The 72089-nt window shown below is 40.7% G+C and overlaps 1 protein-coding gene and 2 pseudogenes across 2 annotated transcripts; 1 reads left to right on the plus strand and 2 right to left on the minus strand.

Annotated features, from left to right (window-relative positions):
• Nucleotides 1-7965: 7965 nt before the first annotated feature.
• LOC116562353 lies at nt 7966-9816 on the minus strand (annotated as a pseudogene).
• Nucleotides 9817-12997: 3181 nt separating this feature from the next.
• On the minus strand, nt 12998-52276 carry MRPS31 (mitochondrial ribosomal protein S31). Of its 2 annotated transcripts, XM_032294537.1 has the most exons (7): nt 52047-52276; nt 47659-47946; nt 39347-39505; nt 37580-37717; nt 34446-34525; nt 29322-29465; nt 12998-13300 (listed from the first exon to the last, which is right to left on the minus strand). In XM_032294537.1, the coding sequence occupies exons 1-7, from the start codon at nt 52169-52171 to the stop codon at nt 13071-13073; spliced, it is 1164 nt and encodes a 387-aa protein (XP_032150428.1). In that variant the 5' UTR covers nt 52172-52276; the 3' UTR covers nt 12998-13070. The 2 variants fall into 2 exon arrangements, with proteins under 2 accessions (XP_032150428.1, XP_032150429.1); XM_032294538.1 differs by lacking the exon at nt 39347-39505.
• On the plus strand, nt 20520-21642 carry LOC116562354 (annotated as a pseudogene).
• Nucleotides 52277-72089: the final 19813 nt, after the last annotated feature.

Genomic DNA, 72089 nt, shown 5'->3' on the forward strand with positions numbered 1-72089 from the left:
GGGCTCCTAATTAGGGCACTCCAGATGTGAATAGCGTCTAGGGCATAAAGTTAATCTACACACATACGTCACACTGCTAATACTAAAGTACTTTAAAGGAAATCGCCATACAATCTACCACTGTGAAACTCAAAGGTAGAGAATTAGTGGGTCTTTTCTGAGTAGCAGGAGCTTGAGAGACACAGCACTCAGGGTTGATGATTGTGTTTTGCTCTTGGGAGAATGAGAGAAGACAGGTATCAGGAAAAAGAGGTTATTTGTGAAGAAAGATGAAGAACTTATCGAGATAATGTTGGACACACAACAAGAAACAGACCACTGTGAATACATGATTGGGGCTCAGAGAGAAGTCAGGCTGAGTATTCGCATTTAAGACCTGGAACCAACCCAAATGCCCATCGACGATAGACTGGATAGGGAAAATGTGGCACATATACACCATGGAATATTATGCAGCCATCAAAAACGATGAGTTTGGGTCCTTTGTAGGGACATGGATGAACCTGGAAACCATCATTCTCAGCAAACTGACAGAAGAGCAGAAGATCAAACACCGCATGTTCTTACTCATAGGCGGGTGTTGAACAATGAGAACACATGGACACAGGGAGGGGAGCACTACACACTGGGGTCAGTTGGGGGGAAATAGGGGAGGGACGGTGGGGGGTGGGGAGCTGGGGAGAGATAGCAGGGGGAGAAATGCCAGATGTAGGTGATGGGGAGGAAGGCAGCAAATCACACTGCCACGTGTGTTCCTATGCAACAATTTTGCATGTTCTTCACATGTACCCCAAAACCTAAAATGCAATAAAATAAATGGGGAAAAAAAAAAAAAGAGTCATTCTTATGGAAATAAGAATTGAAACAGCAGCACAAGTGGTTTCTCCAACTGCGAGTGGGAAGAGAATAAAATAACCAGAATTTTGGCTGGGGAGAGGAAAAGGTGCCGCTTATCTGACAGAAAGGGAGCTAGGCCATAACACCCACAATTTACATTACCTCCTTCATCACAGAGAGTGTGGTAGAAAGGGTTGAATGTTACACTCCTGGGCAGGGTTCTTAGCCCCTTGCACATGGACTCCCTCAGTAGTTGGGAGAAACCTGTAGACTCCATCTCTGTCACCAGGCTGGAGTTCAGTGGCGTGATCTCGGCTCACTGCAACCTCTGCCTCCTGGGTTCAAGCAATTCTCCTGCCTCAGCCTCCTGAGTAGCTGGGATTACAGGTGCGTACCACCACACCCGGCTAATTTTTGTATTTTTAGTAGAGATGCGGGTTTCACCATGTTGATCAAGCTGTACTTGAACTCCTGACCTCATGATCCAAGCGCCTCAGTCTCCCAAAGTGCAATACGTATGAGCCACCGCACCCAGCAAACAGTGTTCTTAAATGCATAAAATAATATACATAGGATTACAAAGGATGCCAATTATGTTGAAATACAGTTATCAAAATATTTTAACATGTGATACAATAATAAATGCTATTCATTTAGTGACACATTAACAAGATCTAGTGGTGGGTATAATAATTACTGTAATTTTGAAGTAGTAATGAGTGTAAATTGTATTTTGAGATACGTGCAACAACTCTAATGTGAGATGAAAATAACTGTGACTTCCATGGGTGACAAAGTCATAGGTACTGCTAATACTACTGTCTTTTGTTGTGAGGATTCATAATGGAAGGAAGTGCTAATTTTCAGTTAGAGGTGAATGGAAAGAAGAAAGCAGTTTTTTCCTATCCAGGTTCACCAACCACCCTCCCACCCCCCAGTTGTGATGGGACCTACAACTCCTGGTTAAGATTTCTGTTCCAGAGTTAGTCGGTCAAATTACTTCATTCATTTAACAATTATGTTTTGAATGTCAGTCTGGACTAGACATGGAGATACGAGAATAAGCTACAGGGAGCTCATGGTGAAGTTAGGGAGACCAGCAAATAAATAGATGTGGCAATTCAGTATGAGGGTGCAATGAAAGCTCAGTGTATGCAGGAGTTCAGAGGAAGTGCGAAGCCTTTGGAAGCCGTGATGTGTGAAATAAGTGAGTGACCTGAGGTCAGAGTAAAGCTGGATCTGAGTCTTAAAGCTGGATCTGAGTCTGGGGTCCACAGTTAGTCTGTGGGCTAACAGTGAAGATCATGGCTTTCTGTGTCCTCCCATGTTGGCCAGGCTGGTCTTGAAATCCTGACCGCAAGTGATCCACCCACCTTGGCCTCCCAAAGTGCTGGAATTACAGCCGTGAGCCATGGCGCCCGGCCTTGGTTCTTAGTTTTCAGTATCTCAGCAAGCTAATTAAAGAGCTTAATCTCATTTAAATCTCTTGATTTTATACACAGTAATAACAGTGAATACATGGTGAATTCAACCCATCTAACTCAGAAACTTCGTTTTAGGACAACATTTCAAACTCCTTTTCCATCTAGGCATTTTTCAGTAGCAAACATGTGGCACACCTGACTCCCTTCCTCCCCTTTCTTCTCCTGATCCCTCTTGGTGAAGGTTTAGGGATTATAGATGTCCTCAAAGCCAGAACTCAGTGGCCTAAATCACCAATCCTTGGATTACCACAAGCTCACCCAGAGTCTAAAAGAACAATTATCCTTATGCCCATTGTGATCCCGGAAAAATTACTTCTCTCCTCAGTTACTGTTTCCCACTTAGCATCTCATTTTGAAAATCTTTGTTTCTCTGTGGCCATTATGACATTTGCTCCACTGAGCTTTCTGGCTTTAATTTTTGCCCCCTCAATCAGTTCCAAATATCCCTACTGAAGTTACCCCAGAAACTCGCATTGTTATTTCACTCTTTAATGATTTCTCCTCTAAATATTAACTACCACTCCAACATTCCTGCATTTGTGGTCATCTTGTCAGCACATCTCGCTGAACCTAAATGAAGAAATTCCTATTCCTTTTACTCCAGATGATCCATATAATTCTTCTTAAAAGCTATTCTCGGTTGGGCATGGTGGCTCACACCTGTAATGCCAGCACTTTGGGAGGCCAAGGCAGGTCACCTGAGGTCAGGAGTTTAAGACAAACCTGGCCAAGATGATGAAACCCTGTCTCTACTAAAAATACAAAAATGAGCTGGGCATGGTGGTGGGCGCTTGTAATCCCAGCTACTCGGGAGGCTGAGACAGGAGAATCACTTGAATCAGGGAGGCAGAGGTTGCAGTGAGCCAAGATCATGCCACTGCACTCCAGCCTGGGCAACAAGAGCAAAACTTCATCTCAAAACAAAACAAAACAAAAACAAAAACAAAAAGCTATTCTTAGGATGTACTGAGGAAAGTACCTGACTTTTGGCGTCTGCTGATCTAGGGTTTAAGTGCTGGCTGCACCACTTACTTAGGAAATTTCAGAAAGGTATTAAATTCCTATAAGCGGGAATAATGCCTACTTTATAAGATGTTTCAAAAATGCAGTGATAATGTATGTGATATACACAGCCCAAGGTCAGTCTGTCGAGAAGGACCCTGTTGCTGGTGGCTGGGAAGATGATAAGTACCTATGGACTGCCATGAACAGAATAGTCACCTCTGCTGACCTCAGCCACCAAACGCCAGCCCTTCCAGCTTTCCTGGACCTTGTGCTTTTTTCTGAGATAGTATGTAGTTCTCTATTTGGCTTGAGAACAGAACATTTCTTCAAATGGTTGAAGTATCTTTATTATATACATGGTCTGTGCTTTATCATACTAATTTTCTTTTTTTCAAGACAGGGTCCCTCTCTGTTGTCCAGGCTGGAGTTGCAGTGGCATGATCACAGCTCATTGCAGCCTTGAACTCACAGGCTAAAGCAATCCTCCCACCTCAGCCTCCTGAGTAGCTGAGACCACAGGTGCATACCGCTAGGCCTGGCTAATTTTTAAAAATTTTTTGTAGAGGCAGGGTCTCACTATGTTGCCCAGGCTGGTCTCAAATTCCTGGGTTCAAGTGATTCTCCCACTTCGGCCTTCCAATTGTTGGGATTACAAGTGTGAGCCACCTTGCCCAGCCCTAAATTTTTTTTTCTTATAGTAAAATACACAAAAATGTACCATCTTCACCATGTTTAAATGTGCAATTCAAGTACATTCACATTGTGCCGCCATCACCACTATCCATCCCCTGAACTTTTGAAAAAATCATCCCAACAGAAAGTCTACACCCATTACACACTAACTCTCTATTCTCTCCTACCCCTAGCCCCTGGCAACTACCATTCTTCCTGTCTCTATGAATTTGCCTATCCTAGGTTCCTCATGTAAGTGAAATCATATTTGTCCTTCTGTGACTGGCATATTTCACTTAGTATGTCCTCAAGGTTCATCTATGTTGTAGCATATATAAGAATTGCAATTCTTTTTAAGGCCGAATCATATTCCATTGCACATATATATCTCATTTTGTTTGTCCATCCATTCACCCATGGATGAAAACATTTGGGTTGTTTCCCCATTTTGGCTTTTGTGACTTTATCCTATTGTTCATTCTGCAGCAATTTACATCTTCATGTTCACACCTATTAAGTTTCCTCATACTAATAATTTTAGGAAGAGACTCATGAAAGACTTTTATTTGATTTCCTTTTTTGGTCATTATTTATTTATTTAGGCAGCCACAAAGACTGGGATTTCTAATTCTATGCTATGATAAGTGGACAATTGAAGCCATTTCTTTTTTTCTGTTTCCTTTTCCAAAAAAGAAAATAGTATTTTTCTAAAATATGATTACGTCAGTTTGCTCTATTTGTATGTATTAAGGAGAGCAATAACAGACAAAAGAATAACATAATACAATAATTAGGAGTTTAGTTAACAACAACAACAAAAAAGTAGACTGGGCACAGTGACTCACACTTGTAATCCCAGCACTTTGGGAGGCTGAGGTGGAGGTCAGGAGTTCAAGACCAGCCTGGCCAACATGGTGAGCCTCTGCCTCTACTAAAAATACAAAAAATTAGCCGGTTGTGGTGGCAGATGCCTGTAATCCCAGGCACTTAGGAGGCTGAGGCAGGAGAACCATTTGAACCTGGGAGGCAGAGGTTTCAGTGAGCTGAGATTACAGCACTGCACCCCAGCCTGGGCAACAAGGCAAGGCTCTGTCTCAAAAAAAAAAAAAAAAAAAGTAGAAGGTGGGACAATAGACAGCCTGCCTCTTCTCTAACCAACTGGTGAACTGTTTAAGAAATAGACATTAGGCAGGGTGTGGTGGCTCATGCCTATAATCCTAGCACTTTGGGGGTCTGAGGTGGGCAGATGACCTGAGGTCAGGAGTTTGAGACCAGCCTGGCCAACATGGTGAGACCCTGTTTTTACTAAAAATACAGAAATTAGCCAGGTGTGGTCATATACACCTGTAATCTCAGCCACTCAGGAGGCTGAGGTAGGAGAATCACTTGAACCTGGGAAGCACTTGTTGCAGTGAGCTGAGATGCCCCTGCATTCCAGTCTGGGCCACAGATGAGACCGTCTCAAAAAAAAATAGACAATAAAGAGTATGGCAGGGCTGGGCGCAGTGGCTCATGCCTGTAATCTTAACACTTTGGGAGGCCGAGGTAGGCAGATCACCTGAGGTCAAGAGATCTAGACCCCAGGTACGGTGGCTCAAGCCTGTAATCCCAGCACTTTGGGAGGCTCAGGCGGGCGGATCATCCGAAGTTGGGAGTTTGAGACCAGCCTGACCAACATGGACAAATCCCATCTCTACTAAAAATACAAAATTAGCGGGTGTGGTGGCACATATCTGTAATCCCAGCTACTCGGGAAGCTGAGGCAGGAGAATTGCTTGAACCCAGGAGGTGGAGGTTGCAGTGAGCCAAGATCATGTCACTGCACTCCAGCCTGGTGACAGAGCAAGACTCGTCTCCAAAAAAAAAAAAAAAAAAAAAAAAAGAGTATGGCGTATGAAGGCCAGAATATTACTTTTATGAACTAAGCTGATTTGGGTGAATGCCGCTTATTTCTACTTGCAGGCAGATGGCCGTCTTAATTCTCTACCCTAGAATTAAACAGGTCTCCCAGCCACTCATAGACAGGTCTACTGCAGGGAAGGAAAAATTATCAACTGACATATAATGTGATTAAATGCTTGCCTTTTATACCTGCTATGGATTGAATGTATCTCCTCCAAAACATAGGTGCTGCTAATGTGATGGATGGTATTAAGAGGTGGGGCCTTTAAGAAGTGATCAGGCCACAAGCGCTCCTGTCTTGTGAATGGGATTAAGTACCTTTACAAAAGGGCTTGACAATGGGAGTTTGTCCCTTTTTGTCCTGCCTTCTGTTATGTGAGGACACAGCAAGGATGCAACAGTCAAGGCGCCATCTTGGAAGCAGAGAGACCAGACCCTCTGCCAGTGCCTTCATCTTGGACTTCCTGACTTCCAGACCTGTGAGGAAACAAATTCCTGTTTTTTTTATACATTACCCAGTCTGTGGTATTCTGTTATAGCAGCTCAAAACAGACTAACGTAATTCCCTCAACCCACCTCTCTGCCTTGGTACCCACCACATTGTGTAGTAATGGCCTGACTTGGCCTGTCTCTTTCCTGTGAGCATGTTGCCCTCATCCATTCTTCTACTCACTCAACTGGTTTTACTGAGTGCCTATTTTGGGCCTAGCAATAGCTACAATAGTGCCTATTTTGTAATGTAAGGTACCCTTACAAAAAAGCCCTTTTGTAAAGGTACCTTACATTTAGGACCTCACAGAAGTGAAGGAAACTGACACAACCCCATCCTTAAAGAGATCAGCACAGAAAATATTGTAAAGGAGACAGGGTGTGGTATTGGACAATAACAAGAACGGAGTGACTTAACAAAGCAGGAGAGGGCTTTCTCGGGAAGTCACATTTATGATGACACCTCAAGGTCAAGGAGTACTTCAGTATACTATACTCTGGTGTCTCATAGAGGCATAGCACGTAGCAGAGCTCAGTAAATGCTTAACAAGTTAATGAGTAAGAGATATATGTGAAAACACTTTATATGCAAAGTACCACACAGATGTTAGCCATTATCACTGAGTTAATATGGAGAGATTTACTTTTATTCAGTTTTCTGGAACACCCAAAAAGATATTATAGCACACGACAGAGAAAACTCATTAAGGACATCTACTGATTTGGACATACCCAGAGTCCTGCCTTCCTAGGACAGAGTTTGAAACTGTTAGGTGTAGGACTGAATACAGAGAAATGAGAGAACCAGTCATCCCATTTCAATGTTTGACCAATTCCATCTTCCTCCATGCAAAAGCAATAGTTCACAAAATTGATTTTTAAAATAGTGATAAAATGACTTTAAAGATATTAGAAAATGAGAGAAATAAATAATAAAGATTAAGTATTCTATTTCACTGATGGAAGGTAATGTTGACTATATTTGAAAATAGCTGCCACTCCCAAATTGATACTGAACAGTGACGAATATGGCTCACTCTGTGTCCGTTGTGGCACTGGAGTTCTGACAAGCATGTGGAAAGAGACGGATATTATTTTTGAAGCATGTAGTATGTATTAATACGTTACCTCATTTAATTCTAACACTTACAAATCCTGTGAGATGAAAATTACACCCATCATTTACGAAGCAGGAAACAAGCTTAAAGATTGTTATGTTGGCATGTCAGGGATTTGAACTGAAGTTTCTGACTCCAAAGCAGAGAAGAGAACAGAAAAAAGCAGAGAAAAATACAGGAAGGCTACTGTCAAATTGTTTGTTTTTTGTTTTTTTGAGACAGGATCTCGCTCTGTCACCCAGGCTGGAGTGCAATGGCACAATCTTGGCTCACTGTAACCTCTGCCTCCCAGTTCAAGCGATAGTCCTGCCTCAGCCTCCCGAGTGGCTGGGACTACAGGCGCATGCCACCATGCCCAGCTAATTTTTGTATTTTTAGTGGAGATGGGGTTTCACCGTGTTGGCTAGGATGGTCTTGATTTCCTGACCTCGTGATCCGCCCGCCTCAGCCTCCCAATGTGCTGGGATTATAGGCGTGAGCTACCACATCCGGCCACAATTGTTTTTTTTTTTGCAACCTAAAAATATTTTCTTATCAAAACTATATTAATACTTTAACAAACTGTACAAAAAAGGTAATGAGACAAACATGTGTGCTTTATGGAACTGTATGTCAGTCAGCCAGTTTCCTGCAGAGGGAATTCCCAGCATGACCTCATTCATCTGTGAGGACACAGTAGTCCTTATTTAGACATACACATTCATCTATTGCTCCAGCATGGTCAGCCCTTGACTTCTTGATGGTTTCCTTCTGCTATGAATGCGCGTGTCCAGTTGTCTGCTTCTTAGAGCAGACATTTGCCTTCCTCATTCACTAGCCATTGGAGGAGGACTGGGGCCACAAAGATGACTGATTCTACCCATTCTTTGGGGAAGGTTTCCTGGTGGCCCTCTACCATCATCCTACCTGGAATCAGGTGAGTTTCCATAGCTTCTTCTGTTTTCACATCTTGCTGAAGCAGTTTTGAAAAACAAAACCATAAACTAACCTATTCCCCAGAAGAAATCTGTTATCAAAGATAATCTCCATGGAGACTGACTCTGGGTGTCCAACACTTGTCCATTCGAGATGTAAACCATCTTGCCCCACTTGCCCCACTTCCCTGCCTTGGAGCGGTGTAGAATTGCTAACAATTCAGGAGCTGGCAAGCAAAGACACACTCAGAGCATTTCTCTTTGCTTCCTTGCCCTCTGAGTTGTTCAATAAATAGTGAAGAACGCAAAGCTAACTGCAGTATTTATTTCAGATCTGCTGTTGCTCTCTAATTTAAAAGCAAGACAAGAACATTAAATTTGTCAGTTTAAACTGGTGAAGGTAGACCTCTATCAGACACAAGTGCTTCTTGACTTACGATGGGTTTATTGGGAAGAGAAAATATCATAAGTCAAGTGCCTTTAATACCTAACCTACTGAACATCAGAGCTTAGCCGAGCCTACCTTAAACATACGCAGAACACTTACATTAGCATGCAGTTGGGCAAAATCATCTAACACAAATCCTGTTTTATTATAAAGCGTTGAATAGCTCATATAATTTATGGGAACAACATCCTGAACATGAAAAACAGAATAGTTGTATCGGGACTTGAAGTATGGTTTCTACTGAATGTGCATTGCCTTTGGAACCATCATAAAGTTGAAAAATGTTAAGTCGAAGCATAAGTCCCAGACTGTCTGTATATGAAACACTCCCTTGGGGGCACTATGCCAGATACCATGCCTAAGTGTTTTCTAACTTTCTGTACTACATTCAAAAGGAGCATTTTCATAAAGACGTTACTGGAATCGTGGAGAATATTAGTCCTTCTTTCTTTTGCAGCTAACTGGGTTTTTGAAAGAAGGTCTAAACCACAAGCATATTCCAGCAACTGTTTGTTCTTCCAAGTATGAGCTACTTCCTCCCTCTGCCACCATTGCTCATATTCTAGTTTGAGAAAATATTAAGAAGCATAGTAAATTAGTCTGTTTTCAGAAACTGCTTAGTCCTTGAATTAATGTATCTTATAAAGCAGGTTGGCTTCAGCACCTTAAGATTTGGCTACTTAGAATGAAATCTTCCCAATTTGTAGCCAATTTGCATATATGCATAAATGCCTGAATTTTAAAAACACCTTTAGGATTAAGAGAGTTTTGTTGTCTGTATTTACATAATTTAAAGCTAATTACTTAGGCAAGTTTTAGAGCAATTTTAACAACAGTAATGAGACAAGAGTCTTAAGATAATACATTCTTGCCAGGCGAGGTGGCTCATGCCTGCAATCTCAGGACTTTGGGAGGCCAAGACAGGGGTTATCACTTGAGGTCAGGAGCTTGAGACCAGCCTGGCCAACATGGTGAAACACTGTCTCTACTAAAAATAATAGAAATTAGCCGGGCACGGTGGTAAGTGCCTGTAATCCCAGCTACTTGGGAGGCTGAGGCAGGGGAATTGCTCAAACCTGGGAGCTGAAGGTTGCAGTGAGTTGAGACTGCAGACTGCACTCTAGCCTGGGTGACAGAGTGAGACTCCTTCTAAAAAGAAAGAAAGATAATACATTCTTTAGAACCAAGAATCTAAAGATAATACATTCTTTAGAACCACATGTGTAAATGGTCAAAGGATGCTTTTAACAACAAGGTCCCAACTGTGGAGGTATCACCATCTTTCAAAGCTACCTGCAAAAAAGGGACAATGTTATCACTGGCTAGTGAAAAATTAGAAAAATTTAAGGAATTCTCAGCAAATGTCTTATCTGTTAAAATACCAACGGTCATCCCTACGAGGGTAAATGCACCTGTCTTTTCTGAAAACAAAGCAAAACCAAAACAAAACTCTACAGAAAGATATTATAAAATCAAGGATTAAATTTCTGTTAATTAATAAGTGATCGAGGTTATAAGTAATACTACCTCCAGGATTTTTTTTTTTTTTTGATGGAGTCTTGCTCTGTCACCCAGGCAGCTCAGTACAACCCCCGCCTTCTGGGTTCAAGCGATTCTCCTGCCTCAGCCTCCAGGGTAGCTGTGATTACAGGTGCCTGCCACTGTGCCCAGCTAATTTTTGTATTTTTAGTAGAGATGGGGTTTTGCGATGTTGGCCAGGCTGGTCTTGAACTCCTGGCCTCAACTTGGCTTCCCAAAGTGCTGGGATTACAGGCATAAGCCATCGTGCCCGGCCAGGATTTTAATTTTAATTAATTATTTATTTATTTAATTAATTAATTGTTGGGAGTGCAATGGTGCAATCTCAGCTCACTGCAACCTCTACCTATCGGGCTCTCCTGCCTCAACCTCCCGAGTAGCTGGGACTACAGGTGCCTGCCCTCACGCCCAGATAATTTTTGTATTTTTAGTAGAGACGGGGTTTTACCATGTTGGCCAAGCTGGTCTCGAACTCCTGATCTCGCCTTGGCCTCTCAAAGTGCTGGAATTACAGGCATGAGCCATTGCGCCCAGCCAGGATTTTAATTTTAATTTAATTAATTAGTTATTTATTATTTTTTTAAGAGACAAGAGTCTTACTCTTTGCCCAGGCTGGAGTGCAGTGGTGCAATCCCAGCTCACTGCAACATCTGCCTCTCGGGTTCCAGCAATTCTTCTGCCTCAGCGTCCTGAGTAGCTGGGACTACAGGCACAGGCCACTACGTCCAGTTAGTTGTTTGTATTTTAGTAGAGATGGGGCTTCACCCGTCTCGAACTCCTGAGCTGAGGCAATCCACCTGCCTCAGCCTCCCAAGTGCTAGGATTACAGGTGTGAGCCACCAGGCCCAGCCTTCTTTCTTTCTTTCCTTTTCTTTCTTTCTTTCTTCTTTTCTCTTTTCTTTTCTTTCTTTCTTCTCTCTTTCTTTCCTTTTCTTTCTTTCTCTCTCTCTCTTTCTTTCTTTCTTTCCTCTTCTCCCCTCTCCCCTCTCTCCTCTCCCCTCTCCCCTCTCCCCCCTCCCCTCCCCTCCCCTCCCCTTCCCTTCCCTTCCTTCCTTTCTTCCTTTATTTTTTTCTTTCTTTCTTTCTTGAGACAGAGTCTCGCTCTGTCACCCAGGCTGGAGTGCAATGGTAAGATCTCAGCTTACTGCAACCTCCACCTACGGGGTTCAAGTGATTCTCCTTCCTCAGCCTCCCAAGTAGCTGGGACTACAGGTGGCTGCCATCATGCCTGGCTAATTTTTGTGTTTTTAGTAGAGATGGTGTTTCACTATGTTGGCCAGGCTGGTCTCAAACTCCTGGCCTCAAGTGATCTGCCTGCTTTGGCCTCCCAAAGTGCTGCAATTACAGACGTGAGCCACCATGCCTGGCCTACCTCCAAATTTTAATTTCTCGGCAGGGATAATCTGACATTAAAAACAAGCTTATATTTTATTAATAAGGAGAAGATTTATTCACAACCAATTTCTGCTTCAAAACACTTCCAAGCATATAACAAATGCCATCCTTAAAAGCAGGATTTCCTATTTAATCATCTCAAATCAAATACGGATGGTCTTTTCATTCTAGATCACATGCCCTTTGTTTGCTTGTTTTTGTATAGGAATTATCTTGGAATCTGATAATTCTGAGACTCACCTGATGGCTAAGCACTGCGTATCTTCATTATATGCCCATTTCCATTCATTCCTTAAAATATTATGAAACACTGCTACACACAAAATATGTATATAATGTATATTAATAACATATATTGTAATATAATGATAATATATTCATCATATAATGAGTATACACAAAAGCATGATGAAATGACCTCCTGTGATCCTGCCATCCAACTTGAGGAACAGAATGATAGTACTGTCAAGGTCCCTGTGTCCCTCCTCAACCACCATGTTATGTTGATCATTCCTGTGCATTTCTTTATAGTTTATCACATTTATAGCTAAGAAAGTATATTCAAAATTTGGCTTTTGAATTTTGTAAAATACTATTATATTGCATGCATTCTGCTGCAACTTACTTTTTCACTCAGCATTGTTTCTGAAATTCATCTATGATGATGTGTATAGCTCTATTTTAATCATTTTTACTTCCATATAGTGTTCCATTGCATGGATAAACCACAATTTATTATCAGTTCTCTGGGTGTTGGGCACATTCTCCCCTGATTTGTACTGTTTTGTTCTGTACTTTGCTTCCCAGCCCTTAACTGCAAGGTTTTTTTGGGGGTATGCTTCCCAGGAACAGGATTAATTGTACACAAATTATGTAACTACATACATAAATATATAATACATACACACAATTATGTATATATTCATATACTTGTTTAATATGAATATGAAAAATGTTATATAATTACATGTTATAGAGAATATATATATATTTTGGAGAACATATAGAGAATATATATTATTCTATATATATTCTCTATAATATATATTCTCTATAATATGTAATTATATGTAATAATTACATGTGAATACTGATGATTTTTCCCCATGCAAGAATATTTTTCAGTTGCCATATTTTTTAAAACAATGTAACACTTATACCAGCCAAATCAAATGTAATAATCTACGTAACATATACAAACTAGTAAAATTATTTTATTTAGTTGTAATATCCATCTCTAATTGTTTGAAATAAAATTTCCATGGTCTTAATTGAATTGTACGTTACTTTCTTTTAGAATGTCCTGTTTTTCATTAAAGTAATTTCTAAACCACTCTATGTGCTCAACCTTCTGTTTAACACTAAGATACGGGTTTTTGGAAAGGCCACAAGTCACCAGCTCCATGAAATGGCGAATTGGTCCTTGTTTTGGAAAGCCCTCCAGGTGTTTCTCCAGAAATATATGTTCATGAAATTCTGAACCATCATCATCAAAACCTAGGAAATGAGACAAAATACATTAAATTATAATTTAAATACAAAATCTACATCACAAAAATAATATTAATGAAGTAACATATTACATTTTAAGGCATATCCTTTAGAGTTAAACCTAGGGGGTTTTTTTGGTTTTTTTTTTTGCTTTTTTTTTGAGATGGAGTCTTGCTCTGTCACCCAGGTTGGAATGCAATGGCATGATCTCAGCTCACTGCAACCTCTGCCTCCCGGGTTCATGTGATTCTCCTGCCTCAGCTTCCCAAGTAGCTGGGACTACAGGCATGTGCCACCATGCTTGGCTAATTTTTGTATTTTTAGTAGAGGCCAGGCTGGTCTTAAACTCCTGACTTCAAGTGATCTGCCTGTCCCAGCCTTCCGAAGTTCTGGGATTACAGGCATGAGCCACCTTGCCTGGCCCAGAGTTAGACCGAGGTTTGCCCACCAATTTTTTCAGGAGGCTGAGGCAGGAGAATTCCCTGGACCTGGGAGGTGGAGATTGCAGGGAGCCAAGACTGCACCATTGCATTCCAGCCTAAGCGACAAGAGCAAAAAATTTCATTTACAATGCCTGGCATGCTATAAGTGTTAAAAATGTGGCAGCAAGGCCAAGCACGGCAGCTCAGCCTCTTGAGTAGCTGGGATTACAGGCGCTTGCCATCACACCCAGATAATTTTTGGATTTTAGCAGAGATGTGGTTTCACCATGTTGGTCAGGCTGGTCTCGAACTCCTGACCTCAGGTGATCCACCTGCCTCGGTCTTCCAAAGTGCTGGGATTACAGGCATAAGCCACCATGCCTGGCTGCTAATGAATATTTTCATAAATAATGGCAACCATCAAGAACATTCTACAAATTATATATTTAAATATATAAGTAAAACAAGATGCAATTGTGAAAAATGTTCAGGCGGCTCACAAAAAGCCAAGAGGCCAGGTGCTGTGGCCCACACCTATAATCCCAGCACTTTGGGAGGCTGAGGCAGGAGAATTGCTTAAGCCCAGTTAGACAAGACTGGGCAACATGGTGAAATTCCTGACTCTACCAAAAAAAAAAAAAAAAAAAAAAAAAAAAATTTACCCAGGTGTGGTAGCAAGTGTCTATAGTCTCAGCTACTTCAAAGGCTGAAGTGGGAGCATCATCTGAGCCTGGGAGATCAAGGCTGTAGTGAGCTGTGATCACACCACTGCATTCCAGCCTAGGCAACAGAGTGAGACCCTGTCTCAAAAAAAAAAAATTAATTAATTTACCAAAAACCAAAAGCCAAAAAAAGACAAAGAAATGAGAAATAGAGAAAATGAACAGAAAATAATACTTTAAATGTAAATAATCTAAGTATACCAATCAAAAGACAGAGATTGACACAGTGGATATAAAAGCATGAACCAACTATATGCTGTTCATAAGGAATTCACCTTAAATACATCATAGGTAGACTGAAAGTAAAAAGGATGGTTAATGTTATCTTGGCAACATTAATTTTGTTCAAAAGAATGATAGGCTATATAAGATAAAGTAGATCAACAGTCTTTTTAACTTAGAATGCTCCAGGAGGGCAGAATGAATAGATCCTTCCTGAATGAATCAATGAATGACTGACAGCCAAGTGGTACTGGCACATATAATGCAAAGGAAAAAAAGAGAGCAATAAAGAGGGTATATTATATAGAAAAATAAGTTCTAGACAGATTAAACAGAAAAAGGCTACAGAGCTATGTACAAATTAAATCTCTATTTGCTAAAGATATTCTAAACATTGTAAATTATCTTATCAAAAAGGCTTGAGCCCAAGAGTTTGGGACTAGCTTGGGCAGCCTGACGAAACCCCATCTCTACCGAAAATACAAAAAAATTAACCGGGCGTGGTGGCATGCGCCTGTCACCCCGGCTACCATACTTAAGAGGCTGAGGTGGGAGGATCATGTAAGCCGCCTGCAGGTCAAGGCTGTGGTGAGCTATGATTGCGCCACTGCACTCCAGCCTGGGCGACAGAGAAACAAAAAACAAAACACACACACACACACACACACACACACACACACACACACACGCACGCACGATAAGCAGCAAGGACTCAAATTGTGGCAAATTCAATCCATGCTTAACTCTGCTCCCTTGTGACACCTACCAAATGGCCATAACAGGAAAAGTTACAAAAGCGCAAAGATGAAAAATAACAGACAAGAGACGGCAGTAAAACTGTGGAAGATGAAAAGTGCACATATGAGTAGTAATTGACTTAGCAGAGAAGATACTAAAACTATCTGTAAAAGGGGAAGACAAGAAGCAAAAAGGCTTCAAAAAGACTTCAAAAATAGAGGATTCAGGTACCACTGAAGTTATGAGTGAGGATAAGGAACGAAAAACAGGAGGATTAATTGAAAATGGGTTTAGGGAACAGTTAGTTCTTCCATGTCCCATCTCCCACATGCACCTCCAGATGCCTATCCTCCATTCCTGAAGAAGATGGGCAGTTTACTTTTTGGAGAAATTAAAATGCAAAGAGGAAGTATGTTGTTGGATTGATAACAGGAAAATTAAGTGAAAGTCTGTATGCTGAATGGTGAGACAGTCACCTCGCCCCCAATCCTTTAGCCCCACCCAGTTCTCAGCATGCACTCAAGGCCTATAGCCTCAAGTCAGGTGGTTGGAATATTTCTCATTGGAGAAACCCAGTGAGAAGAATTATACACATGGAGTTACAGAAGTCCCTAAATGAAAAGGTTCCTTCTAAATTCCTCTCAAATGAAGCCACCAGTTAACTAGTCCCATCCATTCACACACATTTAACAAAGAGCTTTTCATGACTTTCCTCTCAAGCATAAACAAACATTCAAAGAACAGTAGACATTTTAAGAAAGTGTCTAACGTAAGTAACAGATACCTTGGCAGGAACTGATACCTACCTCTCAAAATCCATTCTGGCTTTTTATCTTGGTAAAAAAATTAAAAATCTGTGCATGGGCAGGGGATGGTGGCTCATGTCTGCAATCTCAGCACTTTGAGAGGCTGAGGCTGGAGGATAGTTTGAAGCCAGGAGTTTAAGACCAGCCTGGGCAACAAAGTGAGACCCCATCTCTACAGAACATTTAAAAATTAGCCAGGTGTAGTGGCGTGCACCTGTAGTCCTAGTATGTGAAAGGCTGGGGGCAGGAGGATCAATCATTTGAGCCCAGGAGTTTGAAGCTGCAGTAAGCTGTGATCGCACCACCACACTCCAGCCTGGGTGACCGAGTGACACCATACCTCTTTTTTTTTGAGTGATACCATACTTCTTTTTTTTTTTTCTTTTCTTTTTTCTCTTTTTAACCTTTTAATAATTTTGCTTCATCAATTGCTTAAAAGAGACACCATATCTCTTAAAAGAGAGAAATAAAAACCTGGACATAGCTGTTCAGCAACATTACATTTCTCAGCCACTTTTAGGCTAGGCATGGGCATATGTTTAAATTATCACCAACAGAACCTAAACAAAGGTGATGTGTGACATTTATAGCCCAGAGCCTTTCAGAGAGTGAAACTGGGCTGGGCACAGTGGCTCACGCCTGTAATCCCAACACTTTGGGGAAAAAAAATCTAATACTAAAAAGAACAACAACAAAGCATTTAGTTAGGTTTTTTTTTTTTTTCTTTTGAAAGGGAGTTTCACTCTTGTTACCCAGGCTGAAGTACAATGGCGCAATCTCAGCTCATCGCAACCTCCGCCTCCTGGGCTCAAGTGATTCTCCTGCCTCAGCCTCCTGAGTAGCTGGAATTACAGGTGACTGACACCATGCCTGGGTAATTTTTGTATTTTTAGTAGAGACAGGGTTTTGCCATGTTGGCCAAGCTGGTCTTGAACTCCTGACCTCAGGTGATCTGCCCTCCTCAGCCTCCCAAAGTGCTGGGATTAGAGGCTTCAGCCACCACACCCAGCCCAATGAAGCATTTAGAAGTTAAAAATAGGGCATCAGAAACAAAAATCCAATGGAGAGTTTGTAAGACAATAGTTATGGAATGTCCCCAGAGCATAGAACAAAAGGAGAAAAAGAAAAAGACTGGGAGGCTGAAATTATCAAATAATTCAAGAAAATTTACCCAGAACTGAAAAATGAAGTTACTAAATTAAAATTACCTAATAATGTCTAGAACAAGGACTGTAAATAAATAAAATCCCTTACCAAGGATAACCCTCTTGAAGCTTACAAATATTATGAAGAGAAGATGCTAAAAGTTATCAAAAAAATAAATAAATAAAAGAGATCACATACAATGAGTCTAGAGTAAGAATGGAAAAATGGCAAAAGCATTCTCAACAACATACGACAGTACAGTGGCTAGGCACGTGGCTCACATGGCATTCTGGGAGGCTGAGATGGGTGGACTGCTTGAGTCCAGGAGTTCAAGACCAACCTGGGCAACATAGCAAAACCCTGTCTCTAATAAAAATATAAAAAACTAGCCAAGCATGGTGGCAAGTGTCAGTATGGGAGGCCAAGGTGGAAGAATCATCTGAGTCTGGGAGGTCGAGGCTGCAGTGAGTCCAGAATGAGCCACTGCACTCTAGCTTGAACAACCAGAGACTCTGTCTCAAAAAAAAAAAAAAAAAAAAAGGCCAGGTGTGGTGGCTCATGTCTGTAATCCCAGCTACTTGGGAGGCTAAGGCAGGAGAATTGCTTGAACCCAAGAGATGGAGGCTGCAGTGAGCTGAGATCATGCCACTGTACTCTAGCCTGGGAGACAGAGCAAGAAAGACAATGAAGCAAAGGCTTACTGTGAAATAAAACTATTTCCAATCTTGAATTTTATTCTCAAGCAAACCATTAAATAAGTACCAAGACAGAGGAAAGAAATTTTTATATATCAAGGGTCTCAAAGTATGTGCTCCAACAAAATGAGATACAAAAGAAAATATGTGGTCCAAAAAGAAAGGGTATCCAACATAGAAGAGACAGAAGTCCCAGGAGGAGGGCAAAATGATAGGAAGACAGTTGTGCCAGAAGACCTTGGTGCAGATGACAGCTACAGAGAGCTCCAAGTACCTATGGACAAAAAAACAAAATAAACAGGCAATCCAATATTTTTGTGCGTGTGAATTTGAGAGGCTGAATGAAATGTAGAAAAATCTCACTAGAGATTCAAGGAAAAACAAAGCAAATAGGAAGAAAAATAAAGCAACTGTTAACTTTGGGAACAGGGGAACAGGAAAGAGAATATACTTGGCCAGGCCTGGTGGCTCACTCCTGTAACTCCAGCACTTTGGGAGGCCGAGGAGGGTAGATCACAAGGTCAGGAGTTCAAGACCAGCCTGGCCAAGATGGTGAAAATCCATCTCTACTAAAAATACAAAAATTATCCAGGCGTGGTGGTGGGCGCCTGTAACCCCAGCTACTCGGGAGGCTGAGGCAGGAGAATTGCTTGAACCTGGGAAGTAGAGATTGTGGTGAGCCAAGATTGTGGTGAACCATTGCACTCTAGCTTGGGCAAGAAGAGTGAAACTCCATCTCAAAAAAAAAAAAAAAGAAAAGAAAATATACTCATAGTACATTTTTTGTCTTACTATTAAACAATTTTCCAGGCTGGGCACAGTGACTCACACCTGTAATCCCAGCACTTTGGGAGACCAAGGCAGGAGGATCACTTGAGCCCAGGAGTTTGAGGAGTAGTGAGACCTCGTCTCTATGTCTCTACAAAAAAAAAAAAAAAAAAAAAAAAAAGCCAGGCATGATGGTGTGCCTGTGATCCTCCTTACTAGAAAGGTTGAGATGGGAGGATCACTTGAGCCCAGGAATTCAAGGCTGCAGTGAGCCAGGATCCTGCCACTGCACTCCAGTCTGGGTGACAGAGTGAGACCCTGTCTCAAAAAACCCCATAAAACTAAACAAAAAAACACCTCACACAACTGTCCATAGTCATATTAGTGTAAACAATGAATACAGGTCTAATAAAAAATTGTAATATATCTATAATGGAAGGATGAGGAGAAGATATATACACTAGATGACCTCTGAAATAGATAGAAGTAAGCATATAATTTAGAAATATAAAAAACAAAATACAGCTAAAAGATTAAACAACGGCTCTGAGAACAGGCCTAACAGGTGATAAAAAGAACTGCTTTCTAAGCCTTGTGCTTTATATTATCACCTTTTATATTAAACCAAATGTTTACTATGATTTTTAAAGTCAAATTATTTTAAAATAAGGCAAAGAGGCAGACTAGGAAACATATTTCCAACACGTGCAAGGGTTGAAGAATTAAAGTCCATAATATATTGAGTTCCTATAAACACTATTAACAAAGAGCCCAACAGAAACAGTCAAAGGACATAAAAAGGTAAGTCACACAGGAAGTAAAAATAGCCAATAAACATATGAAAAGACGTGTAATCTGGTTATCAATGGGGAAATGCAAATTCAAATTTCAGAAAAAAAAGAAGAGAACTGAAGGGTAAAGTATAATATTCTTTTATACTATTTGACTATTTTGCAAGTGAACTTTCATTATTAGTTATATAATTTAAAATATTTTTAATAAACCAAAGAAGCACAATACAGTAAAGAACACATAAGAGATAGTGAAACATTAAATATAAGAAGGAAATCCTATATGATGCACAATCAAATAAGGTGACAGGTTAATTGTGTCTAATTCTGCCTTAAATATTGAATACACTTTTAAAATATGGTACAACAAATAAAGGGTGAATTCCAGTTAAGAGCAATGACCAATAATTTTTGAGAAGGGAATAGTAGGGCACTGAACCAAATTCCGTCATTTTCACCTTGAATTATTGTTTCCACTTCTATGTAGTATCAACCTCCACCTCCTGGGTTCAAGCAATTCTCTCCCTCAGCCTCCCAAGTAGCTGGAATTACAGGTGCCTGACACCAGGCCCGGCTAATTTTTTTGTATTTTTAGTAGAGATGGGGTTTCACCATCCTGGCCAGGCTGGTCTTGAATTCCTGATCTTGTGATCCACCCACCTTTGCCCCCCAAAGTGCTGGGATTACCGGCATAAGCCACCGCACCTGGTCCTGATACCTTTCAGTTAGCACATACCTAATAATCTTCATACTTCCCCTAATTTTCTCCACATTAAACTTGCCCAAATAACACAGCCTTTCTTTAGGGTTTTATGGCAATTTGAACTTTTCTCACTGTTCTTTTTGGCTGATACTACAGCATATATTCTAGATACCTCAGAGGACACATAAGAAGTGAAAAAGTTGATACAACACTCTGCCGCCATTGCTGCCTCAAACTGGACTGTGTGCCAGCACCCGCCAGCTGACAGCTCTGCCACTATGGAGGACAAGAATGAGTATAGCAACATAGAGGAATTCGCAGAGAGATCCAAGATCAATGTGAGCAAGAATCAGCAGGATGATGGTAAAATGTTTATTGGAGGCTTGAGCTGGGATACAAGCAAAAAAGATCTGACTGAATATTTGTCTCGATTTGGGGAAGTTGTAGACTGCACAATTAAAACAGATCCAGTCACTGGGAGTGACTGGAAGAGGATTTGGATTTGTGCTTTTCAGAGCTGCTGCTAGTGTTGATAAGGTTTTGGAACTGAAAGAACACAAACTGGATGGCAAATTGACAGACCCCAAAAGGGTCAAAGCTTTAAAAGGGAAAGAACGCTAAAAAAAGTTTAGCGTTCAACATCCTGACAACCAACAACAACCTGACACCAAAACCTGACAGAGACATAACAACAACAACAAAAAAATTCAGGCCAATATCCATGATAAACATTAATGCAAAAATCTTAAAAAAAAAAAAAAAAAAAAGTTTTTGTGGGTAGATTAAGCCCGGATACTTCTGAAGAACAAATTAAAGAATATTTTGGAGCCTTTGGACAGATTGAAAACATTGAACTTCCCATGGATACAAAAACAAATGAAAAAAGATTTTATTTTATCACATATACTGATGAAAAGTCCGTAAAAAATTGTTAGAAGAAGATACCATCGAATTGGTTCTGGGGAGCGTGAAATCAAAGTTGCACGACGCAAAGAGGTATATAGGCAGCCATAGCAACAACAAAAAGGTGAAAGAGGTGCTGCAGCTGGTGGATGAGGTGGTATGAGGGGTTGTGGCCGGGGTCAGGGCCAAAACTGGAACTATGGATTTAATAACTATTATAATCAAGGATATGGAAATTATAATAGTGCCTATGGTGGTGATCAAAACTATAGTGGCTATGGCAGATATGATTATACTGGGTATAACTGTGGCAACTATGGATATGGACAGGGATACGCAGACTACAGTGGCCAACAGAGCACTTATGGCAAGGCATCGCTAGGGGGTGGCAATTGCCAAAACAATTACCAGCCATACTAAAGGAGAACACTGGAGAATACAGAAGGAGATGTTAGAGTAACCCATCTTGCAGGAAGACGTTGAAGACTGGTCTTCTGTTGATTTAAGATGATTATTCTGAAAGACTTTCTAGTGTACAAGACACGATTGTGTCCAACTGTATATAGTAGCCAATTAGTTTTGTTTTTACTTTGTCCTTTGCTATCTGTGTTATGACTCAATGTGGATCTGTTTATATACATTTTATTTGTACAAATTCATGTTAAACTTCACATAAATGCTTCCATATGTGAAAAAAAAAAGTGAAAGTTTAAACCAACTAAAGAACAGAAACGAAAGTGTGATCGACATCTATCCTGACCTTCTTTGCCCACTGAAGCCACTAAATTGAGTTACCCTAGGAAAGCATATAAAAAATAGCCTTAGACTAGCCATATGCAGAAGACTGAAACTGGACCTACACCTTTGACCATATACAAAAATCAACTTAAGATGGATTAAAGGCTTAAATGTGAAACCTAAAACTATAAAAACTCTAGAAGATGATCTATGAAATACCATTCTAGACAACACTCCAGGCAAGGACTTCATGACAAAGTCAAAAAGCAACTATAGGCCAGGCACAGTGACTCAATCCTGTAATCGCAGCACTTTGGGAGGCCAAGGCAGGCAAATCACCTGAGGTCAGGAGTTCAAGACTAACCTGGCCAACATGGCAAAGCCCTGTCTCTACTAAAAATACAAAAAAATTAGCTGGACGTGGTGGCAGGCACCTATAATCCCAGCTTCTTGGGAGGCTAAGGCAGGAGAATCACTTGAACCTGGGAAGCAGAGGTTACAGTGAATCCAGATTGTGCCACTGCACTCCAGCCTGGGCAACAAGAGTGAAAACTGTCTCAAAAAAAAAAAAAAAAAAAAAAAAAAAAAAAAAAAGGCAATTGTAACAAAAACAAAAATTGACAAGTGGGACCTAATCAAACTAAAGAGCTTCTGCACAGCAAAAGAAATTTCAATAAACAACTTACATAATGAGAGAAAATATCTGCAACCTATACATCTGACAAAGGTCTAATATTCAGGCTCTACAAGGAACTCAAACAATTGAAGAAGCAAAAAAAAAAAAAAAAAATCAACCCTATTAAAAACTGGGGAAAGGACCTGAACAGACACTTCTCAAAAGAAGACATCCACATGGCCAGCAAACATGAAAATGTTCAATATCATGAATCATCCAGGAAATGCAAATCGAAACCACAACAAGATACCACCTCACACCAGTCTGAATGGATATTATTAAAAAGTCAAAAAACAACAGATACCGATGAGGTTGCAGAGGAAAGGGAATGTTTATACACTGTTGGTGAAAATGTAAATTAGTTCAGCCACTGTGGAAAGCAGTCTGGAGATTTCTCAAAGAACTTAAAACAGAACTACCATTCGACGCAGTAATCCCATTATTCTATCATAAAGATACATGCATATGTATGTTCACTGCAGCACTATTCACAATAGTTAAGACATGGAATCAACTTAGGTACCCATGAATGGTGAACTGGATAATGAAAATGGGGTATACACCATGGAATACTGTGCAGCTGTAAAAATGATATCATGGCCTTTGCTGCAACATGGATGGAGATGGAGGCTATTATCCTAAGTGAATTAATGCAGAAACAGAAAACCAAATACTACATGTCCTCACTTGTAAGCAGGAGCTAAACAATGAGTACATATAGACACAAAGAAGGGAACAAAAGACACTGGGGCTTATTTGAGGGTGGAGGGTAGGAGGAGAATAAAGATTGAGAAATTATGTATCAGGTATTATGCTGATTACCTGGGTGACAAAATTATCTGTACACCAAACCCCCATGACACTCAATTTACCCATGTAACAAACTTGAATATGTACCCCTGAACCTAAAAGTTGGAAATAAAAAAGAGAAGAAAACACAAAATAAAGACACAAATGAGAGTTTTAAAAAGGAGACATACATTTAAAAGTGAACATTTAGCTATTTGAAAAAAATAATATACAATTCCCTAACATATGATGTTTTCATATGCCACCCTTATATGTTCTTTGGTAACGTATCTAAACAGGTATTTTTCCATTTTATTTTTATTCATTACTTATTTATTTATTTATTTATTTATTTATTTTTTTTTTGAGACGGGGTTTCACTTATGTTACCCAGGCTGGAGTGCAATGGCGCGATCTCGGCTCACCGCAACCTCCGCCTCCTGGGTTCAGGCAATTCTCCTGCCTCAGCCTCCTGAGTAGCTGGGACTACAGGCACGCGCCACCATGCCCAGCTAATGTTTTGTAGTTTTAGTAGAGACGGGGTTTCACCATGTTGACCAGGATGGTCTCGATCTCTTGACCTCCTGATCCACCCGCCTCGGCCTCCCAAAGTGCTGGGATTACAGGCTTGAGCCACCGCGCCCGGCTTATTTATTTTTTGAGATGGATTCTCGCTCTGTCACCCAGGCTGGAGTGCAGTGGCGCAATCTCGGCTCACTGAAACCTCCGCCTCCTGAGTTCAAGTGATTCTCCTGCCTCAGCCTCCCGAGTAGCTGGGATTACAGGCATGTGACACTACGCTTACATAATTTTTGTGTTTTAGTAGAGATGGGGTTTCACCATGTTGGCCAGGCTGGTCTCAAACTCCTGACCTCAGGTGATCTGCTCACCTCAGCCTCCCAAAGTGCTGGGATTACAGGCATGAGCCACCATGCCCCCACCCATTTTATTTTTATTTTTATTCTCATTTATTTATTTTTGAGACAGAGTCTTGCTCTGTTACCCAGGCTAGAGTAAAATGGCAAGATCTCGGCTCTCTGCAACCTCCCCATCCTGAGTTCAAAAGATTCTCATGACTTAGCCTCCTGAGTAGCTAGAATTACAGGTGTGTACCACCATGCCTGGCTAATTTTTGTATTTTTAGTGGAGATGGGGTTTCACCGTGTTGGCCAGGCTGGTCTCAAACTCCTAACCTCAAGTGATCCACCCGTCTTGGCCTCCCAAAGTGCTGGGATTATAGGCATGAGCCACTGTGCCCAGTCATATTTTGCCATTTTATAACTGGGTTTTTCATTTCTCATTGTTGAGCTTTAAGATTTTTTTTCTTTTTTTTTTTTTTTTGAGATGGAGTTTCACTCTTACTGCCCAGGCTGGAGTGCGATGGCACAATCTTGGCTCACTGCGACCTCTGCCTGCTGGGTTCAAGTGATTCTCCTGCCTCAGTCTCTTGAGTAGCTGGGATTACAGGTGCCCACCACCATGTCTGGCTAATTTTTTGTATTTTTAGTAGAGATGGGGTTTTACCATGTTGGCCAGATTGGTCTTGAACTCCTGACCTCTGGTGATCTGCCTGCTTCAGCTTCCCAAAGTGCTGGGATTACAGGGTTGAGCCACCACGCCCGGCCCACAAAAGAATTTTTAATACATATTTTGTAGAACTGTCCTTTATCACAGATACGTGTTTTGCAAATATCTTCTCCTACTCTATAGCTTGTCTTTTTATTTTTTGACAGTGTCTTTCACAGTGCAGACATCTTATTTTTTTTTTTTTTTTTTTTTGAGACGGAGTTTCACTCTTGTTACCCAGGCTGGAGTGCAATGGCGCGATCTCGGCTCACCGCAACCTCCGCCTCCTGGGTTCAGGCAATTCTCCTGCCTCAGCCTTCTGAGTAGCTGGGATTACAGGCACGCACCACCATGCCCAGCTAATTTTTTGTATTTTTAGTAGAGACGGGGTTTCACCATGTTGACCAGGATGGTCTCGATCTCTTGACCTCGTGATCCACCCGCCTCAGCCTCCCAAAGTGCTGGATTACAGGCTTGAGCCACCGCGCCCGGCCAACATCTTATTTTTAATATAGTTCAATTTACCACTTTCTTCTTTCATGGATCATGCTTTTATGTTGTATTAAAGAAGCCAACACTCTCCCACCGCAAATCCCCTCCCCCATAAAAACCAGCCTTAGAAACACTCTATTATTGGGTAGCCATAAATATGATTAAATTTAGTTAAAATCAAAGTAGAAGCTACAATAAAAACAATGCCATTAACAATCCAACATATAAAACTAGTACCAAATCTAAGTGAGAACAATTCCACCTAATATACCTAATAGCTCTTGTAAATCTCCATGCAGGCAAAGCACAAGAGAAGAGACTAACAAGTTCTTTTTTTTGTTTGTTTGAGATGGAGTTTCACTCTTGTTGCCCAGGCTGAAGAGCAATGATGCGATCTTGGCTTACCACAACCTCCGCCTCCCAGGTTCAAGCGATTCTCCTGCCTCAGCCTCCCAAATAGCCAGGATTACAGGCATGTGCCACCACACCCAGCTAATTTTTGTATTTTGAGTAGAGATGGGGGTCTCTCCATGTTGGTCAGGCTTGTCTCGATCTTCTGACCTCAGGTGATCTGCCTGTCTCAGCCTCCCAAAGTGCTGGGATTACAGGCATGAGCTACCTCACCTGGCTGGGACTAACAAGTTCTTAAAACAGAAACAGAAAAAAAGCTATTCTAAACTAGAAAAATAATTTCTACACATTAAGTGGCAAAACAACAAACCTTAATTTTTTATATAATGGAAAAATATAATACTTGGAACTAAATTGTAAACACATGACATGTCATTTTGTCATTTTCAATATTATATTCCAATACTGACCCAGTGAGCTACTAAAAACAAAACATCTTTCCCCAAAAGCATCCAAGTAAATCTTCATAAAGCTAATTATTAGCAGGGAAAGAAAGGTATTTCATTAATCTCAACATTTAAGTGTAAGAAATATAAAAGAGAGTTATTGAATTGTTGAGGCTCCAGGTTACAATGCCAGTTTCTCAAAGTACAAGCTTCTAAGTGTGTACCCAGTGCAGTGATCAAAGTGAGAGTTTCCACAGTCTTTTCCTTTTTACTCCAGGTAACAATTGCCTTATGGAAATGAGTTACCCCACCACCTTCTTTTCCAACCCTGAAATATCAATAATATGCACAGTGTCATATGGATAGTTGTCACATTTCTCTCCCCAACCAGACCAGAAAAATATGTTTATCTCCTTTTTTAGAAATTAAATTTTCTCAGACACGAGGTTAAATTTAAGATAAATTCCACTGGAGTTTGATCACTCAAGATTTTGATGCACTTAAGTAAAGTTTCACGGCTGATGACAATGTACCATGAGTTTGTGCTTTCCTAGCACCTGGTGGATCACTAGGTTAAGACATTGAGACCATCCTGGCCAACATGGTGAAACCCCATCTCTACTAAAAATACTAAAGTAGGCCCATGTGGTGGCGTGTGCCTGTAGTCCCAGCTACTCCAGAGGCTGAGGCAGGAGACTCACTCGAACCCGGGAGGTGGAGGCTGTAGTGAGCTGAGATCTCACCACTGCACTCCAGCAGCCTGGGCAACAGAGTAAGGCCTCATCTCAAAAAAAAAAGAAAGAAAAATAAAATGTTATGGTTACAACCATAAACAGTTACAGAAGCAAACCCCCTCACAATGTTGTTGCTGTAGAAACAGGGATGATGATGGTGATGATGCTTTACTTATTTAACCTGACTTACTCCTCACACCAATCTCATATAATGAGTCCTATTATTATTCCCATCATTTTAGAGATGAAGGAAGTGAGAGTTGGAGAGATCAAGTCTGTAACTCACTCAGGGTCTTGAACTTCTAACCACTATGCTTCACCGACTCTCCAGAATAAAATCACTCACTCCTTCCTTCCTTCTTTCCTTTCTTTTTCCTTTCTTTCTTTCCTTCCTTCTTTCTTTCATTCATTCGTTCAAGACAGAGTTTCACTCTGTTACCCAGGCTGGAATCCACTGGTGAGACCTCAGCTCACTGCAACCTCTACCTCCCAGGTTCAAGTGATTTTCCTGCCTTAGTCTCCCAAGTAGTTAGGATTACAGGCATGAGCCACCATGCCCGGCCTAACACTGGGTTTTTAAATCAGGTTTTTAACCATGAGGACTTGGAACACCCATGTTTCTTCAAATAATGAAATCCAAACATGTTCAGGCCTGGTGGCGCGTGCCTGTAATCCCAGCTACTCAGGGGGCTGAGGCAGGAGAATTGCCTGAACCCAGGAGGCGGAGGTTGCGGTGAGCCGAGATCGCGCCATTGCACTCCAGCCTGGGTAACAAGAGCAAAACTCCGTCTCAAAAAAAAAAAAAAAAAGAGTAAACCAAATCTTTCCCTAATATCAGATATTATTTTACAGAAGAGGAAGCTGAGGCCCAGGAGCTTAAATAATTTCCTCAAAGGCAAATAACGGCTAATAATGGACAAAGCTGGTACTCAGGATTGCACAACTAAAAAGACATTGGTCTTTTTACCTTACCCTGATAACTTCCAGAACATAGAAACCATACTTTAAACAATACACAGGTTAGGTAATACATGAAACACAGTATGCTATATTATTGCAGGTACAATATGAACATACAGGCTGGGCGTGTTGGCTCACACCTGTAATTCCAGCACTCTGGGACGCCAAAGCAGGTGGATCACCTAAGGTCAGGAGTTTGAGATCAGGCTGGCCAACAATGCAAAACACCGTCTCTACTAAAAATACAAAAATTAGCTGGGTGTGGTGGTGCACACCTGTAATCCCAGCTATTTGGGAGGCTGAGGCATGAAAATTGCTTGAACACGGGAGGCGGAGGTTGCAGTGTGCCGAGTGAGATCTTGCCACTGCACTCCAGCCCAGGCAACAGAGAGACTCTGTCTCAAAAACCAAAACCAAAAACAATATGAATATACAAAATATTAAGAATTTGCTGAAAGAATCTGTAAGTCTCTAATGTTTTCTTATAAAAAGTAACACTTTATATTAATTATATTATTTATATATAAGACTAAATATTTCTGATATTTAAGCTTCCATTCTACCTATTAATCCAACAAATAAAAGATTAACAAAAATTAAGATGTTACAATGATACCACAACATTATGAAGGTTAAAATATGGACTACATTTTCCAAAGACTTATTTAGGCTTTTCCAACTTCTAGCTCATCTTATCATAAATTAATCTTTTCTAATTCAAAATACATCTATAAATTCAATTAAAATTTTTAACTGATGACAACATGGGTATCATAAAAAATAAATATCATGGTAATACTGTTTTCCTTTTGATTTAGGAAAAGGTAACATCTCCAAAAAATACCCAGTAAAGTAGATCATATTCTGTTGCCAGTTCAAAGCAACTATATTTTGCAGGCAAAGATTTTCACAGCGTACTAATGTTTTTGCTTTGAGTGGCTCATACAAGTTCCTTAGACCTCATTTGTGCAATGGTTTTATGACTAAAGGACTTTAAGAGTTGTAATGTTCCCCAAAATTGAAGTATAATCTCAGACCCCTTATTCGATACATAGAAGACTCACCAAGTAACATCCTGTTTAGCAATTAGCAAACTGATATCACTTGCAGTTCTCAGTCTTTTTATTTCATAGAAATTCATGATGCATTTTGCTTCTTCATTTTCCTTATCGAATATCTAAAAATAAGTGAAATTCTAACATTTTTTTTAAAAAATCTCGTCAGATTCCTTTTAGGACACCATGAAAATATCTACAAAGTGTTTTGAAATTTACCTGAGTATCTACACTCTAAAAGTGAGTATCTGGCAGAAATAATCTCAATCAATAAATTTTATAACCTCCTGAAATTAACACTTACCTGCTTCATTGTTAATTGGGAACTCCCACAGTTTCCCCTCTTTTGTCCACTGGATCAGCTCTTCAAACCCATTCTGAAGGGGTTGTTCATTTACTGTGGCTAACTTCTTAGCAAATTCCACATCCCAAAGTGAGGGTGATGTGTCTGCATAATCAAGACATTTTAATTAAGAATAAGCCAATGTAAATATATTTTTTAAAAAAAGTTATAACCAATCCTGAATTGATCATATATTTTGCAGACCATGACATGCATAATTAAATAGTATATAATAAAAAGTTACTGAGAGATAACTGCAAAAATTACATTAAAAATGATAACTACAATAATGGCAAGCTCAACTTTTGTTTTACAATGCCAGGTAATCACTGCCCCCTCTACTGGAAAGAAAAAAATAAATCTGTATTTTGTTTAAGAGTATTTTTATGAATGTGAATGTTTTTTACACAACATGTGACTTTGATTTTTAAAGTCTAGCCTGTTTATCTTATAGTCTATCAAAATTAGTCACTAATGTTACCACTGTTAACAACCAAAGAAATTAACAGAATAAAGATAAAACTGCTAATGAATACTGAGTACTTCCTCTATGCTTAAATGCTTTTTATGCATTAGTGTATGTAATCCTCACAACCAACCCTGTAAGGTATTATCATATTGGCTAATTACCACCAATATGTTACATGTTTCAATAACTTATTTACTTTTACAACTTCAGATCATCTTTTGAGAATGAGCCATATTCCCACCAGTTACTGCTGCTGGGAACGTAAAACAGTACAACCACCTTGGAAAACAGTTTGATGGCTCCTTAAAAAGTTAAAAATATATCTATTATTCAACATAGCCATTTCATTCCTGGATATTTACCCAAGAGATAATACATATCTACACAAAGACTTATACACAAAAGTTAATGGCAGCTTTCTTTATAACAGCTAAATGTGGGTTATAATTTGGGAAACAACCCAAATGTCCACTAATAGGTGAATAGGTACAAAAATGTGATGCATCCATACAATTGTATACTATTACAGTAATAAAAATGCATTATTAGTACATGTAACAGCATAGATGAATCTCAAATCATTATGCTGTGTGAAAGAAGCCAGATGCAAAGGACATACTGTGTGATTTCAATTATGTACAATTCTAAAAGATGCAAACTAATCTATTGTAACAGAAAGCAGATCAATGGTTGCCTGCGAACTTGTGTGTGTCTGTGTACTGCAAAAGGACATAAGGAAACTTCGGAGGTTCATGAAAATGTTCAGAATTATAACTGGCGGTTTCATGGGTGCATATATTTGTCATAACTAGTCAAGCCACATACTTTAAATATGTGCAGTTTGTTGCACACAAATTATACCTTAATAAAATTATAAAAAGAAAATGAACATCAATGTCTATCCCTTGGCTACCTTTTTCTCTATGTTTTTATAGTTTAATTATTTTTACCAACATGTTTGATCTTTCTTATTTTTTTTCTGTGTGATCTCACTTTTTAAAATAAATGAGGATCATGTAGCTTGGTAATCTACTTTTTGCACTGAATGATTCCATCACTATCCCATTTTATATATATATATATATATGTGTGTGTGTGTGTGTGTGTGTATATATACATATACACACATATACGTGTGTGTGCGTGTGTGTTGTGTGTATATATACATATACACACATATATATGTGTGTATATGTATATATACACACAACACACACATACACACGCGCGCGCACACACACACACACACACACATCACAATCCCCTACTGTTGAATATTTTGATCATTTATATCTCTTTCAAATACTATAGTGACAAATATCCTTGTAGTTACACTTTTGTCCATATCTGTAATATTTCCTTAGAACAAATTGCTAGGAACACAATTTCTGGGTTAGAGGCATAGATTGCATATGATCTATCCCTCCAGTTTACCTCTTTACCCACTTTTGCCAAGCCCACTAAAGCATGTCAACAAATAGCTCATTTACTCTTCTACCTGGGTAAGCCTTATTTTATCTATTTTGCTTTTTCTGAATCTGTCTCTATGAGCCTGTATGTGCAGAAATGTGTCTAACCACAAACTGATTGCTAGATATTAAGTGTTTTGATATAGATCATCTGATACTGAAAAACAATCAGTTGTTAGCCTTAGCTAGCCACATTTACAGAGCAATCACACCAGTAAAATAACTTGCCTCAGTTATCTTTTACGTGGTGGTGACTGACCAACCTATATCTTTTCCATCATCATTAGGATCATCACTGTATTTTTACACTTGCTAACAGTTGCAAGCATTTATTAAATATGAACTATGTTACAGGCACTGTGCCTGGCACTTTTCTCAGATGACCTCATTTAACCCTTGAAATGTATGTACTAGCCCTCATTTTATAGATGGGGAAAGGTTAATGTGGCAGAATCTGAATCTAAATCCAATTCTACACAACACCAACACTCTTTCTGTTAATATTGCCTAGCAATTGTAGGATAACCAGTAGGGCCTATGACTATATCCTTTGTAGCAGGTGTTAAGAACTTAGTGGGGAACAAGATGTGGGAATCATGGAACAGAATAACTCATTCAATTAGTCAATAAAAAATTACTAAATGCCAACTATATTTCCAGCATTATTTGAGGTGGTGGGAAAACAACAATGAACAATTGCTAAACTTATGTTTCTACATATTGCTATTCCTGTATTTAATTGGGAACAAGAACCATTCTTTAGACTCATGCAAGTATAGCATATTCAAACAGTATCTTCATTAGAGTAGATTATTACATAAATTTGTGTGCTATTTTCCTCACCAGAGTATAATCATTTGATATTGTTTGATAAAATACATAAAACTTCAATACTTCCTTGACAACTAACTTCAGTTTTAGAAATGAGATTTTTTTTTTATTTTAAAAAGTAAGCTGGCTACTTCAAGAATCTCAAGAATATTCAAGTGCTGCTGTCCTGACAACAAATTTCTTTCTTCCTTTTTTTTTCTTCCTTCACCTGGGTGCAGGTGGACTAAGGCAGAAAAGGGCATTAGCCGCCCCCCCCTTTTTATTTTAAAGATGGAGTTTTGCTCATCACCCAGGCTGAAGTGTAATGGCGCAATCTTGGTTCACTGCAACCTCCGCCTCTTGTGTTCAAGTGATTCTCCTGCCTCAGCCTCCCGAGTACCTGGGATTACAGGCACCCGCCACCATGCCCAGTTAATTTTTTTATTTTTATAGAGACAGGGTTTTACCATGTTGGCCAGGCTGGTCTCAAACTCCTAACCTCAGGTGATCCACCCATCTTGGCCTCCCAAATTGCTGGGACTACAGGCGTGAGCCACTGCACCCAGCCAACAAATTCCATTGTGATATATGCTTAACCATTTGAGCAGGGGAGAGGCAATTCATTATCCCTACGGATTTTGCACTTCCTTTTTACCACACACAAGAGAATGCAGTTTTTGCAATACAAGAACGGGGGTTGCTCTTTTAGCTTTGCCTTCAGTTCAAATGAACAAACACTGAATTAACGTCTTTCCTCTACAGATGTATATTTTATAGTATAGTTTGTTCAAAAAATAATTTAAGATTTAAGATAACTAGTTCCTATGATCTGTAAGCCAGAATAGGTGCTATGTGAATGAGATATAACCCCTAATAGTCTATTAAATAGGGGGAAAATAAAAAGTTCCTATAAGTAACTGGTAGAAAGATTAAATGAGCCCTTGGAGGCTGGCCTTATCTATCATATACAACTTTTTTTTTTCCCCTTTGAGATGGAGTTTCACTCTGTTGCCTAGGATGGAGTGTTATGTCACAATCATAGCTCACTGCAGCCTCGAATTCTGTGCTCCAGTGATCCTGCCATCTCGACCTCCCAGGTCGCTAGGATGACAGACATGCACCACCATGCCTGGATAATTTTTTTCTATTTTTTAGAGAAAGGGGCTCACTACGTTGCCCAGGCTGATCTTGTACCAAGCCATCCTGTTATCTCAGCCTCCAAAGTCCATATACAACATTATTTCTACCAACATCCAAAAAACGAACTTCTACTCTTTAGAAATGTTCATCATTTATATGCTGGAGACATTCTGTATTGAGTTTCTTCATTTATTTTACTAGTAAACCAAATTTAATGTCAAGCAAGAGGACACTCTTACTTCTATTTTAGATTTAAAATGGCAAATTTCTTACCCAAAGAAAACACTACAAGTCTCTTAAATAGATTTCTTGAATGTTCTTTCCATCTCCTGAACAATCACTAAGTCACTTCAATAAGTTATTTTATAAATACTATCTCCACTTCTCGACAGTAAGCTGCCTAAGGGCAGGAACCAGTACATCTTTATGTAATAGCACAGATACACTGTAAATGGTAGTTGATTATTAATGTTCTCACTCAAATCAGTAGCTCATCTGGACCTCTGGATTTGGTAACTGGTAGTACTTACCTCCCACTGTCTCACAGAATGCAACATTTCAAGGGGGAAACCTGACCAAAACTAGCAATGTCAACAGCTGTAATATGATGTGTCCCCCGTCAGGTTACTTAAGCGTGTGTGTGTGTTGCTTTGATCCTGAAGGCTGGGCAGGGAGCCAAGGCCATAGTGCCTAGCTGAGGAGCAGGTGTCCCTGAGAACCCAAACATCCCAGGGCATACCTGGGAACATATCAAAGAAAACACTGTCATCACGCACACAGAGTTGACAAACAGTCAGAGCATTAGCTTTAAGGCAGCTTAGAGATGGGAGGCAGTGAGACTCTAGAGCTGCCCAGGAATGTCCAGTATGTAAGTTCTAGTAAACTCATCTGTTCGTCAAGCTGGACTTGCCCACATTATTCTATCATACATAAAAGAATGCAGTTTTTGCAATACAAGAAGTGGGGTTGTTCTTTTAGCTTCGCTTTCAGCAAAGGTCTCTCAACGCCTTCCCTGTTTGGGGGGACGTAACAGTCCCAAGTCTTCCTTATAACAACTGCCACGTTTGTAAGCAGGATCCAGGCCAATGACAGGATGGAATATTAAAATATCCAACTATTACACCATCAGAACACTAAGGACATCTTAGAAAGATGAAATGTTTCTCCACCTGAGAAAGAGCGTTATTCTTAACAAACCTGTTTCAGAGTCTTCTTTAGTAGCTGCCGTCATGTCAAAAATATAAAGTCTTTTCCCCTTGAATATACTTTTCGTAATTCTAAAAAAAGAAAATAGCATTTTAATGAATATATTTTAAACTGTCAACAAAAATTGTGAGAAAATATCTTAAGTGAAATATTCTATGTAGAAACGAAAAATAATTCCACTGACCCACATCAAACATCTTAGCTAAACTGCCACATTTTTAGGAACCATAAACTAAAAACAGAAATGTGCACTTGAGTTTTGCTTCATAATACAACAAATCAGTTAAAGCAATTTAATTTCCAAAATACCTAACTGAAAAGATTGGCTTAATTTGCCAAAATTTTTATTTTTTCCCTTTTATATTAAGGTTTTAAAAACTCCATGTTGTAAAAAACTATAAAACTATCCTAAAATAGATAGAAGCTGTAAAGTCAACATTTATCTTTAAGGGCAGAAAACACTACAATGTTTAATTAGAAATTATAATTATAAAAGATTGCATAGGTAAATCACAACATTCCCTTTCATAAAGCAATTATTCTGTAATTTAAAATTAATTATTAACTATCTTTACATGACTATTTAAAATTAACTACTAAAAATATCAGGGAGTTAATAGGTAATGTTTTCTTGCACACTTGATAATCAATTGTTTTATGCATCAATTCACATGTTTACTTGAATAAATTCACTGGCAGATTAAAATCAAGTTTATAAACTGGAGGGCTGGCCAGGCAAGATGGCCCGTGCCTGTAATCCAAGCATTTTGGGAGGCCAAGGCGGGTAGATCACCTGCGGGCAGGAGTTCGAGACCAGGCTGGCCAAAGTGGTGAAACCCCGTTTCTACTAAAAATGCAAAAAAATTAGCTGGGTGTGATGGCCGGTGCTTGTAATCCCAGCTACTCAAGAGGCTGAGGCAGGAGAATCCCTTGAACCCAGGAGGCAGAGGTTGCAGTGAGCGAAGATCATGCTACCATACTCCAGACTGGGTGCTAAGAGCAAGACTCCATCTCAAAAAATAAAAAAATAAAATAAACTGGAGGGTTAGTTTTAAAAATAATTTGAATTAAAAAATAAAATAAAATAAATTACTTCTTTCTACTAAATAGAAGCAACTGGAAAAAATGCAAATACCATATGAACGTTAAATAACATGATCTCAACTCATATAATCTTTACTCTAGTAGGTTCCCAAGTTATTTGTAAACAAAGGCTTTTATGCTCCAGAACTCTTGAGTGCCTTGCATTCTTCCCCCTCAACCGCACGTCTGGTAAACAGGATGGTGGATTACAGCAAGTCACAGCAGAGGGCGAATGCCTTGGTAAAATATTGCATTTCAAAAGAGGAATGTACTACAAAGAAAGGGAATGGACATTTGTTGAGCACCTACTACGTACCAAATAGTTTAAACGTGTTTCTTTTCTTTCTTTCTTTCTTTTTTTTTTTTTTGAGACGGAGTTTCACTCATGTTACCCAGGCTGGAGTGCAATGGCGCGATCTCAGCTCACCGCAACCTCCGCCTCCTGGGTTCAGGCAATTCTCCTGCCTCAGCCTCCTGAGTAGCTGGGATTATAGGCACGCACCACCATGCCCAGCTAATTTTTTGTATTTTTAGTAGAGACAGGGTTTCACCATGTTGACCAGGACGGTCTCGATCTCTTGACCTCGTGATCCACCCGCCTCCGCCTCCCAAAGTGCTGGGATTACAGGCTTGAGCCACCGCGCCCGGCCTAAACGTGTTTTCTTTTCTATTCCTCAAGAAAGCCATTTAAGCTGGGTTTCACTTTCAGCATTTTATAGCTGGGGAAACAAGCTGATGGAGGCTATAAATGTGCCCAGTCACACAATTAGTCAGTGGCAGTGCCAACATTCTGAGGCAGGCCAGTATAATAACAGAAGGAATCAGTCCAGGCCTGGGTTGCCTGGGGTTGATACCCCAGAACCTGCTGCAGTCATAGCAGGGTGAACAACCTGGCATCTCAACATTGCTTCCCCTTACTCCCCTCTAGCTGGCTTTTTAACATATTGAAGGCACAAAAACCCCTTTCCTACTTTAGCTTCTAATTTTTAAAATATCAAATTATAATATACCATCCTAATGTCGTTGTACAGAATCATGTCCAAGATGAATGATTCAGTTAAATATTCTCGAGGATTAACTGATTTCGTTAAATATTCTTAAGTAAAACTCCAAGTACAACTTCTCCTTTATTCAATAATATATAACAGATACTAAATTGCTTTAAATTAGTAATTCAAATAATCTTCAAAAGTCACTATGACCTCTTGAAACTTCCTGTGTTAACTGCTAATCACCTTTTCCAACTTTCCGGCATAAATCAGTAGTTTAACACCCTGGAAGGAGTTAACTCAAGTTCCTGATTTTACTTAAAACAAATCCACAGAATACACAACGCATTGAAAACACTCCAACTGTGAACATATCCTGCTATAAAGACAAGATAATTTTTGCCAGACCATGCCAAATATCTGGTTCCTCCTTCCTAGCTCTCATTTTCAGAGTTTAAGGGGAGAAAGAACAGAAACTTTATGCAAATACAGAACAACTTTAGATTCAAAAATAACTATGTAAGGCATGGCTCAGTATCTTTAAGAACTTCAAATCAGTAAATTCAAAGGGCCACAAATAATCTACCACTTTAAGGTATTGTATAAACTTTTTTCCCCTTGCCTCTCCTTTGCGTTGATGGTGGGTTATTTCTCTAAGGTATACAAAAAGATAAGCATGTATTGAGATATAAAGGGTATATGAATACACAGTATTAGACACTTATATTTAAAATGAAAAATAATATTTCTCACAAAATACTTATTTGCTCAGAATTCAGTCAGCTCCATTATTTTAAATCAAAGGACCCCGATTCATGGGTAGATGTGACGCATGGCCCATTTTGATTTAAGGTATGGAAAACTGCAGGACTGGCTAAATCCAGCACGTGGTTCCTTCTCTAGGATGTGGTATACAGCGAATAAGAACACATATGTAAATGCATTCATAATGCTCAAATATCCAACAGCAATAACATACACAATAAGATAAATCTAAGCTAAGGTAAAAACAAACTACACAAACAAAACCCAGCAGATTATAAAGCCTGATACCTTTTTCTATAATTAGCGGTCTTCTGGTCAGGATAATCGTCAAGGCCTTCATCACAACGAATCTGATGCTCTGGTCTTAAATGAACTCTACCTTTAGCAGATCTGGCAACTTTCATATCTGATATTATGTTACTGAAACTGGAAAAATAAAAAGGTCAACTGTATAAGAAATCTTAGCTACAGAACAGTCAAGCTTACTTAAACCAGAGACTGATATCATTTAATTCTTATTTCATTTTTATGCACTAATTATACAGCATAAAAAAAAATTTTTTTTTTTTTTTTTGAGACATAGTCTTGCACCGTTACCCGTGCTGGAGTACAGTGGTGCAATCTCAGCTCACTACAACCTCCACGTCCCAGGCTCAAGCGATTCTCATGCCTCAGCCTCCCGAGTAGCTGGAATTACAGGCGTCGGCCACCATGTCCAGCTAATTTTTTGTATTTTTAGTAGAGACAGAGTTTCACCATGTTGGCCAGGCTGGTCTCAAACTCCTGATCTCATGAATTGCCTGCCTCAGCCTCCCAAAGTGCTGGGATTACAAGCGTGAGCCACCATATCCAGCCAAAAAATGTTTAAATAAAAAATGTCACCTATTAACATTCACATAACACAGAACATTACAATTTATGTTTACTTTAATCATTTAAAGATGTTCTTCAGAAATCCTCATTTAAAACATAAAACATTTCTCATGAAAAATTACTCAGAGAAAATGATAGGAAAGTAAAATCAGTATCTGTATACCTATTGCCTACATTCAATAACTAAATTAAAACCAAGTTAGCCATGTTTATTTGTTTCTTTGTATTTGTTCAAAGACAAATAAAATGAGTCACTGACTGAACTGACAGTCCAAATATCTGTCTTCCTTTTTTTTTTTTTTTTAAACTTAACCATTTCTTTTAGAGACAGGGTCTCACTCTTATTGCCCAGCCTGGAGTGCAGCGGTGAGATTTCAGCTCAATACTGCTTCAAACCCTGGACTTAAGTGATCCTCCTGCCTCAGCCTCCAAAGTTCCTAGAACTACAGGTACATGCCACCATGCTCAGCTAATTTTTTTATGTTTTGTGGAGATGGGGTCTTGCTTTGTTGCTCAGGCTGGTCTCAAATTCCTGGCCTCAAGTGATCCTCTTGCCTCAGACTCCCAAAGTGCTGGGATCATGGGCATGAGCCAGTGCACATGGCCATTTCTTTTAACTTCCTGAAATAAATCTGGTACACACACTCTTCGAGAAAAACTGATTTAGATCACTCTCCAAAATGAAGCAGGGTTACCACTTACTGTAATGCAGGCAGCAAGTAGTACAACATGACATAAAATAATGAGAGATGAAGAGAGTAAGTGGAAAGACGTCAGCTGAAATGTAAGAATAAGGGGAAAAAGAGAAGGAAACAGACCTGAAGATTATCATACCATGCATAAAACCAGCAAACTATTGAACTGAAAAAAATTACTTTTCTCAGAGAAGCTACCTTGTTCTGTTATTGATTTTTAATAACATTACTGAATTTACCATTTCTTTTTTCATGGACAAGAAACTGTAACTTCCTAAAAGGAAACTTTATTCAATTGGCTTCTTGAAAATTATAATCATACTTAAGCCATATGTTTTTAAAATATTGAATTGCTAAAATTATGTAGTATATTTTATATACAAATTCTACCGATGTGGTATATATTATGTGTATTACTTACTAGCCACATGAAAATGGCCCATTTTGAGATATACACCTTACTGACCTAATGGTTTGATTCACTCACCTAATTTTAGGTCTCTCTGCATCTCTCTGTGCCCTTGACTCTTCCTCATGCTGCCGGAGCTGTCTCAGCAGCTCTGACTTGGTTGTTTCCTTGTCAAAAGGGAAAGAATCTGCCACAGCAGATGCAGCTGCTACCAACTCCGGACTCAGGGGCTCAATTCTGAAAAAGAAAATGAAAAACAAATGAGAAACAAAAAAGAGAAATTGGCCAGGTGCAATGGCTTACTCCTGTAATCCCAGCACTTGGGAAGCCAAGGCAGGGAGATCACTTGAGGTCAGGAGTTCAAGACCAGCCTGGCCAAAGTAGTGAAACCCCATCTTTACTAAAAATACAAAAATTAGCCGGGCATGGTACTGCATGCCTTTAGTGCCAGCTACTTGGCAGCTGAGGCAAGAGAACTGCTTAAACCTGGGAGGTGGAGGTTGCAGTGAACCAAGATCATGCCACTGCACTGTAGCCTGGGAGACAGAGTGAGACTCCATCTCAAAAAAAAAGAAAAAAGAAAAAAGAGAGATTGCTTATTTGCTTATTGTGCCCTTAGTTTAGTGAAAGGTAAAATGATTTTGGGGGGACAACTGTGGTGTTCAAAAAAGTATTTAATTCAATTTCTGACAAAAGCAAGAATTTTCAACTACTAGGCAGCAGTTTTATATAAACTTTGAAATGTTAAATGTTAAAATTAATGATATTTGCTGAAGCACAACAATGAACTCCGAAGAATATATTAAGGTGGAGGGGTGAGGGAAAGATCAGTCTCAAAAATTATAAATCAGTGTCATTTTAAATTAGATGCTATTGTATTTCAAAACCAATATATACTGTAAGCAAATAGAAAGGCAAGTTAACCAGTTCACAGAAGCTTTACCAGAACCAACCTAAAGGTCTATCAATAGAACAGAAAAACAAATTGTGATATATCCATACAATGGAAGAATACTCAGCTCATGCCAACATGAATGACTTTCACAGGATTTAGAAAGAAGTTGGACACAAAGAATATAAAGTCCAAAAATTAGCCAGGCATGGTGGCGTGTGCTTATAACCCCAGCTCCTCCAGAGACTGAGACATCAGAATCACTGGAACCTGGGAGGTGGAGGTTGCATTGAGCTGAGATTGCACCACTGCACTCCAGCCTGGGCAACAGAGCTAGACTCTGTCTTAAAAAAAAAAAAAAAATTCTGTATGATTCTATTTATATCAAGTTCCAGAACAGGCAACACTAATCTGAGGTGGAAAAAACCCTCAAAACAGCATTTGTCTCAAGACAGATGGCTACTGACTGGGAATATGAAAATGAAAAACATAGTGTCTTGGCAAGTGTGTGGGTCACAGGGATTTATCTGTTTGTCAAAATCCTATACCTAAGATTTGGTACACTTTATGTAAATTTTACCTTTAAAAAAAAAAAGCCATAAATCATTTTCGAGTAGGAGACGGAAAATGAGTGAAGGCATAGGTAATACAAGAATGGCAAAATGTTGATCACTGTTGAAACTGGGCTACAGTATAAAGGGTTTAGACTACTTTGTGTTCTTTGTAAGAAAAAGCATTTAAAAGCTTCCTAAATTAGAGAAAGTTAATAGAAGAACATTCTGTTATAAAAAGAAAATAAATTATTTACAATATTTTTTCCTTTTTTTTTTTTAAAAAAAAAAGATGGCGGTCTCAATATGTCATCAAGTCTGGCCTTGAAGTCCTGGGTTCAAGCAGTCTGCCCACTTCATCCTCTTGAGTAGCTGTGACTACAAGCGTCTGCCACCATGCGTGGCTATTTGCAATTTTTTTAACTCACTGAGAACTGACATCTCAATGAGTGGGATCTAAATTAATGTTTTATTATGCCTGGCTTTCTATATTACGCTCTGTTACCTAATATGCAAATTAAAGTTCCCAAATTCCTGAAGTTCTTGGAGAAAGATTTTAAGGACTTAAGTAAGGCTTGGAAGATCTAAAATCTGACAGGAATAGAAGAAAAATAGAAGAATGAGACAAGGAGTCGGGCATGGTGGCTCATGCCTGTAATTTGAGCCTTTTGGGAGGCTGAGGTGGGAGAATCACTTGAGCCCAGGAGTTTGAGACCAGCCTGGGATAGGAAAAAAAAAAAAGGAAAGAAAGAAAAACAAATTAGCCAGGCATGGTGGCACTTGCCTATAGTTCCAGCTGCCAGCGAGGCTGAGTAGGAGGATTGCTTGAGCACAGGAGGCTGAGGCTGCAATGAGCCATGATTATTCCACTGCACTTCAGCCTGAGCCACAGAGTGAGAGTCGGTCTCCAAATAAATAAATAAATTAATTAATTAATAAGAAAAAGAAGGGAATATAATAGTTAAAATAAAACGTGCTTTCAGAACTGTTATCTGTGAATAAAGCTTTAACCTTATTCCAAAGTCAATATATTTCTTTCATACTTGCAAACTTCATTTTCAAATTTTTTTTTTTTTTTTTTTTTTTGGGGAGGGGGCTCGGTCCTTTTACCCAGGCTGGAGTGCAATGGCGCGATCTCGGCTCACCGCAACCTCCGTCTCCTGGGTTCAGGCAATTCTCCTGCCTCAGCCTCCTGAGTAGCTGGGATTACAGGCACGTGCCACCATGCCCAGCTAATTTTTTGTATTTTTTTAGTAGAGACGGGGTTTCACCATGTTGACCAGGATGGTCTTGATCTCTTGACCTCGTGATCCACCCGCCTCGGCCTCCCAAAGTGCTGGGATTACAGGCTTGAGCCACCGCGCCCGGCCTCATTTTCAAATTTTAATATATGTATTTAGTCAGTGTACACAGAACAGATGAATACTGATTTTCTAGAATCATACATTTCATAACAATAGTTTCCTATATAGTCATACTTTCTGGCTTTATAATTTGAAATGTTCTAATTAATAAAAATTATGGGGTAGCCTCTGTCATGGAATAATTTTTACATATAGGGATCTTCATAGATTTTAATAACATAAGGAGAACTTGTTAAAGTATCTCTCAACAATTGATTCTATCCTGTAATTAAGACTATTTCATGATTAAATACTTTTCCTCTTCATAACATTCTGTACTTTTAAAATTTCTTTAAAATAAACTGTATGACATACAATATCAGAAAAGGGCTGATGAGGGAAAGAAACTACTGAGTGGACACTTAAATTGGCATGGCTTTTAGCAGGCAACTTGGTGACATATATCAAAGGCAAAAAAAATGCAAATCTTTTTACCTAGCAATTCCACTTCTAAGAATATGTGTTTAAAGGAAACAAACCAAAAATGAAAGAAAGAAAATAAACAGCTGGGCGTAGTGGCTCATGCCTATAATCCCAGCACTTTGAGAGACCAAGGTGGGCAGATTACTTGAGTTCAGGAGTTCAAGACCAGCCTGGACAACATAGTGAAACACGATCTCTACAAAAAGAAAAAAAAAATTAGCCAGGTGTGATGGTGCATGTCTGTAGTCCTAGCTACTTGGGAGGCTGAGGCGGAAGGACTGCTTGATCCCAGAGGTGGAGGCTGTAGTGAGCTGAGATTGAGCCACCATACTGCAGCCTGGGGGACAGAGCAAGACTCTGTATCACAAAAAGAAAGAAAAGAAACAGATTTGTGGAATTTGAAGGATACTGCATTTTCCAACCTCAATTCACCTTTCAGATATCTGCATGGCTTTATCCCTAATTTGATTCTGAGCTTTACTCAAATGTTACCTTATCAGAGTTCTTCCCTGATTATTCTTAAAAATAGCACCTCTCAGCTAGGCACGGTGGCTCCCACCTACAATCCCAGCACTTAGGGAGGCCGAGGCAGGTGGACCACCAGAAGAGGGTGGGAGTTTCAGACCAGCCTGACCAACGTGGAAAAACACCGTCTCTACCAAAAAATACAAAGTTAGCCGGTGTGGTGGCGCATGCCTGTAATCCCAGCTATTTGGGGGGCTAAGGCAGGAGAATCGCTTGAACCCAGGAAGTGGAGGTTGCAGTGAGCCAAGGTTGTGCCATTGCACTCCAGCCTGAGCAACAAGAGCAAAACTCCGTCTCAAAAAAAAAAAAAAAATCACCTCTCCAGCCTCCTCATTCTTTTTTTTTTCCACTCAGGCTGGAGTACAGTGGACACAACCATAGCTTACTGCAGCCTCAACCTCTTCATCTCGAGCAATTCTCTTGCCTCAGCTTCCTCAGTAGCTGAGACTACAGGTGCATGCCACCATACCCAGTTTTTTTTTTTTTTTTTTTTTATTTTTTTTTTTTGAGACTGGGTCTCACTATATTGCCTGGGCTGGTCTTGAACTCCTAAAGTAATCCTCCTGCTTCAGCCTGGGATCATAGGCTGTGCCTGGCCCAACTCCATCATTCTTATTTTTCTTCATGTTTCACTACCTTACATAGTATAGACGTGTGTGTGTGTGTGTGTGTGTGTGTGTGTGTGTTGTACATACATCTCCTCTCCCATATCCCTCCCCCCATTTTAATGTAGAAAGCGGAGACTTTGTTTTCTTCAATGTCCAATCTCTAGCACTTTGGATGGTGTGTGAAATACAATGGCAAGGGAAAGTTGCTGAATGAATTAACAATGTTAATCATAGTATCATTTCATACTAGTGAAACACTAGAAATTATCTAAATTTCCAGCAGGGATCAATTAAGTGACTAATAGTTAGCTGATGCCTTCCAAATGAATGATCAGGTTAAGAGAAAGTTAAAGCAGGTAATAGAAATTTTGGTTACTGCTGCACTGCCAGGGATCTTTTTAGGTTCTACTAAACATTCAGACCCAAAGGGCCACCACAGATGACACCTGGCCCAGTCCATTCAGGAAGATGAAAGACAGAACCACGGCAGGCCGGCAGGGCAGCCTTGGGTGTCATTCTCAGCTCTGGCAGAGTTCACGCAGGTGACACTTCACACGGTCATTCATCTTAGAATTAGGATATGAGATCTGCACCATGAAGGCATGGGAGCTGCCTGGCTTACTGCCTCACAGAGCCAGTCTCTCTTGCAACAGGGCCACATGCAGTTTCCAGGGTCCCTGCAAAGGACATGCAGTAAGAAGAATCACTGCATTTAAGTCCTAAATATGGTATTCCCTTAGGGTACCTATAGTTCTCCCAGGCCAGATGCAATTTATCAATTAGGGGTCAAATTTGTCCTAACAATGTTGCCTATAATATAGCTGACATTCTACAGTTATCAGGTACCAGATGTATAATCAAAGCAAATTACACTTTCAGAAAATAGTGACAGCATTACTTCTGGTTCCATATGCTCTTCCAAAACATTGACACATATCCATTAAGAGAGAGAATCTATCTTCCCTCCCTGAAAACCAGGGGAAACTTTGTGACTGCCTTGATGAACAGAACAAGATAGAGGTAACATACTGTGACTTCTGAGGCTAGATCAAATAATGTGATACAGCTTTCACTTTGCTCTCTCAAGACATTTGTCTGCAGAACCCAGCTACCAGGCAAGAAGCCCAGGCCACAAGGAAAGGCCATGGGTAAGTGTACTGGCCAAGAGCCCTAGCTAAAGCCTCAGCCAACAGCCAGTATCAACCATTGGAAAAGTGCCCTCAGATGATTCCAGATCCCAGCCTTGAATCTACCTTAACTAAAGATGAGTAGAGAAGACACAAGCTCTCCACTTGGGACCCTGGTTCCCAAGCTGTGCCCTAAGGCACTTTGGGGCACCACAGGAAAATACAACCACATGGTGATTTAAACTAGGCAGTTCACAGTAACAGTACAGCTGTCCCTTCACATCTGCAGGGGTTGGGGAGGGTGGGACCGTGGGACACAGGCACTGTTTCCACCAACAAGCTCTGGCCCCCCAGGATGGATACATAAGCCCCTTATATAAATGGCAGAGTACATGCATATAAGTAATGCACATCCTCCCAAATACTTTTAAATCATCTCTAGATTACTTATAACACCTAATTATATAAGTAGTTGTTATACTGTATTTTTTCCTTTTTTTATGTTTTCAATCAGAGGTTGGCTGAATCTGTGGATGCAGAACCTGGGCATACGGAGGGCCAAATGTATACTGCTCCATTCCTATCAATGACATTTTATCTTTGTTAAGATGGTTTCTCAGGAGTAGTTGTGATAAGAACAAATATCCCAGGAAAATCAGTGTGGAACGGGTATGAACACGGTAATGTCCAATCTTATTACAAGGCTAGGTCATTAAAAAGAAAATACAGCTTTCTCTTGGCTCCCTTTCTCTTGAGACACCCTCCCTGGAACCCAGCTACCATGCAGGAGAAAGCCCAGGCCACAAAGAAAGTCACATGCATGTGTTTCTGCTAACACCCTCAGCTAAGGTCTCAGCTGACAGCTGGCATCAACTGCCAGATCCATGAGTGAGCAAACGTTACACGATTCCAGCTTCAGACTTCTACTTCTTCCAACCAAGGCCCCAGACATCATAGAGCACAGACTGGCCTTCCCCACTGTGTTCTATCCAAATTGCTAACCCACAGAATCTGTGAGCATAATGGACCAATGTTTTATGTCACTAAGTTTGGGAGGCATGGTCACCATATTAATGAAGGTTCAATATACAATACAAAATAAGAAAAGCAGGCTATGTATGAAGCAATGATGATAGTGCCTCATGAAGCAAAGATCATGGCTAGCCTAATCCTGTGCACCCCAGAGTCCTTAAGAAAGGGATAGGGGAGGGAAAAATCATTAAAGACACCTTTTAAAAACTCAAAACAAATATAACTCATTCACCAGTCTTTTGATGTAGACCAAAGCCTGTTCTTTGAACACAGGTCCACTGACAGAGGTTCTAAGATATATCTTTTATATACATCACACTCATCCTCCAATACTTTCAATTTTGGTTTAAATAGAAAGCGGAGCAAGAATGTAAGAAAGCTTACAAAGCAATTTAAGTGTGTGATCCTCCCACGTATGTATGTTTGCCTCACTCATACCTAATTGGAAAGAAAATTTTAAAATGACCTTTACTGACTCTTTCCAAAGCATTCAACTCACTTTACCATTTCTGTAACAGTTAATTCAATTATAATTATAATAAAGCACCTGATGGGTCATAAACAGGACTAGGAGCTTTAAAAATGCCATTCTTGATAAGTATTTACATATGTTTGTATTATTTATTTCCATATAACCATTTTGTTTATAAAATGTTATAAAAGCAGGAGGAGGATACCTATTAAGGGAACTGACTGTCTGAATTAGCTTACTCTACCACCCAATCATACGCTCTAGAGGTATTGTTGATATAATGCAGAAACCAAGAAGTTCCATTAAAATGTTAAATAATTCTGGCAAACAGAAGACTCTATTAAAATCTGTTTGTTCTGGTAAGAGAGGTCAGTGATGGGTATCCTAAAGCCACACCCCTTACTACTTGAATTAATAACGTCATTGGGATACATCATCACCTAGCACTAAAACAAAATACTGCCATTTAACCTACTGCACAATTCCAGGATATCACTGATTGCACTCAGAATTAAATATAATACTCCTTTGACAAATACAAATAATTATAATACTCTGAGGAAACCACCAAGAAAGCTAAAAGCACTGACAGGTATTGCTCAAAGGAAGTCATATAAAGCAGTTGTAATTAACATGTTAAAACTTTATTCCAGAAATCTTTAAAATGGAAAATTTTAAATAAGCAAGTCCTTTACAGACATTAAGCTACCTTCAAATCAAGATGTAAATAATATTGTTAATTAACAGCTTAAAGAGGCAATTAAATGGCAGTTAATAACACTGATAAATATGTAAGTGTGAAATTCTCAATGAGATCTCTTCTCTTTTCCTTTCTCTGAATTGTGTACAAGTATCCTCTTGTTATTTAAATATAATACACAACTGTATTCCTCAAGTAATTATTATTATTTTTGTTGTTGTTGTTTGAGACAGAGTCTCACTCTGCCCCCAGGCTGGAGTGCCCTGGTACAATCTCAGCTCACTACAACGTCTGCTTCCTGGGTTCAAGTGTCCTCCTGCCTCAGCCTCCCAAGTAGCTGGAATTACAAACATGCACCACCATGCCCAGCTAATTTTTGTATTTTTAGTAGAGACAGGGTTTCACCACGTTGGCCAGGCTGGCCTCGAACTCCTGACCTCAAGTGATCCACCTGCCTCAGCCTCCCAAAGTGTCAGCACTACAGGCGTGAGCCACCACACCCAGTCTTGAGTAATTATTAGAGTCCCTCTGTTTACAAGCTGATATTTATTCTTCATGAATTCAACATTTCCCAAGTACTCATATTAAAAACATGTTTTACCAAAAGAAAAAGCTTACTGGAGTTTCAAACAACATTCGAATTATAATTAAATTTACCTCTTCTTTGGAGGATGTTCTGTACCTCTTTGAAGCCTGCCAAGTGTAGCTTCCAAACTTTTAAGTGGTCTTCTGTTGGGGGGCTTTGTTGTTTGTACATTTACTGTGCTTAATTCAACTTTCATGCCCTTAATAATGCTTAACAAGTCTTTTTTTGTGTTTTCCTTTTTACTCTCTTGGCTCTCTGAAGTCTCCTTGGAAGTCTCATCAGTTCCAACAGACTGGTCACATTTCTTGCTACAGATCACGCTGCTAGTGCCAAAATATCTTTGGATATTATTTTTTGTCCTGGAAAGATGCATTAAAGAAAAAAATAAAAAATCTAATGCAGGCTAATAAAGTAAAAAACTATGTATCTAAATTTTTTTCAATTCAAGTCCTTTCCATTTGGTTTTTATAATTATTATAATAACTGTAACAGCAGCAACTTACCATTTATTAGCATATGCTACACGCTTCTCCTTGTGCAATCTACTTTATGTGCATTTCTCATACCCACATTAACTCCCTAAGGTCTCCATTTTGCAGATAAGGAAACTGAAAATCGGAGCAGTAACTTACCCAAAGTCATGGAGCTCACAGCTCACTAAGAACTAAGACACGCTGTGTGCCACAAATAAGTAGAGGTGTGCTGAGATATTGGTCACATGCTCCTTGGTGTGGCCAGGGCAGTTCTCGGGGTGCTAGTGCTCCCAAGTCTGTTCCCTCCCTCCATTTATCCCAGGGTTCGGTAGAAAAGCACTAATATGGTTAATCAATGGCAATTTATTATTCTCAAACCAGAATCTGACTGACTGCAAGTCCTTGCTCTTAACATATTAATACCTTTTTAAAAAGTTCTAGTTAAACAATACAAAAATAAATTTCTATAAATAAAAATTATTTCAAAAAAACTTTGGGTGTTATTCTAATCTGATCAACATTCTCATCAAGCTACATGGCATTTAACACATAACCATTTGTAAGGTAAGCTAAAATGGAACAGAAAAGAGAATAATCAATGGCTAGAAACGTCATTTTTACTTTCTTAATTAGATACATTTATGAAAAAGAACACAGGTGATTACATCTATATTAGATTCATGCAAAAGATTTCCTAATTCTTTACTTTTTTTTTTTTTTTTTTTTAAAATAAAGACGGGGTTTCAAAAAAAGAAAAAGAAAGAAAGAAAAAAAAAGAAAGAAAAAAAAAAATACAAAAAATAAATAAAGAGAGACAGGGTTTCACCATGTTGGCCAGGCTGGTCTTGAACTTCTGACCTCATGATCCACCCACCTCGGACTTCCAAAGTGCTGGGATTACAAGTATGAGCTACTGCGCCCAGTCAAGGTTTCCTAATTCTAAGTAACCCAAATATCCAATTTTATTCTGTGGGGTTAAAAACCTCTTTTGGTATTTGGTTATTGAAGAACTTTAAAAAGTCTCCATGAATCAGTTTCAGTAAGAGGGTATATTAAAAAATCATTTATTAAATATAGTGAATATCTACTCTGTGGTGGTACAATACAAGGTACTGACACTATATTAGTAAATAAGAATTTCATGGTCCCTGCCTTTATGAAGCTGATATACTACAGCACTGCTTCTCAGACTTTAATATGCATAGTTTTTTTTTGTTTTTTGTTTTTTATTTTTGAGACAGGGTCTCACTCTGTCGAATAGGCTGGAAGTGCAGTGGCATGATCTCAGCTCACTGCAGCCTCGACCTCCCTGGGCTCAGGTGATCCACCCACCTCAGCCTCCCGAGTAACTAGGGCTAATTTTTTTGTAGAGACAGGGTTTCGCCACGTTGCCCAGACTGGTCTCAAACTCCTAGGCTCAGCGATCCGCCTGCCTCCCAAAGTGCTGGGATTACAAGCGTGAGCCATCATATGTGGCCCATAGAAATTATCTAGCTCCTTGCTAAAACACAGATTATTTGGTCCCACCAAAGAATTCTGATTCAGCAGCTTTGTCTGGGAGACACTTGAGAATTTGGATTTCTAACAAACTCCCAGTGATACTAATGCTGCCGGTCAGAGGACCACATTACAGTAGCTATGTATGTTAGTTAATCCTTACTATCTTACAGAACAGGCTTTATTATTCTCACTTTACAGAACAAACTGTTGTCCACAGAAGTTGTTATTGGTTATAAATCTCTAGAGGTTATACAAATAACATAGGGAGCTGACTTAAAACACAGATTCCTGAAATTCTTAGTTTGTAAGTTTGGAATTTAACTGACATTCAGGTGATTCTCATGCAGGTGAGCTCAAAAGCCTGCATCAGACCCTAGGTTATCAAGTTCAGCCAGGTGCAGTGGCTCATGCCTGTAAACTCAGCACTTTGAGAGGCAGACACAGGCGGATCACGAGGTCAGGAGTTCAAGACCAGCCTGGCCAATATGGTGAAAACTCCATCTCTACTACAACTACAAAAATAAGGCGTGGTGTTGAGTGCCTGTAGTCCTAGCTACTCAGGAGGCTGAGGCAGAAGAATTGCTTGAACCCAGGAGTTGGAGGTTGCAGTGAGCTGAGATCGTGCCACTGCACTCCAGCCTGGGTGACAGAGTGAGACTCTGTTCCCCCCAAACCCCTGCAAAAAATATTGTATCAAGTTCTCAAAGCCAGGAAATGGCAGCTGCAAGCTAAGGATACTTACATGAAAGAGAAAATGGCAATTTCAAAAAATGTTGAAACAAACTATTTGATCTGCTTTTAAAAACAACAGAGGCTATTAAATCAGGCACTTTAAAATTACAATTTAAAAATTAAAATTTATTCTAATTTTAAAATTAGAATAAAAAACCAATTGCATACTAGTATCCTCATAACCAGTACACAGGACTCTCATAACAATATTCAATATATGGTACAGTCTATTTAAGAAAATGGTCTATTATTTTACATTTAAAGTTAATATTAAAGGTATTTTAACAGAAAGGTGGTAATCAGGGGAATTAATCTCACATATAATCTTTACTACAATGTTTTCTTTCAAGACTGCTATCACACCATAGAAAGCAATCTACATTATAGGAAAATCACGTCTAAGAAACTCCCTAGCACTAAAAATAATAAAACTCTAGACCTAACCTCCCACCTTAGTTTGTTTCCACTGAGAGCATTTCATCAGTACTTCAAACGCAACACCTTCCAAGCCACATTCAAGACTCCTCTTTCAGACTGACTTTCCATTTTTCACACTTCTATATTAAAAGGCCCCCTAACATAAGCAGATTTTATTGATTGATTAAGAGACAGAGCTTCGCCAAGTTGGTCAGGTTGGTCTTGAACTACTGACCTCAGGTGATCCGCCCACCTCGGCCTCCCAAAGTGCTGGGATTACAGGCGTGAGCCACCGCACCTGGCCGATATTTTTTGTTTTCTAAAAATTATAACATATGTAAAAACCTTTCTCAAGCCTGGCACCGCATTCTTCTGTTAACTTTAAGGATACCCTAATACTCCAACGCAGCCAGTTGAAATCTTTGCTACCTCTGACCACCCTACGATTATCCTATGATGTCATATCCCTTTCATTCTACCTGTGCAATTTTTCTCCTCCTCAGCTGGTCCTTCCCATCTTCACTGTCACTAACCTGCTTCAGCCCTGTACTTAACCAAACTGCCTTCTGAGTGTTACTCACGGAATTTATGCAGTGGAATTAGGTTTTCATAATAAAGTTCTCAGAGGATAAAAAACAAAAACTATGCCGCAATTCCCTTTTTTTTTTTTTCCTGGCTAACTTCAACCAGTGATCCTCCTTCAGGCTTCATCAGACTTTTACAGAAACGATATCCTGAGTCTCCCCTGCAATGGTTAGAAGTCCCTATTTGTTCCCTCAGCAATCATTCATGTTGGATGAACAGTGTAATTACTCTGTGCTTACCTACACTCTCTCAGCTATTACTTCGGTACACAGCACTTGAATTGTCAACTTGCTGGAACTACACGCTGCGTGATGACAGGGCTGTCTTACTTGGGGTTTACAACCAATACTGGCAAGCTGTCAAGTTTTTCAGTAATTAACCAAAGAAGAAACGAGGGAAACAGAAAACGAGACTCTCAAATAAATCTTGGGAGACAAAAGATAAAAACAACTTGGTGTTTGGAGCTTGGATAAACTGACAGGAGATGATGACAAGAGGAATGAGGCGCGGCATGCATTAGAAATAACACAGCGACCAGGCTTTTAGGCCTAGCTGTTTTCCACGCACACTATGACCTTGGGCAAGTTAACTTTTCTTTCTGGGACTTCTCTTTCCTCAGATTTAAAGCAATAGCTTCTAAAGACCCAGCAAGTAATAACATGGACACCAGGAAATCGGAGGATAACAATGTACAGGACGGGACACGGGGTTGCCAGAGGACCTGCAGGGCCAACAGCACTGAACTGCGGTACCTGACGGTTCCGTGCCGAGCAGCGAGTAGCACAATCGCAGCTGCTGATGTTTCCGGGCTTCCAGAGGACAAAGGGTGGCGGGAAAGGGGGCGAACAGGTAGGAACGTCGCGACTCTAGGAAACATCGCCGAGACACAAATAGAACCCAGAAGGCAACTGAAATGGTGCGTCCCTCTGCCAAACACGTCCTCCGCCGTCTTTTCCGTTTCCGGCCTGACGCCTTCCTCTTCCTTTGCGTTCCGGTGGGCAACAGGGGCAGGTGACTGTGTTCCGAACTCTCCCGCGGCCGGGCGGAGCCAGCTGCCTCCACGGGACTCCACCCACCCCGCGATTCCAGTTCTAGAGGCGGAGTCTTCGTCAGAGTTCAGCCAGGTTTCGCTGGCCGAGGCGGTCCCAGACCCGCGAGCTGGATAGTGGAGGGCGTTATCCGTTGTGCGAAATACTGATGAGGCCATTGAAATCAGTCTCTTACTTGACACTATTTTGCGTTGTTTGGAGGGCAAAGGTCTACAGCATTCATCACATTCTCAAAATGCGCAGTGACCACCAAAAAGGTTTTAAAAAATTACTAAAACACCTGCTGCCCTGTGAATTAGCGTTTCCTTTCAGTCTTTATTCTTCTCGAGTCAAAATAAGACATAGGGTTCATTTCTCGAAAATGGCTTTATGGCCGGACACGGTGGCTCATGCCTGTAATCCCAGCAATTTGGGAGGCTGAGGCCTGTGTATCACTTGAGGTCAGGTGTTCGAGACCAGCCTGGCAACATGGTGAAACACTGTCTCTACTACTACTACTACTACTACTACTACTAATAATAATAATAATTAAAAAAAATTAGCCAGGCGCGTTAGCAGGCGCCTGTAATCCCAGCTACTCTGGAGGATGAGGCAGGACAATCTTTGAACTCGGAAGGTGAGGGCTGTAGTGAGCTGAGATCATGACTTTGCACTCCAGGTCTGGGCTACAGAGCGATACTCTTGTCTCAAACAAACAAACAAAAAAGGATTTAGGCCAGGGGCGTGGTGGGTCACGCCTGTAATTCCAGCACTTTGGGAAGCCGAGGTGGGGGATCACTTGAGGTCAGGGGTTCGAGGACAGCCTGCCAACATGGCCAAACCCCGATTCTACTAAAAATGCAAAAATTAGCCGGGCGTGGTGGTGTGTGCCTATAATCCCAGTTACTCGGGAAGTTGAGACAGGAGAATCGCTTGAACCCCGGAGGCGGAGGATGCAGTGAGCCGAGGTAGTGCCACTGCACTCCAGCCTGGGCAACAGAGTGAGACCCGGTCTCAAAAATAAAAAATAAAAAAAAAAAAAAGATGCAAGAGAGAAACTTGGCTTTTACTTGGCCCTCATGAAATGGGGAACCGCAGCTCCAGAAGACATCTGGGGTTCCCAAACTTGGAAGGGCATGAGAATAAATCTGGTGGGAAATGTTGGCTAATAGGACACCTGGGAACCACTAGCCCAAATTTCCGTAAAGGCATTCCAAAGTTTATATCAACATTTTCCCTGTCCTCTCAAAAAATAATCAAGATGGGGCGGTGAGCTTCGGTGATGCTAAAACACAGTTTACATTGAGCGATCTTCCTGAGATCCACTAACACTAACAGAACCTTTGGGACTGAATTGAAGCATAACTTTGTCAAAAGACAAAATTATGGCAAATTTAGTTTAATTGGCTTTTATTTGTGATTCTAGAATAGGGCAACCTCTCATTCTGTAAAATAGAATGAGTGTTCCAGTGAGTTGAGCAGAGGGGTTTGCCTTTATAGGCACAAAAGTGTTGAAGAAAATAGAAACAGGGAACAAAAATCAGATTGGTCATTTCAAAGCTACCTTCCTTATAGGGTTAAAACAGAGAGAATTTCCTGGTCATGCTGGCTTAGGTAAACTAGGCCCCCTCTGATTGGTGCTGTGAATCTCCTGCTTTTGGAAAACTGGCCCAGATTTCAAAGTTCAGTTTGATTACTTGGCACTTAACACAAGTGACTATTCTGGCTTGGTCTAGAGTGCTGGGGGCTAGTACAGGAAGCCGCAAAGGCTGTAGTCCAAAATTATAGCCTTCTATAAACTTTAGCAATTTCAATACAGAAGAGTACATGAATTACAAATATGTTGATGAAAATGTACTTTTGTTATTGTTGACATGGAGTCTTGCTCTGTCACCCAGGCCGGTGTGTAATGGTGCAATCTCAGCTCACTGTAACCTCTGCCTCCGGGTTAAAGCAATCCTCTGGCCCTAACCTCTCAAGTAGCTGGGACTACAGGCATGTGCTACCACCCCTGGCTAATTTTTGCATTTTTAGTAGAGACAGGGTTTCACCATGTTGGCCAGGCTGGTCTGGAACTCCTGACCTCAGGTGATCCACTCACCTCGGCCTCCCAAAGTGCTGGAATTACAGACATGAGCCACTGTGCCTAACCAAAAATGTGTTTAAGGAATGATCACAAAGTTAATTCACCCATATAAACCTCCACCTGGATCAATAAATAGAATATTAGCAGTAGGGCATACTTTTCTTGATATTACTTGATACCCAGTGAAAAATCCATTCTTGAGCATAATAAACAGTCCATCTGGATCACATTTAATACTTACTTCATCTTTTTTCAGTTTCTTATAATATTCTTCAAATGGGTTTTTTTAAACCCTAAAAACTCTTGACAAAGGAGAGGCAGACTTCCATCTCAATTTCACAGTTTCTCTGGGGGAAGATCTTGTCCCAGTTACCCTGTTCTTTTTTTTTTTTTTTTTTTTTTTTTTGAGACGGAATTTTGCTCTTGTTTACCCAGGCTGGAGTGCAATGGCATGATCTCGGCTCACTGCAACCTCCACCTCCTGGGTTCAAGCAATTCTCCTGCCTCAGCCTCCCGAGTACCTGGGACTACAGGCACACACCATCATGCCCAGCTAATTTTTGTATTTTTAGTAGAGACGGGGTTTCACCTTGTTGACCAGGATGGTCTCGATCTCTTGACCTTGTGATCCACCTGCCTCGGCCTCCCAAAGTGCTGGGATTATAGGCATGAGCCACCGTGCCCGGTCAGTTACCCTGTTCTTAATCTACTCTAAGGTGGTGTAGACACAGTAAATTACCTCCCTCCTGCATGAGGCAGTTAGGCTTTGACTATGTGAAAGTGCCTGGCTGAGGGTCACAAGTGGGAATTGAAATTTAGCCTACTCTACCATTTGGCTCCTTTGACTATCACTTTCTTATAAAAGAGGCTTTTTTTGACTACCGTGCTTCACAGAGTCTCCTGCCCCATCCAGTTGCACTCTGGCAGGGATTGCTGTTGTCCACCTATAGCCATTCTCTTCTTCTGGAATTTTAGCTGAACACATGACCACAGAGGTAGAGACTACGCTGCCCAGCTTCCCTTGCAGATAGATGTGTCATGGACCGGAAGTTCTAATCGATAGAATGTGAACAGAAGTGATGTGCCCTTAAAAAAATGGGCACATATTCCCCACAATCTTTTTCTCCTTTCTCCTAGTTGCAATACAGACCAGGTGATAGGAGTTGAAGCAACTAAACAACAGAAAGATGAAAGGTTGCAGAGATGAGGGTGACAAAAGCATTCTGCATGTGTCTTTCACCACTTCCTTCAGACAGTTACGGAGGAAAGAGGAGGAACCCACTTCCATCTTGTTTAAATGTATTTTCCAGTCTTACTGTTACAAAAGTAGCCTAACCTGTACCTTAACTAAGGTACACTCAATGTCAAAACATTGTTTCATTTTCTACAGAGTATTTATCGATGATCCGAAATTACCTCATAGTTTATGTGCTAAAATGCTTGTCTACCTTGCTGTGATAGAATATGTGCTTCATGAAAGCATAGACTTTGTTTCATCACCTGCTGCAATCTTAGTTCTTAGAACTGTAACTGGAAATAAAAATAGGTGCTTAAAAATATTTGGTGAGTAAATTAACTGTTTCCAAGTAAAAAGGAAGAGACAGGTGCAGAGGGATCCTTAGTAATTTGCCCAACTTCAGACAACTAAGATATGGCAGAACCACATTCTAACTCAGGACCATCTGACTCTAATATTCTTGTTCATTCTGGACTAGCTGAGGGTCTTTTACGTTAGTCATGTGTAAAAGTTACATGTGGGTGTTTCTTAACACATAGTACTGAGTAGTAGCTCAGAAACACTGACTCAGTAGGTCTCAATCTGAGAATCTAACAAGCACCCCGGGTGATTCTGCAGATGTTCCTCTGACGGAGCTTTGAGAAACATTGCCACGGCCGTATGGCTTATTCAGGTATTCAAAACTCTGCATGCCCTTAGAATATACATAAAGAAGTTGGTAGAACTTGTACAGTACTAAAGGTAAAAATCTGAAACAACGTGGATGAATCTCAAAGGCATTATGCTAAGTGAAAGAAGCCAGACACAAGATGACCAATCCTGTATGATTCCATTTACATGATATTGGGGGGACAAAGCTGCAGGGGCACAAATCTGATCACTGGTTACCAGGAAAAAAAGATGGAAGGAAGGCATTGATGACAGAGGGGCAGGAGGACACTTTTGGGGTTTATTAAAACACTCTATTAAGAGATTACAAAGACTCTGGTGGGCTTATATGGCCTTTCACATTTTTCAAAACTCATAAATCTGTACACTTATAAAGTGTGAATTTTACTACATATAAATTATACATCAGTAAACCTGACTTTTCGGCTGAATGTGGTGACTCATGCCTATAATCCCAGTACTTTTCGAGTCCAAGGCAGGAAGATCACTTGAGCCCAGGAGTTCAAGACCAGCCTGGGCAATGTAGGAAGACCCTGTCACTACAAAAAAAATTAAAAAATTAGCTGGGTGTGGTGCACCTGTGGTCCCAGCTACTTGGGTGGCTGAGGTGGGAGGATTGCTTGAGCCCAGAGGGTGGAGGCTACCGTGAGCAGTGATTGAGCCACTGCACTCAGCCTAGATGACAGGGTGAAACCCTACCTCTAAATAAATAAATAAATTTGACTTTAATAAAAAAAGAGAATTAATAGGATAGTTCTAGTTGGCCATAAATTAAACCATAAAGAGAATTTCAATAAATTCCCCCCAAATTTCAAAAGTCTGTCCTTTGAAAAACTAATATGACTTGTGTAATTTTTTTTTCAGAGCAATCATTTATAAGAGTGACAAAAATGAAGCTGGAAAGTAGAAAATGTTTTCCTCCTCTAACTTTCCATTATGGTATTTGTTTCCCAGTCATTTTCTTCCCATGGACCCCTGGAAATGCACTTTTTAGAAACAAGGCACCTTTGTCAAGAAGTAGAAAATCAACTGAAGTTGCTCCTGATATAGATCAGTGACTTTGTCCTAGATGTCTCAAAATTCTATACTAATTGACTCAACAAGCCTTACAAGAAAATGAAGAAACAAAATCACCCTACATTCCAGTTATCCTTTGCTGCGCAACAAACCATCTGTCCTGGTTCTGTGGTGGATGGAGTTCAGCTGGGCAGTCCCTACCTTGATCTCTCATGTGGTTACCATCAGGTAAGACTGAATGTCCAGGAAGATTTCTTCACCCACACATCTGATGCCTCAGCTGGAATGGGTGGAAGAAACAGGGGCTGACTGGGCCTCTCTCCACAACTTTGCCCCATGACCTTAGTACCTGACTAGGTTGGGCTTCCTCACAGCATGGCATCTCAGCATATTTGGACTTCTTACAGAGCAGCTGGCTTGCCTTAGAGTGAGCATGCACATCAGGCTAAAGCTGCACAGCATTGAAAGTCACATAGCATCACTTTCATAGCATTCTACTGGTGCAAAGTGAGTAACAGGGCCAGTCCAGATTCAAAGGGAAGGAACTACACTTCCCTTCGGGTACCAGCAGCAGTGGCTCACTGGGGGACCATTTTCAGAGACTTACTACCGTATCCTAGGAAACTTAATTAATTCCATTCATTTCATCAGTGTATTCTTTTTTCAAACATTTGTGTTTAAATTTTTTTGTGGGTATATAGTAGGTGTATATATTTATGGAGTACATGAGATGTTTTGAATAGGCATGTAATGCATATTAATCACATCATAGAGAATGGAGTACTCAAGCATTTGTCCTTTGAATTACAAACAATCCAATTACATTCTTTAAGGTATTTAAAAATATGCAATTAAGTTATTGACTATAGACACTCTATCGTGCTGTTAACTAGTAGGTCTTATTCATTCTTTCTATTTTTCGTACCCACTAGCCACCCCGCTCCTCCCTCCAACTCTTCACCACCCTTCTCAGCCTCTGGTAACCATCCTTCTACTCCCTATGACCATGAGTTCAATTGTTTTGATTCTTAGATCCAAAAGACAGGTAATAACAGACGCGGGTGAGGAGGCAGAGAAAAATGCGAACATGAGATGTTTGTTCTAAGCTTATTTCATTTAGCATAATGACTTCCAGTTCCATCCATATTGTTGCACAAGGCTGGAACTCATTCTTTTTTATGGCTGAATAGTACTTTGTTGTGTATATATACCACATTTTATTTATCCATTCATTTGTTGATGGGCACTTAGGTTGTTTCCAAATCTTAGCTATTGTAAAAAGTGCTGCAACAAACACAGGAGTGTGGCTATCTCTTCTATATTCTGATTTCCTGTCTTTTGGGTATATACCCAGCAGTGGGATTGCTGGACGATATGGTAACTCAATTTTTACTTTTTTGAGGAACCTTCAAACTGTTCTCAGCAGTGGCTGTACTAATTTACATTCCCTCCAACCATGTACAAGGATTCCCTTTTCTCCACATCTTCACCAGCCTCTGTTACTACCTGTCTTCCAGATATAAGCCATTTTAACTGGGTGAAATGATATCACATTGCAGTTCTGATTTTTGCAAATCTAATGATCTATAATGTTGAGCACCTTTTCATAGATCTGTTTGCCATTTGTTTGTTTTCTTTTGAGAAATGCCTATTCAAGTCTTTTGCTAATTTTTTGATCGGATTATTAGATTTTTTTTCCTATAGAGTTGTTTGAGCTCCTTATATATTCTGGTTATTAATCCCTTGTCAGATGGGTAGTTTGCAAATCTTTTCTTCCATTCTGTGGGTTGTCTCTTCACTTTGTTGATTGTATCTTTGGCTGTGTAGAAGCTTTTTAACTTGATGAGATCCCATTTGCCCATTTTTGCTTTGGTTGCCTGTGCTTGTAGAGTATTGCTCAAGAAATTTTTGCCCAAACCAATGCCGTGGAGATTTTTCTCAACGTTTTCTTGCAGTAGTTTTATAGTTTGAGGTCTTAAGTCTTTCATCCATTTTGATTTGATTTTTGTATATGGGGAGAGATAGTGGTCTAGTTTTATTCATTTGCATATGGATATCCAGTTTTCTCAGCAGCATTTATTGAAGAGACTGTCTTTTCCCCAATGCATGTCTTGGCACCTTGGTTGAAAGTGAGTTCACTGTGGTGTGTGGATTTGCTTCTGTGTTCTCTATTCTGTTTCATTGGTCTATGTGTTTGTATGCCAGTCCCATGCTGTTTTGGCTACTATCACTCTCTAGCATAATTTGATTATACTAGAGATTGGAGGAATCGCATTATAGTATTATAATTTGTTCCAATTTTGTTCTTTTTGCTTAGGATCACTTTGCCTATTCTGAGTCTTAGATATTTTAACAATGTCCATAGATAGATAGATAGATATTTTAACAATATCCATTCTTCAAAATGGAAAGAAATATGGAATGTCTTTCCATTTTTTGGTGTTCTCTTCAATTTCCTTCATTGATGTTTTATGACTTTCATTATAGAGACCTTTCACATCTTTGATTAATTCCTAGGTGTTTAATTTTATGTGTGGCTATAGTAAATGGGATTACTTTTTAAATTTCTTTTTCACATTCTTCACTGTTGACATATAGAAATGCTACTGACTTTTTGTATGTTAATTTTGAATCCTTTAACTTTACTTTATTTTTCAGTCCTAATGGTTTTCTTGTGGATTCTTTAGGTTTTTCCTCATCAGTCTGTACTGATGGCTTCGTTTTTTGGTTTAATTTCCAACCATCTTGATGATCTTTCAACAACTTGAAATTTTGCTTCATATTCAATTTTGTAAAGAACTGCCACACACATTTAATTTTATCATCATAACAATCAAGGTATGCAGGACAATAATTTTTTTTTTTTTTTGAGACAGAGTCTCACTCTGCCACCCAGGCTAGAGTGCAGTGGTGCCATCTCAGCTCACTGCAACCTCCACCTCCCAGGTTCAAGTGATTCTTGTGCCTCAGCCTCCTAAGTAGTTGGGATTACAGGCATGTGCCACCACATCTGGCTAACTTTTTTATTTTTAGTAGAGGCGGGTTTCGCCATGTTGGCCAGGCTGGTCTCTAACTCCTGACCTCAAGTGATCTGCCCACCTCGGCCTCCTAAAGTGCTGGGATTACAGGCGTGACTCACTGTGCCCAGCCTCCTTAACTCTTTTTTTTTTTTTTTTTTTTTTTTTTTTTTTTTTTTTGAGACGGAGTTTCGCTCTTGTTACCCAGGCTGGAGTGCAATGGCGCGATCTCGGCTCACCGCAACCTCCGCCTCCTGGGTTCAGGCAATTCTCCTGCCTCAGCCTCCTGAGTCGCTGGGATTACAGGCACGCGCCACCATGCCCAGCTAATTTTTTGTATTTTTAGTAGAGACGGGGTTTCACCGTGTTGACCAGGATGGTCTCGATCTCTCGATCTCGTGATCCACCCGCCTCGGCCTCCCACAGTGCTGGGATTACAGGCTTGAGCCACCGCGCCCGGCCTCCTTAACTCTTTAATCCATGAAGACAGTTCTCAGGTAAAGAGGCAAAAGAGGGGCCTGGAACAATTTGTGGACTAAGCTATTTAAAGGGTGCCACGTGTTATAGACTGCTGACAAAATGCTCATCATTAGATAAAGAAAATTCTAATAAGTGTTTTTAAATGACTTGAAATTTTCTCCCATGAAAGAAAAAGCAAGAGAATGAAGCCATCACACTAAGCCTCCACTGCTCGGGTGTTGAGTAGGCGCAGCGGAATACTGCCATGCTGCAGGATGGCACAGTCAGGCAGCCAGGCTCCACCCCTCTCTGTGGACTCTGGGCAAGTTTTCGCACCCTCTCTGTGTCTCAGTTGCCTTATCTGTGGAAAAGGGAATAATGTTAGCGCCTACCTTGAAGGGTTGTCTAAGGATTAAATGAGTTAAAATATGGAATAGTGCTTATACCAGTGTCTGGCACACAGTATGCACTACATAAGTGTTTGCAGCTGTTATAGTCAAAATGGAAACATGGAATGGAAATATCCTTTGAAAGTCTGGGTGCAGTGGCTCACACCTGTAATCCCAGCACTTTGAGAGGCTGAGGCAGGTGGATCACCTGAGGTCAGGTGTTCAAGATCAGCCTGACCAACATGGAGAAACCCTGTCTCTACTAAAAATACGAAAACTAACCGGGCGTGGTGGCACATGCCTGTAGTCCCAGCTACTCAGGAGGCTAAGGCAGAAGAACTGCTTGAACCTGAGAGGCAGAGGTTGCAGTGAGCCGAGATCGCACCACTGCACTCCAACTCAGGCAACGGAGCGAGACTCCATTTCAGGAAAAAAAAAAAAAAAATGTCTATTCAAAATCAAGGAAGCTATACAAAAAAACCAATTTTGGGCGAGGTTGTTAAATTATCTGGAAGGTTAGTAAACATGGTTCTTTATAAGGATATCTTCTGATTTTGAATGTAGCCGCCCCTAGAGAACACCAAAGCCAATTTTTTTTTCTTTTGAGACGGAGTTATTTGCTCCATCACCCAGGCTGGAGTGCAGTGGCGCGATCTCGGCTCACGGCAACCTCTACCTCCTGAGTTCCTGCCTCAGCCCCACAAGTAGCTGAGACTGCAGGCACCCACCACCACACCTGGCTAATTTTTGTATTTTTAGTAGAGATGGGGTTTCAACATATTGGCCAGGCTGGCCTTGAACCTGACCTTGTGATCTGCCTGCCTTGGTCTCCCAAAGTGCTGGGATTACAGGCATGAGCCACTGCGCCTGGCTGCAATTACTACTTCTGGACGTTAAGTGTGAACTCTCATTAGTCAACCTTGTCAAACAGTCCAGGAGGATACATTGTGGTGAAGAACGTTAATATATTGCTACATGCAGGTGCTGAAGAAAATGAAATAATGTTAAGAAATGAAAATATTGTTTCCAGCTCTTAATAATTCATGGTGCTGCAGAATCTTGAATCTATTATTAAAAGGCATAAATCTAAGTGAAAATAGGGTTGCTCTTGCATTCAATTGTATTATAAAGCAGTAAGTATACTTAGCACTGGATGTTATGAAGAGTTTTTCTGTATTCCAAAGTATAACATACCTTTGGATGAGGCCAGCCTGAGAGCTTAGGATCAGTTCTATCCTGAGACACAGATAGGCATTCTCGGTTTTCTGCACCGGGATGAGCAGATAGGAGGGATCAGTGCCAAGAATCTGATTTGCCCTGGAGGTTGCATGAGTGCAGAAGTCCCACCGGGAAGGGGTCGGTCTGGCTGCCCAAATGAAATATTTGAAGCCCTTGCTGACCAATATCTAGAGTCCAGTACAATGGCTGCATTTACTGCCATGTAACCCAACAATGCTCACTCACGTTTTATGAATACTACCTTGATTCCAAAAGACTCTGAATAAATGATCACTTGGAAGTTGATGGCTAATGAGTTAGAGGTGGGAGTCAAAGAGTGGTTCATAAAGCTGAGAAACTGTATTATGCCTAGTGTTCATAATAGTGTAGAAATACTGAAAGCAGGCTAACTCTTATGAAGTTACAAAATCACAGTGAAGACATTAAAGTAGCAGGTTAGTTCATGGTACAAGCAATTTCACTTCATTGTAATGAACTTCTTTCCCATAATATTGAATGTTTCCCAGATTCATCTCTAACATTACTTAATTACCACACTAATTCTTAGAAATGCTTTAGATCTAGTAAATAATACATTTTGGAAAGATCTAAGTGAATAAATAATACATCTGGAAAGATTCAGAAAGATTTAGAATATTCTCTCAATCTGCATGAACTAATCACTGGTTCCTGCTAGTGGATCACAAACAAGGTAAACAGTGAAGCCACTTCTCCCAAGTGGCAGGAGGCAGAACACAAATGTCGTAGCACAGGTGAGATTTACAGGCTCTGTAGCTACTTTGCTTGTGCAGTAAAATGTATCATATTCTGCTATTTGTTTAATGCCATTTTCCATCATACTTTGTCTATGCATTTCATTGGCAACCAGATGTAATGTATTTTAATTGCTTTTTAGTCACTAGAATTACCCATATATGTAACTTCTTTCCCAACAAATATGTCTATAAATCTGTGTATTTTATGTCCAAAGTAATCCTTTTCCCTAAAATCAATTCTGAATTAACTTTCAGTGCCTCTATGTAAAACAGTAGGTAAGACTTTTTTCAATAAAATCAGGAGGCAGCATAAACACCCACAATATGGTAATGAGAATAATAATACCACTAACTGCCTTTATTACATACTAAATAATTTATATTTTTATCTCATTTAATTTTCTCAATGAGGATTATCCAATAAGAGCAGTCATGTGTCACAGCAGATGTATGAAACCCCGTACCAAGGAGTTCAGGGATGGTCAATATTTGAAAATCCAACTAGCCAGGTCAACAATGGCTCCAGTCTTCTGAGGTTTGCTCTTTGTGAAATAAGCCTGCAGAATAAACCCAGTTGTCCAGCAGTTTCAGCTACCTGCTTCAATTTACTCGTGGCTCCACTAGCAAAAGTATTCAAGGATTATGAACATCCTTCCAAAGGCAGTGTACTAGCTGAAGGCACAGAAAGAAGGAAAGAATGACTGGACGGGCTCACTGGGGACATAACTCATCACAAGGTTTCCTGATTTGGGTGATGGATGGTGTGCATGGTACTACACTGGATGTGGTATTTCCCTTCTTTTTTCTGAGGTGGGTTAAGAGCTGTTTTGTCTCTGCATCTTCCAAGTTGATAATTTTTTTTTTCTTTCTGGATATATGTAGCCAACTGGTCTATCTTATAAACCAGATCAAGCTACTGTATCAAACACAGCCTAAAACAGCACTTTAAGAGGCTGAGGTGGGTGTATTGCTTGAGCCCAGGAGTCAGTGACCAGCTGAGCAACCTGACAAAACCCCATCTCCCCAAAAAATACCAAAACAAATTAGCTGGACATGGTGGCGTGCACTTGCAGTCCCAACTACTTGGGAGGCTGAGGTGGAAGGATTGCTTTCACTCAGGAGGCGGAGGCTGCAGTGAGCCTGATTATGCCACTGCACTCAGGCTGGGTGACAGAGCAAGAGCCTGTCTCAAAAAAAAAGTAGCAATAGATGAACATGCATAACCTGTTAATATATAGATAGATGATATTAGTGTAAATGTATAACACTGTGTGAAAAATGAAGCTTTAGTCCCCTTGGGATACCCAGATGAATATGACTTGCTCCCTGCTTCAAGGGGCTGGTGATCCAGCAGAGATCACAGATGTGGAGCAGGTAATCGACCAAGATACGCAACGCAACAGGTGCCAGGCCTGTGGGGGCCCAGAGAGGTTGCACCCTGATGGACGAGTCTCCTAGACCCCATTACCTTCTTCACAAGGTCTTTAGTGCCCAAAGCCAAATGACAAAGTTAAGTGGGAGGAGCACGGAGAGGCCCGCAGCAGCAGCACTTCCGGGAGACAAGACAGAAGAGGAAGTGCTTTCGTGCCCTTCAAATTACATTGTCTAGATACTTGTCTTTCCCCTCCACGTAAGATGATTCATTGTTAGTGTATTTATGTGTGAAATTGCTTTGGATGTTAAGTGCATAGAAGACCAGGATCATGTCACACTAATGTGTACTGCACAGCATATGACATAGAACTATGTTGACATGGTGCTTAGCACATACTTTTTGGAGATGACAGATATGACCAGGCAGAACTGTCCGCAGGTCAATTTCTAAAGCACATGAAAGTACTCTGGTTCCCCTAGCCCGTCCTCTTGACTTCCTGTGCTCACTCTCTCCTGTCCCTGTCCCATGTTGCTCTCTAGCTTCTCAGAGCCTCCTTGCTTTGGGTCTCACCCAGGCCTGCCATCCTTGCCAAGACCTCTCCGAATCAGCCTTTCGTCCCCTCTCCTACCTGTCAAACTGCTCTCTCATCTATCCACCATGGGGAGGGCTGTATTATTAAACTAACACTAATGTATGAAAGCCCACATTGCTAGCTTATTGTACTAACTCAAGAAAATTTAATTTTTAAAAGAGGTGCTTTCAAATTTCAATAAGCGAATGCTTCCGCTGAGATTATTTTCTTTTTTACATTCCCGGCCCCCTCAAGTCACGCCTTCGGGAAACTGCTTCTCCTAAGTGCTAACCGAAGCTGGCCCTTAGATGCATTTGTTATGTTCAAGCGCCCTCTGGAGGCAAAAACAGTCTCCTGTTAGAGAAAACACAGGTCTGCCAAAGACCCTCAAATGATGGGTCCCTGTGCTGTGGGGTCCATTCATTCCTTTCCATATATTTTTGCGCTGGTCCAGCACAGCCCTAACTCGGGGCCTTCAGCTTAGGCACGGAATCTTCTTTGGCCTGGAATAACCGTCCCAATGACTGTCCCACGATTGGTTCCTTCACACCACCCACTTTAGCTCAGCAGCGCTTTCGCAGTGGTGCACCGCGTCTAGCCAAGCCCACCTTCCCTCTCCGTCCTGTGGCGCTGTTTCCTTGTCTTTCTGCACGTAGCACTTTCTGAAATTATCTCCTTCCATTCATTCAACACGTTCATTGAGTACCTGATCATATGCCCTGTCTTACGCACTTGGGATAGATCAAGGTACAAATGCAACAGGTTCTCTACCTTGGTGGAATTTACAGGCCTGGTGAATTGCATTGTTTCTTTTTTCATTATCAGCCTCTTGGCTAGAATGTAAGCTTTAGGAGAGCAGAGACCTCTGTCAACCTTGTTCACTACCTCATACCAAGAGCCTAGAACTGTGCCTGGTACATCCTTCATGGTCAATGTGGAATGAATAAACAAATGTTTATATTAGCCAGTCACAATGGTTGAAGCGAGAGGATAGCTTGATGCCAGGAGTTCGATACCAGCCTGAGCAATATGGCAAGACCATCGTTTCTAAAAAAAAAAAAAAAAAAAAAAAAAAAAAAAAATTAACATTTTCTATCAGGATAAACAACTAGCATTTTTTTTTTTTTCAGGCCTTCTGCTGTGTGGAGACAACTAGCATTTTAAACTCTTTTTGCTGTGACAAAATTAATTCATTACATTATCACAACTATAAAAAATGAGGCAAACTATACATCTCATTATTATTCAATAATAGCATTTTTTGACCACTTACTAAGTATTAAAGGCTATAATAAGTGCTTTATATGTATCATCTCATCTTCACAAATTTTTCTGACGCAAGTAACACCATTCTTCCCCCCGCACACCTTTTTTTTTTTTTTTTTTTTGAGATGAAGTCTTGCTTTGTCACCCAGGCTGGAGTGTAGTGGTGCGATCTCAGCTCACTGCAATCTCCGCCTCCAGGATTCTGGTGATTCTTCTGCCTCAGCCTCTGGAGTAGCTGGGACTACGGGTGTGCACCACCATGCCCAGCTAACTTTTTTGTATTTTTAGTAGAGACACGGTTTCACCATATTGACTAGGCTGATCTCGAACTCCCAACCTCATGATTTGCCTGCCTCGGCCTCCCAAAGTGCTGGGATTACAGATGTGAGCCACCGCACCCAGTCCGTTCTTCCCTTTTTAAGATGAGGAATTTGAGGCTTACAGGAGCTTCTTGCCAACACAAAGTCATCAGGTGGGTGAACCAGCTTTTGGGGACTGGTCAGTGGACCCAGAATCTATGCTGTCAGCCTCCTCCACACAGCCATGTTCACATCACGATGTCTGTATTACTCAGCAGCTCCCGCTACCATCCTCTAAAGAAACTCTACACTCTCTTAGCAGGGCCTGTGAGGCCCCTCAAGATCAGCCCTGCCTCCTTTGCCAGTCTCCTTTCCATTACCTCCTCTCCTAACTTGACCAGACGCCCAGTAGCTCCTGGACACGGTCATGCCGTCCCCCCCTCCTTGCAGTCCTATGGTGTGTTCCCTCCTTCCTTGCCTAACTCCTACTCCTGCTTCAAGGCTCAGCTCTTGCCTCCTCCAGACCCTTTCCTGGTGCTCTGGGCTGGGTTCTGTGCCCCTGCACTGTCGCTCCCAGCTCCCTGTGCCTGGTTCTGTGACTCTTAGTGAACGGAATGAGGTGTGGCTTTTCATCTCCAAATTTCCAATGCTTAATTCAAACGGAGAGGTTGAGAAAATACTTTGAATGGTAGAGCATTTGGGAATTGGCTATGTTTTACAATTTCAGGCACAGTGCGTAAAATGATCATATTGTAAATAGGAGGGTTAGAGTTGGGCACAGTGGAGACCAGCCTGGTCAACATAATGAGACCTCCTTGCCCCCCCTTCTCTACAAACAAACATACAAACAAAATAATTTAAAAATTAGCTAGATGTGGTGACACATGCCTATAGTTTCAGCTACTTAGAAAGCTGAGGCAGGAGGATCATTTGAACCCGAGAGCTCAGGGCTGCAGTGAGCTATGATCAACCCACTGCACTCCAGCCTGGGCAACAGAGTCAGACCTTGTCGCTAGAAATAAATAAATTAATTAAATAAAATAAGAGGGTTAGAATGTGGCCCATAGATGTCCTCAAAGGTGCAATCTCATGAAGCTGAGAAGCAGCAGCATGGAGCAGGGGGTACATAGAGCAGCACCCGGCAGCACCTGACCTTGCCTCTCATTCCCATCCCAAGAGACTTTTCTGACTCATCCAGCTGGAGGCAGAGGCTAGGATTTCCCCGTTAGGTGTCTGACCCAGAGCCTGCGTGCTAATTCCTAAGGTAATGGCATCTCAACTGTGCTGGGTCTTTATTTGTGTGTCCTCTCAATGGTTGTATCTGCCTGTGTTTGACCAGAATAATTAATTTAATGAAAGCACTTTAAAAATGTTTATAAATGGCTGAGTATCTAGCGATGGGTGCTGCCATATAAGTATTTAGCTACAAAGCGTCTAAATTCAGATTATTTTTACTGGGGGAGCCATTATTCATATAATTATAAAATAGTATACTGCAGATATGTACACACGAGAAAGAGAGAGAAGCTGTGTACACTGGCTACTTCACAATGATGCAATTGGACAGATTTATGACAATGATTCCTTTAGACAGATACTCCTAAAACTCACCAGGGGCAGGGCCCTGGGCCAGGCAAGGAGTAAGTCACAGCTTCTGGGCCTCAGCAGGGAACACTAAGATACAAGTACTTGCCCTTGCTGGGTACAGTAGCTCGCACCTGCAATCCTAGCACTTTGGGAGGCCAAGGCAGGAGGATCACTTGAGACCAGGAGTTTAAGGCCAGCCTGGGCAACAGGGCAAAACTCCATCTCTACAGAAAAATAGAAAAATTAGCTGGGGCTGGCGGCACGTACCTATAGTACTCAGAAGACTGAGGTGGGAGGATCCCCTGAGCCCAGGTGTTCAAGGCTGCAGTGAGCTGTGATCATGCCACTGCACTGCAGCCTGGGTGACAGAGCAAGACCCTGTTTCCCCATCCAGGAAAAAAGGTACTTGCCCTTGTGTTTGGAGCCACAGGGGCCATGAGTTTAGCAGGGACTCTGCCTGCAGCTCCAAGCCACTCTCCTGACACTTGCTGCTCTATTCTCCTGCAGAACCAGACTGATTACTGTTCCCCAAACGTGCTCTGCCGGTACACGCTACTGTGCCTTTACGTGTTTCTTCGGACTGGAATGCTCGGTCCGTGCAGAGTGGACATGTGTCATGTTTTCTGGCTGCTTAGCAGGGTTTGAAAACCCTACCTACATTCTGGGAATTTCCTAACACAAGAATGAGTCCTGCCTCTCCAAGGCAGATGTCAGAGATCGCACTTGGCCAGGCATCTTTGCAGAGCAGGGTACAGGCACATGACCCAGCCTCCCTCCATCAGCTGAGTCTACACGAGATTCCAACTTAGAGATGAGCAATACAAGACAGCAGGCACAGTGTGGAAGTGATGTATCAGGCAATGCTGGTAACACAGGCGCCAGGCTTTGGAGGAGCAGCAGTTACCAGGCTGTGGCCCTGGCACAAGAAGGGGCAGCGTCACAAACTAGCACATCCAGAGCTTGAGACAGGCAGTGGCAGTGGTTTCCACTGCAGGCCAGGTCTGCCATGGGCATAGGGCCTTATTTCAGGAAGCTCTTCATGGCACTTTACCTCCCCATCCAGCAAGCAGAAGAGTTACCCTATATCCTTTTAATCAATCCCTTTTGTGATTTTATTGATTACAACTAAGACGCTGGCTTAGCTGCAACTCTTCCAGCCCCTGTGGTAGGTGATACACCAACCTAATTAATCCTCTTAATGAAAGGCCACTTGCTTTGCAAAGTTCATGTTGGCATGGAGAGCTCTTGTGGGCCTCCCCCGAAACCTCTTCCATCTCTCATTCATGCCCTTCTGGGATGCCCCCCTACCCACGTGCCTCTTGCCACGTGCCCCCCCGGATTATAATTGCTGTTTCTTCCTCCTCTGCTTGGACCATGATTTCTTTGAGGCTAGCCACTGGCTCTTTCACTTCTGCATTTCCAGCAGTTAGTTTGGGTTGACAGAGTCCAGCACAGGAGAGGTGCTAAAGGGAAGTTTGTTATTGATAGGAAGGCACACTCGGATTTGCTGTCGGAGAAGCAGGAATCAGAAATGGTGCTATGAGGTGGCTGTGCCTAACATAGATCTGAGTGAATGGCAGGGACCTCAACAGGTGGGGATCATCCTGCCCATATGACACGTAATCTGCTTTTTAAAAATTATTATATCCCTCAGCATTTTCCGGTATCCTTAATATGCTGCCGGGGACATTCTCAGTTGCCCCCAAAACCCTTCCCTTGCCCTTCTTTTTTCAGGTGTGGGTGGTGATGTCTCCAGGAAGGTGGACCCTCCCACAGCCCTAAGGGAATGAGTCCTGATTGCTCTAAACCAGGGGTTAGCAAACTACAGCCTGCTACCCAAATCTGGCCTGCCACCTGTGTTTGTATGGCCTCACACCATACAAAATGCTTTTTACAGTTTTAAATGGTTGGGAAAAAAAACTCTTTGTGAGAGGTAAAAAATACATAAAATTCAAATTTCAGTGTCCACAGAGACACTGGAACACAGGCATGCATATTTGTTTCTGGTGTCTCTAGCTGCTTTGGCTCTACAACGGCAGAGCTCAATAGATGTGACAGGGACTGCTCGCCCTGCAAAACCTGATGTAATGTACTGGCTGGTCCTCTTCAGAAGAAGTTTGCTGACCCTGTTCTCAAGCAATCACGCTAATGCTGATCTCCTCCCATTGTTGACTTCTGGGAGGGGCATGAGACCCATTTCTGGGCCAATGAAACACAAAAGGAAGCCTGACAGAGGGTTACTGGCAAAGATTGTTTTCTCTGATGAGAGGGAGATAGATGAGTGTGCTTCCTTCTTTTTTTTTTTTTTTTTTTTTTGAGATGGAGTTTCGCTCTTGTACCCCAGCTAGAGTGCAATGGTGCAATCTCAGCTCACTGCAATCTCCACCACCCAGGTTCAAGCAATTCTCCTGTCTCAGCCTCCTGAGTAGCTGGGATTACAGGTACCCACCACCATGGCGTGCTAATTTTTGTATTTTTAGTAGAGACGGGGTTTCTCCATGTTGGCCAGGCTGGTCTCAAACTCCTGACCTCAGGTGATCTGCCCACCTTGGCCTCCTATCTTCTTTCTTATTAACTATAAATACATTTGAGTAAGAGATGTTTTATGCTGTTGATCTGTTTGCAACTCCAATTAAACTCACCTTGTTAAAACATGCCCCATGTGGTATCAGAACCAGGGATACATTTTGTGAGATTATTTCTCCTTTTAGTGTCATTAACCAGTGCATTGTGAAATTCTGCTCAAAGAGCAAATGCTTGCTTTTCCATGCAGACGTTCCATGTCTGTCCTTTTGCCTGTGACCTGCGTCATACCTGCACCCATTACAAAGCCAGCTGCATTGAAATCTCTGAATCGTGCAATCCCAAGTGCAGCAAACAGTTACCTGGAGCAGAGAGGTCAACGTGTTGACGTGTTTCCTGTTTGGAACCTAGGTCTGATACTATTGAGTTGAGCTACCTACCTCCATAGAGAGCAGTGATCCATGTCCCTAAAATGTTGTTCTCAAGAGACCTTAGAATTCCTAGAAACTTTTGGTTGTTGTTGTTTTGAGACAGAGACTCACTCTGTCAACCAGGCTGGAATGTAGTGGCACAATCTCGGCTCACTGCAACCTCCACCTCCCAGGTTCAAGCGATTCTCCTGCCTCAGGCTTCTGAGTAGTTGAGGTTACAGGCATGTGCCACCAGACCTGGCTAATTTTTATATTTTTAGTAGAGACAGGGTTTCGCCATGTTGGTCAGGCTGGTCTCAAACTACTGACCTCACGTGATCCGCCCCACTCGGCCTCTTAAAGTGCTGTGATTACAGGTGTAAGCCACCAAGCCCAGCCAGGATTCCTAGGAAATTACACTTAGAACAAAGTTTGCAGGGACACTTTGTTGATTTAGTGCCAAGCAGATGATTTTACAATCACTTCTCTGAGCATCTGAGAGATAGGAAACATTTGTTTTATTTTATATTTATTTTTTACATTGATCATAGGAAACAAGATAGAAAGTATTTTAACATCTATATGTATATTTCTCTATTCCTAAAATAAAGATAGCAGAAAGAGTCACTGTTGCGGGGGATTTTAAGTTGTTCAGGTGATTTTTATAAAATATTATGGAAGGAGATCTCTTCCGGAAGAAAGAACTTCCAGTTCCTGCAGCCCTCTTGCTTTTAATAAGAAGCTTCTGGGAGGGAGCACTGCCCAGTGTAGCCGCTGAGCACCTGACCTTCGGAGTTGGACAGAACTTTGCTGACTCCCTGCTCTTCTCTTAGCACCTGTGTAGCGTGGCCTCGTTAAGCCTTGGTTT

Source organism: Sapajus apella, unplaced genomic scaffold, assembly GCF_009761245.1.
Source record: "Sapajus apella isolate SASKATOON/1434 unplaced genomic scaffold, GSC_monkey_1.0 scaffold32, whole genome shotgun sequence".
NCBI lineage: Eukaryota > Metazoa > Chordata > Mammalia > Primates > Cebidae > Sapajus > Sapajus apella.

What these genes read in the sequence shown, in the direction of transcription:
- MRPS31 (XM_032294537.1), bottom strand. Translation starts at nt 52,171, where the DNA reads ATGTTTCCTAGAGTCGCGACGTTCCTACCTGTTCGCCCCCTTTCCCGC. An exon ending in TAAAGAAGACTCTGAAACAG is followed by an intron (nt 29,466 to 34,445) that starts GTTTGTTAAGAA and finishes TTGATTATGCAG; the next exon opens with ACACATCACCCTCACTTTGG. An exon ending in CCCAATTAACAATGAAGCAG is followed by an intron (nt 13,301 to 29,321) that starts GTAAGTGTTAAT and finishes CTCATTTCCTAG; the next exon opens with GTTTTGATGATGATGGTTCA.